We start from the raw sequence: 72,089 nt of genomic DNA, 5'->3' as shown, positions 1-72,089 counted from the left end.
AAAACAACAAATTATAATTTTTACATTTCCAATTATAGATGGATTAAACAAATTAGATGCAATGTGTTAATTAGTCAGACTTCGAGGTGTTGGTAGGCATGTTTTTGAACTTTTTTTGAACAGACATTGCAAAGCTAGATGTTTCCCCCTAATTCCAGTCTCTATGCTAAGCAAGGTTAATCGCCTCCCACCTCCAGCTTTGAACATAAAGAAATAGTGCTGAAAATATGCTTGTTCATTTTAGATGAGAAGATCTCTACCACTCTCATATCTGTCCATTCAAGACTGCAGCCAGTAGATGGTTAGCTTAACTTAGCACAAAGACTAGAAATGGGCAAACAGCTAGCCTGCCAGCACCTCTAAAGCTCGGACATTATATCTCTTTTGTTTAAGTCGTTATAAACTCAAATGTAAAACTGACACTTTAGTAGTTTTACAGGGGGAAATGTGACAAACTATTTATTATCTGGTAGTATACCCTTCCTGAAGCCTCCATTGGTTGCCTAGCAATCTCCCAGTGTCAACAAGACTTCAGGAAGTGACTGAAGAATTAGCAAGAATTAGCCTGGCACGTATTATAAGAATTAGGACTAAAGTACTGCTGTAGTCTTGACCAAAGTGGGTTCATTATTTATTGTGACTGTGAATGATTAAGTCAGTTATGTAGAAAAGCCAGCCAGTTATATGGAAGGAAGATACCATCTGTAGGGTCACTGATTTACCATGAACACAGAACCAAATTACGTTTTCAATTTAGTCCCTTTTGTAAACTCACTTTCTAACTGTAAAAAAGCAATCAGATGAACAATTGTTCCCAAGCCTTGTTTTCATAGGCAAAATGGCAAGTTTGTAATCAGAAATCACAGAAGTCACATTTGAGTAGCAGACTGTCTGGTGGTACTACTAATTTAGCACAGTGAACAACTGTTCAACAGTATCATCTGATTGAATTCAAGTTAATTATTTTTGCTGTCAGCAGTAGTGTTGGTTTTTATTTCTCGCTCTGAGGAACTCTTGAGTTGTGTCTGCTCCAGTTGTGACTGGAAAGCTCCTCTGGCATCTGGCATAGACGCTGCTGAACAAACACACCTGGAGCTGGATGAGTGTGCTGGTATCTGCCTGCAGTGCTGTATTCAACAGCATGTGATGACATGCCAAATGTGATTTTTTTTTTTGGACTAAATTTGCCTGTCTTAACCTGCCATCATAAACATAATTTTGCCACTTCTCATCTCATGCAGAAGCCAATTACAGTTAAACAAACAAGTCAGTTTAACACATGCATTATGCTGAATGAGAAATCAGTCAACTGCTTCTGAGTCTCCTGAGTTAGTTAAAATCTAACTGTGTAACCATTTGCAACAAAGGGTCAGGCTGAGTTAGACAATTTCAGCAAAATATAATAAACACTGATAAATCTTAAAGTTGTTGCCTTATTGCCTTCAGTAGGATATAATGTGATAGCATGATGTATTTGGTTTTAAACTACTTTTAACTTCAGGCATTGCTGGTTTGATTTACAACATTTAAACTCTCAACATTTAAGCTCTTATTCAGACTCAAGTAAGACAAGTTTTACATATAATGTTTTTGATTTTAGAAGTTCTGGTTTCTTTGCTGTACCATCTGGTATGATGAAAAATCTCTCACTCTTCACTTCATTTAGCTTTTACTGTGGATGTTTAATTCAGTTTCATCATAATTTGCTTACATTTGACACAGGACTGCCACTAGATATCTCAACCTCATTGAGCTTAGAGTTAGAGAAGAAAGTCCAGTTTACTCTCTGAATGTAGAAAGTGTTCCCATTAAGATGATTTTACTGATCTAGAGCCTTACAAATCAATGTTACTGGTCTTCACTGATCATCAGATTAAGCTGCTTGAGATCCTGAAATGAAAAGAGAATGAAGTTGGCAACTTTAAAGAGTCAGAACATTTACTGCTCCAGAGAAATAATAAGTGAAATCAGGAAATTACTTTTTAAATGAGTAAAGACTAATAAATAATAGATGTACCTTCCTTTGAATAATGAGCTCAACACAGCTCCCTTGGGTAGCAGTCCCATGCTGCAGCCCCAACGTTTGCCCTAGCAGCCTTATCTCCATGTCCAGATCCAACCAGTGACAGTCCAGCCCCAGATCCAGCTCAAACACTGCTGCTGTTGCTCCATGAGGGCTTGTGGCTCTTGGCTGGGGTACACCTCCATCTAGGTCAACAGCATCAGCTCTGTACCATCTGACAACTGATAACACAACGAGACCATTAGTGTTGTAAACCCGTGGCCCGAGCCCAGCCGGCTCAGGTCTACCTGTGTCAGCTCCAGGCCAGAGGGCTTGTCTCCTAGCAGCCTGTCCTCACAAGAAAAACAACAGTATAGGTTGATAACTCAGCAACCAAAAATTACCATATAGTTACATTTACACCATCTAGCGGTCGTAGTAATTATGACCAAGGGAAGTTCAGATAACGTCAATATAAGGTGACAAATTTTCATATTAGACAGAGGCAGGTTGGCTGGATGGCTAGAGAGTTAGATGGCAAAAAGTGGACTTAGCTGCAGGAGACCACTGTTCGCTTCGTCAGGGTCGTGTTTCCAACTGCGAGTTGGGACAGTTTTTAAAAAAAACGTAACTTTGATTGTTGTGATGTTTACTGTCGCCATGATGACAAAGGTTGCAAAACTTTAAGGAAGTAACTTTAACCCACATCACATTTCAAGTGAGCATTTTAACCCAAATCATGATCTTTCCCTAACCTTAACCAAGTGGTTTTTATGTCTAAACCTAACCAGACCTTAACCACAGCGTTGTCACACCATAAAACATCATTATTTTTTACAATTACTGCTGATATATATATATATATACCGCATATTAGAAAACGCTCCCATGGGTCGTTCTGGAAATGCTCCTATGAGTCGTTCTGGAGCGCAGGTACAATCGACCTATGTGTTTGTTTCATTATGAGGATGTGTTGCTCCAAGAGATTAATGATCCCTGGTGCTGCTCAGAGTAGGCCAATCCTTGAGTGTGAAATACACCTCATCTGCCTGGCTGGAGCTCTGATTTATTCCTGCCTGCATGCTTGCCCTCGGTGTCTGCAGGGGGTTGGTCTTTGTTTTCTAGTGTGTGTGTATGTGTGCACATGTATGCGTATGTGCTTTATTTGATTTCTCTCTGTCTTGACTTGATCCAAACCAAATGTTAATAAGTACAAAATCAAACTCTCAAAATTATGTTAATTTTTTGTTTTACTAGCTTGATCATGTGTGAGTGCACTTGCATGGCTGTTTGCACCCGAAATTAAATTTGAATAAGTAGGCAATAACTTGTTGTGTTAATTTGGTGTTAATTTGAGTGGATTAATTTCTGCCTTTTTTCTGTCAGTACTGAATTATGTGCCAGTCTTTTCATAGTGAATCCCTTTATTTATACACATTTTTACTGATTTACTCCCCTGGGTTTGAAAGACTGTGAAACCTCAACACCATTCAGCTTTTAACCATTAGAATGTGTCACTGGGCCTTTTTCCCCTTCTTGTCTTTTTTGTGTAGTCCACTTTGTCTGACATCAGAAAGGTCTCAATAGCTGCAACACAGGCCTCAAGGAGTAACAGAACCTTTACAGCTTGAGATCACACTCTTGCAGCCTTAACTCTTTATGACTGCATCAGGGGTCAAAGCTACTTATTGCTTGAAACAAGACATATTAAACAATACAGTCTTATTCATATTGAAACTTTTAAGTGACCAGACATAAGACTAGCGCTTAGTGCAAAAAACTGGAAAAAGGCACTGTGACCTTTTAGACCCCACCGTAAGCCATCAATAAAACCATCTGCTACAGACATGACCGAGGATATGTATGAGGGCTGACAAGAATTTGAAAATATATGTTTCCATACTAACCCTCTGATAGAAGAACAGGACAAAGTGGTTTTGGTTCTTCTTTGATTGACATGATTCATGTTAAGTAGTTCAAACATCCTAACAGACTATTAGACTCCATCCTTGTTGACAGTCCATGAGTATTACAACCACGCTGGCCACCTCTCTTCTGCTTTATTTTCACTAGAACCTGTAGCACACATTATTTGACAAAATCCAGAAGTTTCCCCTATCACTATTGAAAATACAAAGCATACAGTCTCTTTATATGCAGATAATATTTTACTCTACTTGTACAATATCACTATCAGTTCCAGAGGCTCTTATTTAAGATCTCTAGTTCTTTGTCAGAGTACAAAATAAATTGGTTACAATCAACTCTGAACAAACATCATAATGATTGTATTGCATGTTAGCATGTTACACAACACTCACACAACTGTGTACACACACTGGTATGACTGAGTGTTCACATGCACACTGTGCCACCTTTCCCTGGCTTTCATCTCTAGTTCATTAACTATGTTGCCTATGCTTGTTTGTATTTGTGTTCTTATTTGAATTATCTCTTTTTTCCCTATGATTTGCATTTCTCTAAGGTTCAGTTCATCCCTTGCTAAATTAAGCAGCAAGTCCTACCATTTACAGTAAAACGTTTTTTCTAATGAAATAAAAGCAAACACAACAAGGCTCACATGACCAAGAATACAAATATACAGTAAAAACACAGTTTACAGTTTAACAAACCTGCAAGCTCTATAACTCTGCAGTACAGTAAATACTCTATTATTAACTTACTCAAACTCTTAGTAAGATTTACTTAGTTACTTTAAAATATTACATATTTGTACACATACATTATACAATAGTTAGCACGTTATTTAAAAATGATCAGAAGCTATGTGTCTTATGTAAGTTCATAAATTACAGGAGGTAATAAGTTCTCATTAAAATATAGCCTGTGGTAATCAGTTTGGATGCAATTATCACAATGTCATCATTTATGTACAATGAAAATGTTAATGACTTTCTCTGTATTGCTGTGCACTGAAGCTGACAGTGGACTAATCTGTGACTAACGATGTGGATTAGTAGTGACTAATCTAAGATTAAACCTTATATCATCACCTGATCTACCTTACAACTACACACTTAAAAAACATATCAAACTCTGCTTTTGTCCTGTGCTTTTGTTTTCTCTTCTGTTAGAGACTAATGCGAAAGACATAAACCAGAGGATTCAAATGAGCTGGTTTGTTTGGCAGAACTACATAGATGTACTGTATACAGAGTAGATCATCATTAAAGGAACCAAGAGGAAGATGTCTCACTAAGTAATATCTTTATTTAATACACTATATGTATACGCATATAGATTGGCACAGAATAACTTGTCTGGCAATAGACCCTTATTTTTTTCAACTGTAATATGTTCAACAGACATTAAAATTAAAAATGAACAGGTCGAATAACTATAACAGAATATACTATGTTTATTGAAGGATGTAATAAGCCCTGAACCTGTGAGGACTGGCACACCACAGGTCTGCACCCATCTTTCTGTCTTTGCACAATAATTTGTTAAAGTTATGATTGGCATCTTACTCCATATTGAAAGAATTTCACCACTTCCACCTGTAGCTATGTTTGGATGGCCACTCCAAACTGATGTCAGCTCCAAAATGAGCGGAAGGGTGAAAGGAAAAAGCCTTCATGTCACCCTCTGTGCTAACAAGTTGAATTTGGACAGCTCTCTGAAATGTGGCCTTCTTTTTCCTTTGAGAAAGGAGATCACTCGAGGTGAAAATGAAAATCCACTGAATGCAGGGTTACTTGAAACTTGAAGATCACGCTACAGTATATGTGAAAATAAGAGGAAGAAAAAAAGAAAAAGTTGTTGCTCAGTAGGTCATACATACACTGTAGAATAGATACCCATTGCTTAAAAAATACTTAGATTCTTTTTTTAATTCCCAGATTATTATCCCCTTATTCAGTATATTCACATCTCGTCCCCTTGTTCCTACATGTATGTATTTACTGTACTAGTATACCATGGGAACTGGAATCATTACCCTGTACATTGTGGCCCGTAATCTAAAGCATTACCATTCACGTTCTTTTTGGCTTTCTTCCCGTTTGTAATGACTCTAATGGAATGAAGTGCTTTAAATTTTCTCAGTATACTTCATTATTAAAACATTCTCCTGCTTTCTGCTCACTGCATCACTTTCACTGTTCCTCTGAAAAGGTCCAAGATACCTGTGTCTGTTTGCATTACATCTACTGTAGGATTTGAATAAAACTTTAATTCCGCTTTCCCTACACTTTGCATTGGGCTGCATTGATAAAAGAGTTAGTTTGAATATACTATGGTTGACAAACACATTAAAATACATGTGGATTACAAAACAAACCATTAAATGCAGAAAATTAACATTGCCATACTCAAAGTCCAAAAGACAATTAAAAACTGCTTTTTGTTTCAGATATACCCAATTTACTTGTAATTTTCTTGTATTTTTATATTAACATCCCAATTCTATGATATATTTATACTATTATTTTATGTGTTTACACCCACTTACACAATTTACTTATTTACTATTTACTTATTTATGTATTAGCTTACCTTTACGATTTACGTTACTGTGTAGAAGAAGGTGTAAATTTTTAAAAAATCCAACAATTAAAGTTATTGTGGATATTTGTAAACCACCTCCTTTTTGACACTAATTTATAGCTCATTACACTTTTGAAGACTGTTTAGTCCCGCCCTGTAGGTACATGCTGATCCTTATAAATGATCTGTATCACTGAGACAATTCCACATACTGTGTTGTCAGAGGAAGAGCAGAGGCTCCTGTCAGGTGAGTTTCATTCACTTGATTTTCCCCATTTTAACTTTTAAATGTAGATATTATGTTGAAAGTACACATTTTTACTTACAGTTACTATGTCTTTGGGAATCTTTAGTCAACTGCCTCTTGTGTCTAGTAAATAGTAGTGTTATTTTTTGTTGAGAGGAGATTTAGAAATTGAAATAATGCATTAATAGAATATTTAGTCATTGTGAACATCTTCACCGCATAGAACACTGGCAATTAATTCTAATATTGGATAATGATGGTGATAAAGATGATTATGTGGTTGATAATAATAAGTTTGACAGTAGCAAAGTAGCAATGGTGATGTTAATAATGAAGGTAATTATATCCATTATACAGTGAATGAAGCCAAGAATGGAAGAAGCAACACTGGTCATCTTACTGCTCTCAGGTCAGCAATGTTAATAACTGCAGCTTTCAGACATACTGATGTCATTTGGGTCCTTAAGTGTGATTGCATTTTTTCCCCTCTGTCTTTACAAATTATACAATGAAAAGGCAAAATGTAGAGATTCATGCTCACAACGAGATCTATGAATATAAAAATGGCATTTTGAGATGTTGAGGCTCAGTTCAAGTGATGATGTGATGTGTAGTCATGATTAGAGAAAATACCTACCCAGAGAAAGATTTTTTCTTTTTTATTCCAGGGCCTATATTTACTGTTAAAAGTGAAAATTTGGGCTTAAGTAAAAGATAAAAGTCACTTCACTATTTACTAAGCTATTTATTGAATTTATTTTGACTTTAAAAAAAAAAGCTCCAAAGGATGGTTAAGAGTAGCTTTTCAGGAACTGGCTGCAGCACAGAGTCAGACACATCTGACAGTGGTTCCCATCCTGGGGGTTAGGACCCAGAGTCTCAAGATGGTTGACAGGGCACAAACCAGAAAAACATATTTCTGCTACACAAAATGAGGTTTATTTTTAAAACTTGTACCCTTTTTCTAGCAAATTACTGGATAAAAGGTTGGGAGCTGTTCTAAAACATGTTTTGAAGTGGCTGTACAATAAATTATTGGTCATGATGAACAACACATAATCTGAATCAACATTCAACATTCTGAATTGGGTAGTTTTAGCTTACTGCTGTTTTCAAATGTGTGTTGTCTCCACATGCACCTTTGATAGGATGTTACAACATTTCTTTTTTGCATTCTGTAGTGTTGCAAGCAAGGATAAATCTGGCAGTGATTTTGTTTGCAATCACTTTCCAATCATCTTGTCTGCACTTGACATTGTGGTACTATTTTCCCCTTTTTATAGGTTAAGAACTTATCTGTTTGATTGACAGACACTTGCTTGTATGTCTGATTGACTATTCCTCCTCTGAGCATAGATGTGATCAATCATGTGATCTCCTGAAAGTTGTTCTGAAGGTTTACTCTCACCTTTCCCTGTGAGTAGGACTAAGTTGCATGATAAATGAGCATTCAGATCTGTGTAATCTGAAATCATTCTAATAGTACGTAAATGTTTCCCTTTTAAAAATCTGCCATATTTCTAATAAAAATAGAATAAAAAAGCTCTTGTTTAATATGTCTTGTCAGGGCTGTCCACTCTCTCTGCCTACTTCAGCAGAGAATACCACTACGTGGACCTGGAAAAGAGCTGGACTGATGCTCAGACTTACTGCAGAGAGAGATTCACTGACCTGGCCACCATCGACAACAACAACGACAACCAAAGACTTCTGACTCTTGCAAACAAAAGAGGCAAAAGTGATGGATCTATATGGATAGGGCTTTATGATGACATTAATAGTTGGAGGTGGTCAATGGAGGACAAGGAATTTTATGTTGACAGAGCGGCTGAGTTTACAACCTGGTTTCAAGGCCAACCAAACAATAAAGACGCAAATCAGTACTGTGTAGCGTTTAATAAAAAAATGCAATCGAACGATCTACCCTGTAATAGCTCCTGTTCTTTTGTCTGTTATGATGGTATGAATAAACATTAATTATCCTGCATTTATAAAGGAGAATGGTTGTCATTATGCATCTGTTTTAACACTCGCTTCTGTCTCAAATTTTTTCAAAGCCAACAGTACCACAAGTTATGTCTTAGTGAGGAAGAAACAAATCTGGTCGGTGGCTCAGGCCTACTGCAGGGAGCACCACGGAGACCTGGCCAGCATAAGAAACAAAGAGGAGAATGACAACATCCAACTCACTTTGAAGGAATCAAAGGTTAGGTCGGCATGGATCGGCCTCTACAGAGAACCCTGGGCCTTCTGGTCTGACAACAGCACCTCCACCTTCACTAACTGGGACACTGACCAACCTAATAAGCGCTTGTCAAATCACTTCTTTGGAGCCTTTTCCGCTAACTCTGGGAAATGGACAAGTGCAAAGAGTGAATTGACGATACCTTTCTTCTGTTTCAAAGGTGAATACATAAAAACACTGCATGTTTCTATTAGCATGTAAAATGCTCATGTTTTTACTTTTTGTGTGTTATGTGTTTCATGTCACAGAGGTGACAAAACAAACAATATGGAAGATTAAGATTTGGTCTGTGGCTGACATGAACAGCAAGGAGATTCAACAGCAGGTTTTACAGCAGGTAAGCAGTGCAGTGACATAGGAGACAGTTAAATAAATTAATTACCTGTTTGATATTTTTCCCATATTGCATATTTTGTCTAGTTGCATGCCCGCATGGTGTCAAACGGACTGGAAATCTTCAAAATAGAGTGGAGAAATGTCCTGAGCTACGGTGAGAACCACAAGAAGAAACCTGATGGGGAAGTTAAACGCACAGATGCACTGTGACTGGATTTAACCAATTAATATGTAAAGCTCATTACATGCTGCTCTGAGCTGTCCTATCCTTCAAATCCACTTCTATTTTGGAGCGTTGTTGCAGATTTGTTTTCTGTAAATAGTATCTTTGGGAGACAATGCTACAATTTTGCTTGTGAGTGACATGATTCATCACCTGTTTACACCTGAATTAAAATATTTGCATAAATCAATTGATATTTGAGTGTGAATGTTCATTCTTGTAGTCTTCTTCAGCGGGTGGTGTTTTGCAAAAAGAAAAAAGAAACTTCATACACTAAGAAGACAGTGAGGAAGGAAATCCCCTGAAAAATCTACCTGTTTTTGTCAAAACAAATGTATATTGGGATGTCAAATATCCAAATATCAACAGGAATATAGTGTGTGAAATCTATGCATCGATGAATTGTAGTTTTACTGTATCAAACATCTTTGGACTAGTGTTACTGATTTTCATATACATTCACTTATGTTTACTTTAATAGTTTAAAAAGAGTGACGTAATAATTTATCTGAAATACTGTGCATTATTACTTAAAATAATTTCTGCAGAATTACAAATAAAACTATTGCTTTAGTTGCACAACACTGGAATCAAGATATTCGTTATCTTTAAAGCTGCACAAATCAGTATTGTTGTACAAAAAAGTGGGTGAAATGACAACATGTAATGTGGAAGGTGTTGCTTGTGGTGATAAACCCACAAAGAATTATCACCCAACTCATTTCCCCTCAGCTCTACGGAGTGTTTTACCATCATTCCACTCATGTTTTTCTCTCTGCCTGCACATTTACTGTTTGTTTCATCAACCTCATTTCCAGCTGTAGCAGGAAATGTTTTTATGAAGGAAGAAAGCTCTGACAAACCTGCTGTATACTATCTAGCCAGCACAATATGGTAGACAGACAAAGTTAGCATCTAGCTGGTGTAGTAGCACAGTAGAGCATTTGTTACCTAAAGAGACAGATATTTTTCTCAGGAGTTGGTGGAGACTGAATTATTATTGTACTTACATTCGTCAGGTGGCCAGAAACACCACGCCATATAAATGATTTTCATTGTTGCTCATTGTCTGCCAGATGTGTGAATAGGCATCTTCATAAAGACATACCCATAAGAAAAAAACATATTGATGCATTTTTAATACATTGTTTTATTTATTAGATCTGGAAATTACTAAGTACAAAAGCATTACTGTAAAAACTGTACACCTAGTGTATAATCCGTGGGAGAACAAAGTGTGAATCGTAATTTTGAAACATATTACCTTAAAGCAATTAGAGAAAAATATCAATAGGTATATAAAATGCCCAAACTTATACTCTTACTTTTTGGTCCGTATAATAAAAGACAGGGTTAGAGCTTATAGAAGTCAAAAGAAACTGTAAAAAAATATCAGATCCAGTGTGCAAATTCGAATAATGCTCCCTTCGTTCTGGTTTTGCATCTAATCCAATTGACACCATGCAAGGGAATTCCTGCGGAATCGCATTATCACCTTCTTTTCCCCAGTCCTCAGCTTAGAGTCACCTCACCCCCACCTTGTCCTCTGCAACTGCTTAGCACCCATTTAAATCAACTAGCACCGCCAAACGCCCCTAAAGATGGATAGTGTTGCTTATCAGCCTTTTGTTGGCAGTTTGTCTTGGTTATGAGCAAACAAGGGGGATAGCTGGGCCGCTAATGACCTTGGGGGTGAGAGCCACATTTGTGTGTGTTTGTCTGTATGTTTGCACGTGTGTGCAGTTAGGCATTCTTGAGGGCACGTGGCTTCACGTTTGTGTGTGCCCGCTGCACAGGCAGATACAGGTGAATACACTGTATGTGCGTACTCGGCTGCATATTATATGCATCTGACCTCCTCTCATGGCTGGTCTCTCCTGCTAGGGATAAATCATGGGGATCTGTGGCAGGCTAACCCTGCTGAGGTGATTCATGGAGCTGCTTTCATGACCTTCCATTCAGGTACACAGCTGGGCCCACTTGCCTGATATGCCCATTCATTCATTTGACTCACCACCAACATCTCTATAGCTGCATAATGTTCTAGCAGAATAAAGATGAAATTATTTCAATTAACGGTGTTCAAGGTAGTATGTTTAAACATGAATAATGTGAAATGAATGGTAATATTCAAAATCTTGATGCCTGCGAAAAACTTTTTACACAATGATGATGAGTCATAGAAAGCATGTTGTTTTCTGGATCTCAAATGAAAACTCCTCCACTCAAGATGACTTCATAAAGGTAAGGACCATGCTGCACTCAGGTCATCCAAACAATCAAACTAGTCATGTTTGGTTCTCAAATGTGACTATTTAAAGTGATTAGCAATGCTAAACATGTTGTGTACATGCTGGGGTGACGCCAGCTGTTGCTCGGTCCAGGAGCTGCATCCCGGTTCACCAGTCCGTCCCCTGCTGGCCCTCCCTGCTTTGCTTACATCTTTAACTATTATATAGTACAAACATTTTGGACAGAGAAGCACATGCACAGAAACACATGCATCACTCCTGTCACTTGATTTATTTACTGTATGTACCTTAACCTGTTTGTGAGATTCTAACAGATAGAGATACATGTGATTGAATGCACTGTTACTGTGCAAATGCAAATGAAAATATTGAGCTACACGTTTTATGTATAACAAGTTTTTATTGGACCAAAAATCCAAAGATGCACCTAACTGAATGTTGACTGTTGAATTTTCATCTACCTGTAGCAACACACTCATGCCAACACAGTCTGCTGGTACATAATTTGATTAATTTATTTTTATTGCTGCATTAAATATACTGTATATGTATATATTCTTATGTTAAAATAACAGTAGCCTCATCCTTTTTTTGTTCTGTAAAACAAAATCTATGTTGAATTTCCTAAGAAAACACAATATAAAACGTTTCAAAGCACTCTGTCCAGCTAAAGGTTAATTGATAAATCTTTACATATAACACCTTTATTTCACATATAAAATAGTACAGTATACAGTATCTCTGTTCACAGCTACCTACTTTGCTGTGATGACACTATTCAAAGCTATAAATACAGTATCTTATGGCCATTAATTACATATCAGTTACAATGTTGTAATTAAGTACCATAAGATGTGTGTAATGTTAGTTAGCAGTATGCAGGTTGTGTCCTTGTGGCTGTGCAGTGAGAACAATAAGCAGCAGCTGTAGTTCACTCACTGGCAATGGTCTAATAATCAATGACTACTGTAATCATTCTACTTCAGTAGGAGTGTTCAGTATTCTTCAGTTTATGAGAGGCTTTCGCTGTCCCTACAGTACTGCAAGTACGGTATAACCTCAACGCCACCTTTGTCTCTCTGTTCCGTCTTTATCCTCCTACTCCACCCCCCCTCTGTGGCAACACAGCTGCCCTCCATCACTTTTCCAGGTCAACTGCAGTCTCCATTCTTCGCTAATCCAAACTCTACTGTGCAGAGGCCACTGTAAATTTTGATAAAAGCACTGCCGCTGTTTACAAATTGCTAATCAATAGAAACATTCTGTCAAAAGGTCCTCAGTGTGAGTATTCATCTCATTGCTTGTGTTGCTGTCTCTCTTTTTTTCTTTTTTTTATTTCTTATCTTTAATGGCCCAAATGCACTGACAGCGTCTGACACATGCGTTTTAAAGTACACCTATTGTTTCAAATGGCCAAACGTGCACCAAAAGGTTTATGAGGCGTATCAAACTACCTTGACCCCCCCTACTATGACCTTGTTTCAATTTTGGAACGTCATATGAGGACCCAGCAACCAAAGCTGTGTTTTCTTCAGCTGAAAAAGAGAGATAGAGCGAGCAAGCTGAGAGCACAAGCCAGCAAGAGAGAGAGAGAGAGAGAGAGAGAGAGAGAGAGAGAGAGAGCTCGGCGGTGGTTGAGCCAGGAGAGCGAGCAGCGGTAGAGTGAATGAGAGAAATAAAACGTTATTATCTGATTGTTTCATGGCAGATACATTCTAAAGGACAAATAAATAACCATCAAACACTCAACAGATGATTTACAGACACTCTTAGTTTTGTTTTCTTCCTCTGTATTTTCTTTCCTTTTCATTCATTTATTGCATCCAACTCATGCAGCAGTAAATACAAAGAACAGGACAAACCTATGTTGGTTCTGTGGTGTTGGCATTTCAAATCTGATGTCCGCAGTGCGCCACAGGAGCATCGAATAACGTGTGTCAATAATGCGTTCAGTGAGGCCTTTAGAGCCCGACCAATATACCGTATCAGCAGGGCGATTTCATCAGCTGATTTAAGCATATTGCCGATAAATCTGTAACAATTAGCACTAGACAAATGTAGTTTGTCCAAAAGCATTGTAAGCATTGGAAACATATGTCTGATTTTCACTGGAAAAATGATACTGATAGTTTGTCTCAAAAGTTTAAACATTTTGCCTTTTCAGAATAACTAATAACCCCTCAGAATATCTGATCTTCACCTTCCATAACAGCTGGCAGCAACTGGTCATTATTAGAGGGATTTTTAGGCCAGCGGCAAAACATCAAAAATAAACTTGCAGATATTGAGAGAAGTAAATGACAGTGAAAGCTGGTCCAGACCCCCTCACTCTCGTTGTTTCCGCAGTGGTGTTTACTCTCAGTCACTGTATCAGTTTGCTGCATCATTAAAGATGTCATGTTTTAAACAGAGTTTTGAATCTGTTGACATAAATAATGGTGGGAAAATGCTTGTAGCTTGCATTATATAGTATATAAGAATACTAGTAAATAGATAATCTGGATAAATTGAGACATAAAAATGAAATGCTCATTGGTGGCAGGTTATTGTAACTATCAAAAATTAACTTGGGCATAATCTATTATATGATTTGTTTAAGTCTATAAAGGACAACCCTTGCTTGCTACCCAGTTATAATGAACAACAACCACAATACCAGTAATAATAACGATAATTCCAGTGAAGTTTTGTGTTATAGTTGCTGTTAGAGTTATGTTTTTGATGATAAAATACTATATATTATTTTTCAGCTGCACAATATCCTGCTCAGTACATCTTGAATCTTACAACTCTTCAATAACTAAATGTAAAGGATTCTTATCAACATTCCTGCTATGTTCTGGCTCTGTTATCTTTACACAATGAAAAAAAATCTGGTTCCTGGGTAGTGGCCTTGTACATACAGTACATACAGTATCATCTTCAATATTATGATCAGTGTTGTTATACCTTCAAACATTTTTGTGCCACTTAAAGCCATTTAGCCATTTATTTGTGTACAAACTCTTCTAAGTTCCATAGCTTTCAGCTTTGCCTCTCAGGAAAGCAGAGAACTTGGAAAGAGCAAAATAGAGCCAAATTTGCAGTGACATAATGGCAAGAATCAATATGACTTTTCCTTCCTAAATGGAAGATAATGGTATCACAATGGAGGCGTGGGGAGCTTGTCTACTCAGCCAGCCCTGATTGATCTGTTACTGCAAGAGTCACTTTGGGACCCGCAAGGTGTCTGGACACATTAGCCTCACCGTGTGTGAGGATATACACACACACACACACACACACATACATACACAGTAGGTTCACTGTGTCTCTTCAAAGAAAATTCATCGTCAGATCCACTTACACAGTCATATATCATCATTATGTGTTACACATATACCATCCAATGTATCCACTCAGATTCATCTACATCTGCTTCAGTTTGTGTGTAATTTCCTGTATTTTCCAAAATGGCCTGACAACATTCTGAAAAAAAAAAAATACAGAAATTACATAGAAGTACAGTCAAGCACCTTTTAATATTAACACTTCATAAAAGCATCTCTATTGAGGAAAAGCTACAGCATATCAAAAAATGTATCAATGTTGGGCAGGTTACTTGAAAAATGCAATTACTTATTACTCATTGAAAAAAAGGAATTACATTATTTTACTAATTACTCACCAGAAAAAGTAATTAGTTACATTATTCATTACATTTCTTTCATTCACAATTCTCAGCTCTGACATACTGTGTGTGCCAACAACAACCCCACCGACTCCACACATGCGTCACATCTTCTGTATTTAACATGTAGAAATGGAAAGTGAGGTACTGTGGTTTAACAAGCAGTTAGCCTTCAGTTTGGACGCATTTACCGACCACCAACAGCTAGCTTAGCCCTTAGTGACTGCTCGCAGGTCTCCACCCTCCAATGTCAAACAAAGCCCTGGTGATTCTTGAATGTAGGCTATCCAGTGGCTAACATTAGCAAACCAGCTAAGACATAACAGACATGTAACTAAGACAACTTTGGAGTTACCAGAATTCATATTCCACATATTAGTGGAGACTATCTGCATCCACACACCTCTACTTCCTGTGCTAAACTAGCATGTCTCGGACAGTCTGTTCGCTAAACTCACAGAGATTAAACTGATATCAACCATCCCATCATGTAAAACAGCAAACAGGCCAACCCACAAAATGTTGTTGTAACAGTACTACTGGGATTAGTAACAGTGATGTTGTTATTGAATTTCAAAAAGTATTCCCTACTTGTTACTTAAAAACAATTAAGCAAGTGTTACTAAGTATTGAGTTTGCTCAACACTTTATGTTACATGCCGAGTCTTTACGTATCTTTAACCTACATTTGAATTTATTTGCCACCTTAATGTTGCCATGTTCATTATTCTGCAAGATTTATTGCCAGATCAGGCACCATTTCATACAATAGCAATTAAAAGTGCTTTTTAGGTTAATAAAACAATAAAACAAAGAGGCAAATATATTTATATACAAAGAAAACTATACATTCATACATATACATATATACAGTATAAGAAAAACAACACTATGGCCCTGGTAAATGAATGCTAGAGAATGCTAGACTGAAAAAATGTTTTTATTTCCTTTTTAAAAGAATTACAATCAAGAAAAAAGCAGTTGCCCTTGACTTCTTCACCAATGCTGGCTCCTCTATTGGTTTTGGGGGGTTTATAGGGATCACTGTTTTTCACATGCCTTTCCTGACAAGTTGCTCTCATTACCTGCAGAAATCCAATCAACTGCACATTTTCAGCTCTACCCATTTGCAGTGGCTTGTGGTTTCTGCGGTAAATTGCACTGTATGACGAATATGCTTTTCTGCCTCAAGGAAGCTACCATTAATAAAGGCCAATTCTGTGTTCCATTCATTTTCAGCCTTGATTGACACTTGTATTCTGTTTGCAGCTCATATACCCAGTCTCAGTAACAAAATGGGACCATATTTCAAGGTTCATAAGAACATTTATATATTTATTTTGATGTGAGGAGTCTGATTCATGTTGTGGATACACATAATTGTGGCTTATCAGAAGGTTGGTGGTTCGATCCCTGACTCCCCCTGTCTGCATGTTGAAGTGTCTTTAGGCAAGATACTGAAACCTCAAATTGTTCTTGATGGTTGCTGGTGCAAGCTACCACCCTGTGTGGCTTGTGGTCTATGTGGTAAATTGCACTGTATGAATCAATGACGCTACCATTTATAAAGGCCAATTCTCACTATCAGTGCATGAGTGTGTCAGTGAATGGGTGAGTGAGCAGCAGAAAAACAATGTAAAGCGTAATGTGTAAATGAAGCTATTTACCGTTTCATTAAAACCAGCAAAAGCAAAAACAGGAAATAAACCTCAATATGGTCAACCATGAAGAAAGCCCACAGGTAGATCCTGGAGTGGCAGTAAAGACGGAGCAGTGAGTTTTAACAACTTCAGCTGTATGACGTCCACCTGCTAACTCACCAGCTTTACTTCATTTCAGTCATCTTAGATTTATACAAATAAAGAATTAAATCATAATTAAGATAGTGAGCACATTATTACTAACAATAATGTAAAAAGAATAATATAATAAAAATAACGCAAAAGTCCGTTTGCCTACAGACCCAGTCTCTGCTTTCAGAGACCATAAAGACCAAAGCAGATGTAAATTGAACGTATTCTATGCCATCAGATGTACCCGTCCACTTTGTAGCAATTCATGCACTTCACATGGAAGTGATAACAAGCAGCATTTTAGCATCTCATGTACATACATTTGCATACAAGTATACAAGCTGACATTGAATAATACATAGAGCCTCGCCAACATAAAAATGCCATTTAACTGTTAAATGCGATATCAAAGGGTATCCATTACAACATTAATACGGTGGCCCTCAAGGACCAAACACAAAGAAGACCAAAAATCCAGAAATGCAAAAGATACAACAACACTTTGAAGTGTAAAAGCGCAACCATTATATAATATTATATATTATTCTAGCCCTCAGGAGATTCCTTCTCGGCAAAACTATAATATAAGACATTCTAGCAAAATCTACAGTCCTTGTTCTGTGCAAAAGTTCGGCTTTAGCAGCTGAATTAGACGAATCAAGTTTGAATAGAAGTAATGATTAAAGCGAACAACCAATATCTCTTTTAAAAACATGGCATGTGAGTATTGTATTGAGATAGACTTGAAAAAAATCTGACACCTATCCTTTGAGAGAAATATACTCCAACTTAAAATGTTGCAAATCCAAACCCACACACAGACAACAAACACAACACAAACATTAAAAGGTACCCTGTGGAGATTTTGACCATTGCTGTGCTGTGAAGACTTATTAGCTTATTTTAGCCATTTTAAGCAACTAGTTTCACACTATTCTACTGATCGACAGTTGTTGGCAGGGAAGCACCAAGAATCCTTGCAAATTCTGATTTTCCACTGTAATGGCTGAGAAGAATGATGACTATTTTCCATCGCTTTAATTAGTTTTAGTTATGATTGTTGCAATATGAGCTGCAAGAGTGTGAAACGGTCAGTGTGGCATGAACACATGTGCATGTAATAAATGACAGATAAATGATTGACAGACATCTGATGCCTCACTGTGTGTGCCCAGTTTAATTTTGAGGGAAACATCACAAATAATTTGAAAATATAAACTGCGGAAGCATATGGTTATAGTCTTTTTTTTTAAATAATCACCCATTGTAACATCATCCATTATAAAAAAGTGAGTATTCTCTGCATTTCACTGAGCTTTATACAGGCTACTGTACAGGTGCACTGACTGTGGATTTAAAATCCAGTCTGGGATTTGTTAGATCCACATTCCACTCAATATTCTATTAAAATTCAAATTGAGGAGCTTCATTTTGTGCTTGTTTAGTCCTGTTATTAAGGTCATGTGGCGACAGCCCAGAGGGAACTTGAACCTCTAGATAAATCAACAATCAGTGTCCAAAAAAATGAAAATGTTTTAAATTCTACTACTGTACATATTCATCAAATATGAAATGTTCTACTACTCTTTTCATCTCTGAATATTTTACAGTAAAACAACAATGTCTTTTCCACAGCTAAGTCTAAACCCACAGCTTTATGATCGCCCATAGCGGTCTGGAGCACCTCAAGTGTATCAGTTTGTTTTGTAGCAATTTTCGTGTGTGTTTTTCCTTTTATGTGTGTTTTAGTATTCATAGAATTTCAATAATTGGAGCAAATTCTTTCTCATCTTTGTGTTCGCTCTCTTGTACCTGTTGTGGTAATTACTGTGTTTCTGGATTTGGAGTGCATTTCCTTAATGTTTGTGCTTTTGCTTTTATATGGATTTTTTTTCTAAGGGGGCATTATAAAAATGCTATGGTAGGAAGGAGGAGAGGACTGCAGTATTTTGCATTCTTCTCAGGCTCGTAATGTCAGTCACATGTGACAAAATCAGTGCTTTTCTTGGATCATTTAGCAGTGATTCAGTTTCGTCTGGGCTGCAAAACACCCTCAGCATGCAACTTTTTGACTCCTCATCAACAGCCAAGACGATGACATGAGAAACCCCTGAAAAAAATCTTCCACTTCCTTTTCCTTCAGTACACAAACTGATATTTATATTTTAAGCATTGATTTGGCCTTGTCATTGACACCGTTTGGGAAATGAACATCTAAGACCACTACACGGCGTGCATACATGTGCGAGTGTGTGCACACTCCTTCACTTTTATCTTCGCGTCTCATTTCAGAAACAACCTGTGAACCACAATCAGTTGTTTTTTAATTCATACGGAAAAGGTGGATTGTGAGGCAGTGACAGAAAACAATAATAAAAATAATGTATGGCTTCATTTGTCTGACCTTGGTCTTTGAAAATGCTCCTCTCTTTTGTCTTCACCTTCATTTATTCACCAACTCTGATAAGTGAGAGAAGGAGTGAAACAAGAGAGAAAGGACATTGCTCAAAGAGAACAGAGTGAGAGTCAGCTTTCCCCCTCATCCACCCTACAGTACACCAGACAGAGGGAGGTAAACAAGTTTCAACACATAAATATTTAAATGTTTCATTAGATGCTGTCTCGTGAGGAGACAAAGGAGAGCTCGGGGATTTAGCTCCAGCAGCAGGCACAAAGTCATACCCAGTCAAAGACAAATCCATTCTGTCAATAAGAACAAGGAGCCTTTGGAGGTGGTGAATTATATATATGAATATGTAAATGAATTATATATGCACACCTAGAATGAACCATCAATATCTCTTAAAATATGCATGTTAAACAAGTGATTGGCTATACATCGTGTAAGTGCACAGAGGAGACATGTAAGGAACTTTGTCGAGAAATTGTAAGTCATGCTTTTGTATCTGTATCTTCTCTTTGTTGTTTTGACAGTTTTTGTGTTTTATATTACCTTGCGAGGCAGCTGGATTCGTGAGATCATGCAAGAATCCGTCTTGTCAGGCTTCAAGTTATGCGCTTGTGTACGAACCACCGGTGGTTTGGACCAATCAGCATCACAAATCCAGCTGCCAGACAGTGATAGACAGATGGTTCATCCAATCACTTGTCAAGTTTTTTTTTTTTTTGAATGTTCCTGCCCTTTTCTAAACAGTTTCCAAGGACAACTTCTCAGATGGTTCTGTGTAACAAACCATATGGGTGTCAGGTTATTTTTTACAAGCGTACTGATTACACATTTGCCACTCAATATTGCGAACAGATACTTTTAGGTTGTACTTTAGTCATTTTAACTAGCTCACCGTACAGCAGCACTCAATCATATCTTCTTTTTTTATCTGTATTTCCTGAAATTGAAAACTGTAGCATCTTCTTTTGCTTCACAAGTGACATTATACAAACAGGAATAACTACTTTATTAAGTAGAGACGAAATCCATAAGTAATGAAAGCATTATTAAAAATGTTTTCTATTATCAATAAATATAGGCATTTACTGTATATACATTCACAATTCCATTGGATATATACCGTTGGCTAAAATAGCAGCAAACTGAAACTGAAACCTGGGGGGTCAGGAACCAAATGTCATTACATTTTTCATGACCTCTCTTTCCTCTCTCTGCTGCAAACTCTTTAATAATGTAGAAAAATCACAAAAGAGCAAAATGCAATTCTTAGTTAAAATCCTCATTTTTAAGGATTTTTGGTATCACTTTCTTATATGACATCCCTGTTTATAAGGTTTATAGGTTGTTTAAAGCTATTAATAAGGAAAACTTGCAGAAAATACTCCTTCAGTACAACACTTGCTTTGTCTTATAGCTCTATAATGATTAGGAAGACCCCTCCAATGAACTGTTTGACCACTTATCTTCTGGAAAAATTGCAGATGCAGAGCAACTTATTAACATTTACAACTGCAGATGGATTGCTGTAAGAATCCATTCTATTAAGCATGTGTAAATGAATACATAGCCATTAGTAAAACAATCAATTACATCTTACATTTTATAAAGGATGCCTTATATGTACAAAATACTGCCAGATTATGTTCTTGTTTTACAAGCACTGATTATAGGATCTGTTTACATATAGTATTTGTCCTGTATAACAACTTTGTAGTTTCTTCATCTCCCACAGTCTTATAAATATTCACTAAATCTATACATCCCTGCCACCTGCTCTCCATGCCTTCCAAAGATTCCCAAATGTTCTACTAGCTGAATCTCCATATTCCCACAAGTCATACCTTAGATATGATGGAGGACTTATGTGGAGTTTCCACATAAGCCTATCCAGGAGCAAATACAGCAAATCCAAACTCTAGACAAAGATTCACAATCTTTCCCTAGTGTGCTCTTCACCCCTCCAACTGTTTACTGTGTAGAATCCATGTTGTGTGTGTGCCAAATGAATCTCACCAGCCAAAGAGAAATAATGAAAAAATGAGAAGTTTTGGTTTTAAAGGCCAATTATAATGAGTAACCAGCCCTTTGTACATAATCCTGGCCCCAGGCCATGGCCTTAGACTGTAATCTACCATCCTTTTTAAAAATGCATCTTCACCACAATCTGTTGAAACCATGAGGACTTTTTATTTAACAAGTGCACAGATACATATGTTATGAACCCGCTCTTTGACCACAACAAAACGGGAGACAAACCATGCTTAGTTTTAACAGAAAATAAGTTTATTAACTCAACTTAACTAAATTAAACCAAATTAAAAAGCTAACTAAATATTCACAATATGGAGTGTGGAAATCAGTAGAGCCAGTAGTGTATGATGTGCATGAGTGGAGGATGTGTGTGGGTGTTGTATGGTACAAAACAAAACATTAGCATAAACTAAAACAGCATAACTGAAGCAAACCAGGGAGTGAGTGGCAGCGAGTCCGAGAGACAGTGAGCTGAGCTGCAGCCAGGACTTAAATAACCTGGGAACACCCACAGGTGTTCCCAGTTGTACAAACGATCACCTGCACAAGTAAACAGGCAGGTGAATCACACAGCAAAACAGTTATCTACACCAATTATGTACTTTTTGTTTGTTTAAGTGGCGCTTTAATTATTGTTTATCGCGCTGTTATTATATTGGTGTTTCCTTACATAACAGTTCTGTTGTGCCAGCCTTATCAAATCTATTTCAAAACATAAATTGTCAAATTATATTTCACCACTATTCATCATCATTAATCTGCATATGAATTAGAAGTAAAGAATACCAAGAAATGTGTTTTTGCTAAGTCTAAATGAATGCATTGGATGAATAATTGTTTGTATTAAAAAAAACAAACAAACAAGTAATAGACAGCATTTATAGTTGAGCCTCTCTCTTATTGAAGATTTCTCCATTTGGTTGCTTCCTCCAGCTCAGTCTGAACTTCTGGATTCCCTGGTCTCTCATATGTTTCTCCATCTACAAGACAGATAACACTTATTGTTGATAACAATGTAATATTTGCTAGTGTTAGTGTTTTTCCATAAGATTTTCTGTGGCTGTTCCTAAATTGTCAGGCCAAGCAAATGTGAACTGTCAATCAAAACATTTTGTTCAATTAAAAAAAAATATAATCTAAGTTTCAACACAGTTGGAATTGGAAGATGGAGCTCCCAACTTCTGAAACTTAAACAAACTAAAGCTACAGTTAAGGACACTGAGGCCATGGCATTGTTTCTGTAAATGTCATGATTTAAACAGCCAGAGGAAAAGTTTACATTCTACAAGTGACTGTTCAATAAAACCCTCCCCTGAATAGTCACAGCTTTGCATCCTAGCTCTGCAAACGTAACCAGGCATGGCAGGTCTGTCAAGCTTTGAATTTCTCCACATGTTAAAGTGTTGTGCATGGTGCTGCAGTATGAGCGATATTCCATATATATGATGTTTGGATAGTGGTGTCTGATTTGAACTTTTTCAAAAATAAAAACACAAGACCAACAGTGTAAGGAATGGATTAAGCAGTGTGTCTATCTGATTTATTTGTGTTTTTAACCATATCATCCAGAGGAAGAATGAGACTGACCTGCTTCAGAACAGCTTCCTGCACTTGGGGATCATTCAGGTCCACAGACCTTTCAGGTTTTAGCACAACCTTCAACAGCTTCATTGTGGGACTCACTGCAGAATAAGGGATAAAATTCATGTGCTTTTAGTGCGGCATAAGCAGCAACTACTTGTAGATCCAAAAATTTGAAGGAATAGCTAGACATTTTGAGAAATATGCATATTCAAATTGTTGCACAGAGTTACAGGAGAACATTGATACCGGTGTCATGTACGAGTGGTATCAATCTTCTCATCAAACTCTCAGCAATAAAGAAAATAAGCATATTCCCCTGAAATGTCAAACTCCTCCTAAAACAGCCAACGAAAGACATAAAATGAAAATAAAACATTTTGAATTAAAAACTGGATAATTTGTTGAAATGAAATGTGGATGCTTACCTGAACAAATGAATGGACTTTTGTAGTCACAAGGAATATCAGCCCACCCTTGCTTAAAATTGGATGCACAAAATTCTCTTCCACCTTCATTGTTGGGCTCGTCAGTCCACCAGGCTCTGAACAAAGAGCTACTGTGGTCAGACCACTTCCAAGAATCTCTGGACAAACCAATCCAATGCGGTTGATCATCAATCACGCTCATGATCGCTTCCTTTTCTTGCTGGTTTCTCATGCCGGTCAAGTCTGTGTATTTCTTCCTGCAGTGACTCTGAGCTGACGACCATGTCATAGGAGTCGTAACTGCGATGTATGTTTTGGAGGTCTCTGAAATTATACAGCATAGCTATTTCATGGACCACTTTCAGCGATGTAGAAAATATAGTAAATGTGACATGTTCATAAAGCATTCGACAGAATTGGCTGACAGTGATCTTTGATTTTACATACTTTCTAAACTATGAAAAATATTGTCAAAAAAAGTGTATGCTTACCATCATAGCACACTGGTCTTCGTGATTTCTCACATCTCTGGTCATATAGTGTGCCCTTGAATATTTCTATACAATGCTCAGCACTTTGGTGGCTGTTCACTGCTAAAGCAAACCAGTCTCCAAGTGTAGTGTCGCCACCATTGTAGAGATATGTATTGTCCATGGACCACCTCCAGCCGTTAATATCATCATAAAGTCCTATCCATATATGTCTAGTAGAGTTGTCAAATAGTTTTCTCACTTTTTCCCAATCCTCTTCAGTCTCTATGGTTGCCAGGTCAGCAAAATTCTCTCTACAATAACTCTGAGCTTCGGTCCAGGTTTTCAACAGCTGCACATGGTAGTATTCCCTGATAGCACATGATGAAAGTGTCAATAACGCTGAAAGGAAATTAATTCAGTGTCAGAAGTTTGAAAAACATATTCACACATGGTAATTTAGTGAGTGAACAATAATCCATTAAGTAGGACTGTGTATGATTATGTGATGTACTAACCTAGAGACAGTAAGATCACCAATCCTGTCTTCTCCATCACTGTTATACTGTCAAACTGTACAACTCTGCAATAATAATAATTAGGCAAATAAAATCAATAAAAATCACTGATGCATAATTTAGATTAATGAATGGAAATCTCCCTCCATATAAGCCAAGTAGTGATCGCTATGAGATGAGGTTTTATCTGATAAGCTCTTACCGTTGTGTTTTCTCTGACGTTGTCTGTGCTGAATATATAAAGTGACTCTTGTCATGTCAGCTCAAAGCCTTTATGCAAACTTTTCCAACCCTTTCCCTCACCTCTTCACAGGAAACAGGGATGATTACTTTCCTGTGAATTTAAAGTTCTAGCTCTCCATATCTTCATAATGAAGTTTCATTTTAAACACAGAACTGCAGATAACTAATCATGCAATGGTATGTATTCAAACTGTACATTTTTATAATTGTGAGATAAAAGTATGCTATCTTTGTGGTAGAAGAAACAATGCCATTATGCAAAATCATTTGACCTTTTTCTTTTTCAGCATCGTCTCACCAGTTTGAATGTGTCCAAGTGGTGGTTATATATGAGCCGATGACCACCTCTATAGTGCTTACCTAAGATAATAACTTCATTACAGATTTGTACGTTGCTTTATTCACACTCATTCTAAAAAATCTTTTTGTCACACAGCTTAACTGTACGTTGCCATTTTAGTATAAAAGGTAAGCATTACTATGGAAGTCCAGTGTTGACGTTAAAGTTGTAATCATTAAGATTTCTGTCCTGGTAACAGGAAGTGTGGGTTAATAACACAGCAAAATACTCCTTGAGCAGCTACTTCATCAGAAATACAGCCAAGGAGCAACCGGTGTACCACTTCAGAGCGCAACCAAAAACTAATGTTTTAATAAGAAGTCAGTCAAAAGTAATTGCAACAGCAATTTCATGCTGCACACAGTGTGAGTAGTTTTTCCACACAATATCAGGGTAGAGTTAAGTTTGTTACCTTGCTGAGGAGCTGCAGTTCTTCATCTAACAGCTCTCTGTGACCACTCCTTTGCTAAATCTAAAAATCTTATCTTGTTTTGTGGACACGTTTTTTGATGAATGATGGTAAATGGACTGCATTTATATAGTGCCTTTCTAGTCTTCCAACCACTCAAAGTGCTTTAACACACATCCACCCATTCACACACACACACATTCATATGCTGATGGCAGAGCCTGCCATGCAAGGTGCCAACCTGCTCATCAGGAGGAATCTAATCATTCACACACAGGGTGAGTGTGTGGCAAAGCCATTGGCGTGATCAGAAGCAATTTGGGGTTCTGTATCTTACCCAAGGACACTTCAACATGCAGACTGGAAGAGCCGGGGATTGAACCGCCGATCTTCCCATTAGTTGACGACCCGCTCTACCTCCTGAGCTACAGCTCACTGCCAGCACTAACCTCTGTGACAAATACGTTGCATTTCCTGTGGCTGCTTCAAAATAAAAGCCAATCTGTGTTTTGCCAGTTGAAACACTTTTAATGTGAATCAGCAGCAGTAGAAATGTTTGGGTCTGTATCAGCAGTAACTTAATACATCTCTGATACAGTATAAAGAGAGTGAACAGAAAACAGTGAGGCTGATGTCAATTGAATAAAATTAAAAACAGTAACACTCGATTACATGAATGCATAATTTTCTTTGACTCCCCAATGTGTAGGCAGGTAGCTGAATCCAGTACGGGAATGGTGGACTCCACCACTAACAATAAAAGGCACGCACAGACACACACTGAAAGTCCTTGGTTCCCAAATTTGGCAAAAATTATCTTTAAATACCCTGTCCTGATAGGGAGGTCCCGAGTATTCACAGACTAGTTGGGAGATGCCTGGTATCCTGAAGTCTCTTCCCTGTTGGTCATACCCAGAACCCCTTGTTGCCCAAGGGTACCTCAATTTCCTTCTTGCAATGTGAATGTACAATGTGTGGACCACTGAGGCCATCGGCAATGCATGAACAGCTACTGGCCTAAGTAACACACAAGACTGATGCTGCCCTGTTCAGTCAAACTACACATGAGAGAGATAACAATGCTTTTATTAATTTTTTATTTTTTATTAATTTTAAAAAATGTGCTGGGTAGATTTGTCCATCACAACAGTTTAGTTTGACTTTGGTCATTGCATCAAGCTCTCATCTTTACTGAGGGTACTGGGTGTATCGAAGGTAATATTGAAGCAGCTGAACGGCTTATATTGTTTTGTTTTTCAGTGCTTATTTATTCGTGTCAGTATGAATCTCATTATTAATCATCTAAAATTAAGCTAACTTCCAACTTTGAGAGAAGCTGAGAAAATAATGTTGATCGTTTAAATAAGGTTTGCATGTCAGGGAAGTGAACATGTAAATGATGCCCGGTGATTTTCCCTCTTTCAAAGACTACATGACCTTGAAGTGTTTATGCAGCACTTTCTCAAGAGTAATCCAAATCCAAGAAATGATGCTTATATATGGCTAATTAGTTTATGGCTAATATGTTTTTGAGGAAATGTATTTGCTGCCTAGATTCTGCTCAAAGGCAATATTTTTTTGAGCGTAGGAAGAGCTGTATGTTGGGTGTACAAAGCACAGGATATTGACATATATTGGAGATCAGGGTTTGGGTCCTCTGTCCTGCATGTGGTTAGGTTTAGGTAACAGAAGCACTTTGGTAAAGACAGATTGTGGTTTTGGTTAAATATTAATGAAGTAAACAAATTTGGTCTTGTGCTTCCAGACCAGAAAAACACAAATCCACTGATATGGGCCTTACAGTACCTACTGCAGATGTTCGAACATAAGCGCTGTATTATGTGGCCGTTAGTGTTTCTGAACATTTGGTTTATCAGTGGTTTTGTCCAACATCTTGTACTGTAAAAATGTACACATTCCTGATCCAAATCCTTGAGAATCCGGAATGCCATTTTACACTACACAATCTATACTGTACAACCTCACAGTAATGGCTTTAAGATACATGTATTTGTTTGCTTGCCTGCATTCAAATTCAAGTGTTAATGCATTTTCTGTGTGGGTGCCTGCGAGCATGTGCGAGTTCTAGAATTACAAGGAAATTGGATTCCTACTTGTCCTTGGTAAGATATGAATTCTTAAGAAAAGAATAAAAAGAATTGATCCCCAAAATAATTCTCAAGCAGGGCCAGAGTGCAGCCAGCATGCTTTACATATAGATCATATCCGTTTGTGTGGCAGCTGAAAGTTATGCGAATGAGAATCATTTCTTTGCTTTGAAACGTATTTGGCTCACTGTCTTCCCTGCATCAGCTCCCTGCCAATCGTTTCTGGTGGCTAAAGCTTCTTAAACTAAATTACTACAGAATCAAACCGTCTGCAGTCTTTGATTCTGTATATGATAAATGATTGATTATGGTCATTAGCAAGATAGAACACTGAACTCTCTCCTCTGCGTTCCAAACTTGTGGTCTGCCAGGCTGGAAGTTCTTAGCGATCTGACTCAGGTAATTATGCTGCACTTTCATTTTCCCACTGAGGTCTTGCAAGAGTCTAATAGCCACGTGCAGAAATGACCTGGCATTACTGCTAATCTGTCCTCCAAAGCTGCAGCTCTCCTGCTCTCTCTCCTCTAATAACATTCATTTGTTATCCCCTCTCTCACACTATCAGTTGTGGAGAGATTCTCTCTGCGGGTATTAGCCTAAAAAGTGAGGACTTGAGGACGCAAGTCATCATCAGGGTTTCACAATTGGGAGTAATCCGTACTGAAAGAGAAGGACAGCGGTGCAGGAAGAAATCTGACTCACAGGACAAATCTCTCGTTAACTACCAGTGTGTCTCCAAATGTTGGGATTATCTCTGAGAGTGCAAAAGTACAGTACATTACAATTTTGGATCACAGTGGGATAAAGGTATTACTATGATCAAAGCAGTGGTGGCTGGTGACTCAAAAAAGTGGGGAGGACAGGAGGACATCCAACATGGAATCATACAACAAACTGCATCATACACATCATCGTCCCCCACCTGATGAAATCAGAGGGGTGGGGGGCAATTTTATATGCCAATAAAACAATTTGCTTTCAAAAACAATCATTTTATCAACAAAGTGAAATTCAGATTTATAGTATTGTTCTATTGTGACAACAGATTTATGTTCTCATCAGAAACAGACAACATATCACATGATTTACACGTGTTTCCTATCTATTTTCTTAGTATACAGTAATATATAAAGTACCACAAAGTTTATAATCTGATACAGGTTCAGATCAGTGCTGAATATTAGAAAGACTGAACACTAAAAACATTCATAGATCTAAAAGTGTAGGTTCACAAAAAGTATTAATGCATGTATCAAATACATGACTTACACACTCTTATCTATATGCACGACATACAAAATATAGTCTACAAAGTTGACAAAGCTGACATGTTAACCCTTGCTATTCTAGTTACTTTAAGCTTATTACTCAATACAAGGCTTAGCTTAAAAACAGACTGAAGAAACTGTCACAAGCAAGCAGCCAGACCTCCTGCACACTCATTCACTAATCACACAACAGCAACAGGTGACTGAACAACCACTCAATTAAAAACTGGATCAATTCCAAAGGAATGAATGAGTGACTCCAGACAGCTCACTGTAAACTTCAACAAGCAAACTACCTACAGCACATTATATGATCTCTGCTGCATTCTGATTAAGGAGATAAATTCACACAACAGCCACAGAGACATTTAACCATCAGAGATGAAACTAGCGACCAAAGAGACAGAGAGAGAGAAGCTGTATCTGACTCATGTTATCTGACGTCTTCTGCTTTCTACCATGGAAATGAAGTATCCATGTCATAACGTCCATTTGTGGCTGTTGGTCATCTTGTTTATTAGTTAACAGAACTTTATGGCTGCTGGTTAACCAGTCTGATACATAGACTGTATATAAATATGGACAACATGTCTCCACTTCCTACCGCTATGCAAAAGTGAAGCCAAAATATCTCCTTTCCAGGAGATGCCATCTTGCTTGTGTGATGTCATTTTGAGCCAGAGCATCACTGTATCATAAGAGCTGGATACTGGACTAAAAATGGCGCCCATTCAGTCCTATAGGAATTGCTCGCCTGGTGCATACGCCAAAAAAACTTTCTAGCTTCCAGGTTTGCTTCCGCGTTGTGCAGCCCACTGAATGTGCACAGTAGTGTTTCCCCTCGCTGGCCCCGCCCGCGAGCTCCTGCTCGGCCTATACACTTTACATTGTGATGACGTCACAGATTTTTAAATCGCTTTTCTCGGCTTGAGGAAAGTTTTACAAACATAAAATCTCCATAGATCAAAAGTTCATAATAGAAAGAGTCATAATTGACCTTGTTTGCAGTTCGAGGCATCCTGTCAACAGTTTTACAGGCATCTCTTTTACAATGGTGGTCTATGGGGAAAATCCTTTTTCGCTGCAATACCGTGAGTGGCCACTGGAAAAAATTGGCTGCAAGGTGCGAAAGGAACACATTTCTTTACTTTAAGACTTCAAAATATGAAATCAGTGGTATTGAATGTTATATCAAAGCAGGTCCAGTTATAAGATTTGCAGTATCCTATTGGATATCTTTTTGTGTTGCACAGATGTGAGAAAAAAAGGTGTGTTAATTTGAGTTAATTGTGGTACTATGCGCAGAGGCCACATGCAGGGTCACAGTATATTACCATTTTGCAAAAGGGGCAAGCTGAATTAGATTCCCACTAATGGTGACTGAATGGTGATCTCTTCTGATGCACTTGTATCATTGGTGGGAGTTGGGCTTTTCCAAGGCTGTACCTTGTCATCAATTCTGTTTGTGATTTTTATAGACATAATCTCTAGGTGCAGCCAGCAGTGGAGACAGGAGTGGAAAACATCTGCATCTCTGCTTTTTCCTGATGATGTAGTTAAGTTATTAATAGACCTTGACCTTCAGCATGCACTTTGAGACAGTGAGAAGCAGCACTTCTAAGTTTGAGGCCCTGGTACACTGCTGGAAAACTGTGATCACCTCCCTTGGGTTGGAGTTGCTGCCCCAAGTGAAGGTGTTCAAGCATCTCGGGGTCTTGTTTATGAGAGAGGGCAAGATAAAGACGAACTGGGTTGCAGTCGGCAAAGATTCAGGCACTATGTTGGGCAAGTTCTTATTGTAGTAGTCAATATAAGCAGCCAAAATTAGCTCCTGTTAATGTGTCAGGGCAGGAGTCCAGACTAGAACCACTGCTCCTTTGCACTGAAGGGACCTAGTTGAGATGATTACAACACTTCCCTGTGGAAACTGAGACCATAAAGGAGACCCACTGCAGAGACAAAACATACTGAAGAATGAAATATCTTGCATTGGGCGGGTAACATCTTGGGATCCCACCAGAAGAAGGTGGAGAACATAGTTGGGAAGAAGTCTTGGTTACTGTCAGCCTGTTACAGTTACCGTCGTCTGCAAACTGTTGGGGTGCAGTTTGCTGCATGCGTGGCTGCTAAAAATTATACAGCTTAATTTTGTAGTAAGCAGACACTGATTACCACTAGTATCAATCAGGATGATGAGTGCACATTTGTTGTGTTGATATGAAAACAAGTTAGTTATATTCATAACTTGAATAGTTCTGTAGTTCAAATACAGAAAAGTAAAAAAAAAACAAAAATGTGAGTGTGTGAATTACAGATAATGCAAGTGAACACAAGAGAAACATAATGGCCAATTTCATTATGTACCAAAACAGAAATAGATAGAGGAGATATACAGAGACGCCTGTCTCCAAAGTAGTGATCTGCTGAGTGTTTTACGGTTATCATTCAAACATATCAAACATTATTTGCACAAGAGTAAATACAAAGAACAACTTGACTTACTGTACATTTCATACAACAGTCATTTTCTAATGTTATCAAATACGTTGTATTTACCAAATCTTCACCGTTTCCTCATAAGTGGTGGAAACACAATCAGGAATGCACAAAAAATGACTTTCAGTCAGCAGACGCATGTTTGTTCAACCCATGTTGGATCCATTTGTATTGGACTGTTGGACACTGGTCAAACCCGTCACCCAGGTCCACTACAGCATTTCCGCATATGTCACTGCCCACTTGGGAGTTTAATCTGACATCAATAAAACTGGAAGTTGTTTGGACTCTGACGGAACATGGCGGGTACAGTCCATAATGTGGAGCTGCTCATTAATTAGGATTTATGTTCTTTGTGGGACCACCTTATGAAACATTACTGCAACAAGTAATGTTCTACAATTTAGCTTCAAACAATGCAAAGATACAATTGAGAAGGGCAGCATTTTTGCTGAGATAGTGTGGAGCTTATTAGTTTATTTGTGGTATGTATTTATGTCAGGCTCGTGTGCCTCACAACACAACCACTTGGATTCCCAATTGGCAACCCATTTCAAGGACCCCATTCATTCAATGTGTTGGTCTGAGTTCAGTTACTGTAGCTTCTTTGTACGTGGCACTATTTTGTTAAAAAAGGTCATTTGTCACAATGACCCCAGAGCCAGATAATAATCTAAAAATGGAAGAATGATTTTCTTGAACTAACTTGGGAAATCTGGGTGGGGAAAATGACTGAGGAACGTTCTCCCTAAATCTGAACTAAAAGGCTGAATTTGCTTTAACTGTGAAAAGCTTACATGGCTACATAAGGGTTAATAAAAATCCTAAGGCTACAATCATGTTACTTCACCAACATGAATGAAATGGGGTATAATTCAGTTCAAATTTACAACCCCCCCATCACCAGCCACTCACACACACGCAGGCATATGCAGCAATCTCTCTCTTATGACATCAATGCAATTACCCCCGCACCAAATCATCTCTTACATCTGCCATCCTACAGATGTCAGGGCGCCTGCAGCGTCATACATTCTATTCATGACAATCCTGATCATTTGTTTATGTGCAGATTTGTCTGCGACTGTAGTTCCATTATTACACATTGTCAGAAGCACCCCGAGAACTATACATCATTTGTTATATTACTATGAATTATGTATTAGCCTTGTGTATGCGATTGTGCATGCATGTGTGGTCTCCCAATTTGGATGTGTGGAGTACAGCAGAGGAAAGCTAATGGACATCTCTGCCACTGCCTCTTGACAGTGGTTCATTTTGTGGTAATCATCGATTGTGATGTTGTTCTTTTGCCTGAGGACATGCAGGCAGATGTACAGCACAGACATGGACATCACTGATAAACCCTCTAGAGGGCTGCAGTCACATTTGACTGGCATTAATGGCAGATTGTCATGTTCTCAGCCTATTCAATTCTATTTCAGTTCACGATGAAGCAAATTATTCACTCTGTAAACATACAGTGTAAATTTAAGATAACACAATATTAGTTTAAAAAATGTAATATTCTTATGTCTAATTATCAGCTTTTAAATATATGTATGTGTGTGTATATTTAAAATATATGTTTCAGTTACATTTCTTAGTTTAGAAAAAAAAACGAAAATGAGAAAAGACCACGGATCCAATAAAGTGGTAATCCTTTAATTTATTTCATTAAGGCATTCATTATCTATATATTATTAGGCTCATTGTTTGGTGCTACACAGCTACTGTTTAGTGTTTCTACTCTGCACTCTCACAGATTGTCAGTCCCAGAGCTTTCAACAATTAATTATCTTTTCTGTGGATAATCTTTGGTTTTTGATATGTGGTGTGTTCACTACTCATACTGATTACTCTGTTCTTCTTCTATGTTTATATGTTTGTTTGAGCAGTTATTTTGAACAGCTGTTTTAATATGAGAGATATTATATCTAGACATTACATTACTATGTTTAAATAGTACTATTTCAAAGCTCCACTTAGCTTTTCCTGGGCTTTCACCATACATGACTATTTGTTATCATGTAACATTCCACAGTGAGACCCCATTTACACAAGGTATTAACATCTGTGTCTGGATATCCTGGATCAGGAAAAACACATGTTAATACCAGGTGTAAATGCATGGAGAACGCAATAGGATCACAATGTGATAACATTGACTAGACCATATCTGGAGGTGGTCTGGCTCACACTGTGATCGGATCTCAGCCAGGTGTAAATGCAGTCCACATTTCTTAAGGCAAAAATCCACCCAGTAAAGTCTGGCAAAAGCTACAAGTAGCAGCAGTAGCTAGTGAGTCTTGCCTTACAAAAAGTGATTTAAAGATGAATGAAACCTTTCCATGGCATTGCTTATGCCTATCCAATTTGCATACTGAGATCTGGGGCTGGTTTCACAAAGACAGACTTTGACTATGGCTTAGATATAACAAATAGTTAGATCCAAATACTCCCGTTGCACAGATCAGTTTAGTTCTTGACTATCTTAAGCAGGACTACAGTACAATGAATTCTGGTGAATTAAGACTTTTTTCAAAGTATATAAGTATTCTTCTTTTGGAAGAATAGTTACAAGGACATTTTACTGGGAAAATATATCGAAGAGTGTAACAATTAAAAAAAACCTGATAGGGAAAAATTGCAACAAATGTAAACAGTGTTAGTGTTAGTGTTAGAGGGCACACCAGAGAACTAAAGATATAAATAGAACTTCTGGATTTGCATGATGTAAAACAACACATAGAAGAAGAAGAAGAGGAAGATGTATGATTTAAAAAATAAATATGGCGACACTCGAGGAGGCTACCACTGTTATTTCAAGCATACCTGTCACTGTGCAGTGGCCATGACACATTGTACAGATACGGGTAATTGCAGACTTGGTCTATTAACTTGTCCTCAAAATTTTCCAGCATTGTTGTCGCTGCTTTTGTGCCCACTGACCCCTGACCCTGTCACATCCCCATACTGCCCCTACACTGGCCCTACCATTCATGTGCGTACGTGGAGTCAACAGAGGCGCAACTACCGGGCCCCCCTCCCCACACCGCCAAGTGCTGGCGCTGAGAGCAGCTCACCACGTCAAGAGGGAGAGACAGAGGCCAAAGACAGCCAAGAGGAGAACACAGATAAATATAGATTAGGAATGTCTCTAGAAGTAGCGATTGTTTTGATGGTAACATCAGTCAAAAAAAAAAAAGTTTTACTTTGTGATGGTGGTTTTGGTATGTTAATGTTGAGCCGGTAGCTAGTTGATGATTTAACGATATAGCCTATGAGGAAGCTACCGGCAAGTTACATGTCAACAAAAGCTATAACATGGGCCTCAGAATAAAGTGGTGCTTTATTTTTCTTTGAACGGTCTGAATGAGACAGCAGAGGAGGAGAGGCAGGGAGCAAGAGAAAGGGAGCCAGCTGATCAGAGAGGAGAGAGGACAAGAGATGGGGAGACAGAGTCAGCTGCAGCCGGTCTGACTGGAGAGGTCTGCCCTTTAATGTAGGAGAGAACTAGTGCAGCTCTGTCCATGGTGTTGAACAAACAATGCCAAAATCTCCAACTTGAAGAAAGAAAATTGCTGCTTGAAATCCAGGTCTTAAAACCTCAGCAATATAAATTGAAGTTGGAAATGCAGTTAATAATTATGTTGTGTGCTTCTAATACTTAGTAGTTTCTGTAATTTAGGCAAGTCTTAACATGAATTACTCAGAATGCAGTGCTATATTTCTTTTGTCAGATTATTTGAAGAGTTTTCTCTGTTAGTACTCAACTGCTAATTGATTTTGAGGTTTTAACTGAGTAATTATTTATTAAGTCATCAGAATAATTTATTGGATGAATGTATGTTAATTGTCTTGTAAACTGAGACTATATTATATTTGTTACTTATTTAATTTCTTTATGTAACTGAATGGACAGGGGAGGCAGGCAGCAAAGTGGCTCAGTTTCATGGGATTTTTAGTTGTGATTTAAGGCAAAGAAAAGTCTGTCAACATACATCTGTTGTACGTATCAACCAGTTCCATTCTGCTCTTCTGAATCTTGTATGTCCTCTATAGTTTCATTCCAATATTCATCTCTGATATCTTCTCCTTCTGGGTCATTAAGCCGGAGATCCCTTATGATTAGTGAAGTAAACAATCTTGATTATACAGTAGTTGTAGCATTAATTGATAATCAAGCATTTAATATTTGAAACAGATTGCAATTAAAATAGCCTGTTTTTGTCAGATACCTTGCCAAGTTGCACAGATGATGTAGCAGACTCTGTCAGGTGGCATCCGCAGTTCTCTATGAAGACAGTGAAAATGCCTCTTTGGTACTCCAAAGGCCCTCTCTACTGTGTTATGAGTCGAACCGTGAGCTGCATTGTAGTTCCTCTGGGCACATGTAGTAGGGTTCAGGGAGGGAGTAACGAGCCATGGTTACAGAGGGTAACCAGAGTGCCCCAACAGGACTCCATCAATGATGATGGTGAGGTAAAGTTCAGAGTTCCATAATATTCATGAGTCATGAGTTGAGGAACTGGAGATCGGGATCACAGACAGCCTGAATGTTTAGGCTGTGATATCCTTTCCTGTTTAAAAACAGATGTTCATCAATTGACAGCACCTGAATTCTGACGTGTCCCATCAATAGCTCCTACAATGTTGGGAAACCTTGCAATACTGAAGAACCCACTTTAGATTTTATTTAGCTCACCAGGTTAGTTTGGAAACTGAGGGAGCTTATTTGAAAGAGCCCTCTATACCCTGAGTACAACTCGTGACACTGAAGATTTGTGAGACCCACAGTGTCACCAACAATATTTAGGAAGCTTCCTGTTGCATAAAATCTCAACGCAGTGCAAACCTGTAGCAGGATGCTGTGGCTTCTTAATATGGCAGGGCTCAGTAGTTCTGCTAATTCTTCAGTCAGGCTCAGGATAATTTCCTTGGGCAAACAAAAATGACTGACGATGTCCTCATTGCTGTATATTTCCAGTAGGTTACTGCAGTCTCTAAAAGCTCTTTCCCTTCTCATTGCTCGCTCCATAACAATGTTAGCAAACCTCAAATTATGTGCCATGTTTTCCTCTTTTTTGCTGTTGGGTATAACTGGTCAGTAGGTGTCACTGATTGTTACTATGGTAACATGGGTTTCAGGCTTGAATTAGCCAGGGGGTAAGGTGTCTAATATTTGGCTTTGAAATTTTTTTTCGGTGAGATGGTCTAATTGCATTAGACTAATCTATGAGCAAAATTAAGACTGGCCTAACACAACAGACCAATCTAAAATATCTGTGAAACCAGCCCCTGATCACAATCCCAAACTGTTTGGATATAATGAGATGTGATGTTACTCAGTTGCTGTTTATGGTTGGTGCCATCTTTTTCATTTGGAGCCAGGGCAAATTAAGAAATGTGGGGAGATATCTTTCACACTCTGGAAACACGGCCCACTACCTTGGACCGAAGCGACCAAAGCTAGCTTACTGAAAGAGTGTGCACCAAGCAGTGCACACTTGGGCTAATGTTAGCTACTTTAGCAGATATCGTAATCAAGTAACATTAAACTTACAGAAATATTGTAACAATAGTCTGACTCAGTGTGAGTCCTGGAGCCATGGACAGCACAGACCAGTAATTTCCAAACACTTATTAGAGGGCCCGAATTTAACAACTGAGACTATAATCTCTTTGAAAAAGATGATTGACTCAGTATTTCTAGTTAGAAGTTGATGCTTTTTGAATTTCAGTCGATTCGAGCCAGGGGTTTTTTGGAGCCAGCATCTAATGGCTGGCAGTGGCATTACACTTTACACCACTGGTTTCAGCGTTAAGCCGTGGTAGTTGTCACTTGATTACAATGCAGGCAGAATTGAGATAACATGAAGGCTTATTAATACCAGGTGTAAATGCAAAGGCCTGTGGTAAACTACTAAAGATACTGTAAATTGTGAAGAAAAAGGAACAATTTCAAATACAGCCTTATGGCCATGCAATTTACAGTATTGGGATAACAATCAGGATAATGAGACTATGATAAAGCTCAGAGAGAAAATATATATAACTTTCACAGTAACCTATTACATTTGCACCTTACCAGTTTCAGATGAACAGTTGGATTTTGAGGCTTGCTTTTGAGTCAGCCTCAGCCTCTGACACTGACCAACTGACTGATTTCTTGGTTAAACCACATTGGTCAGAATGTCAAGGTACAATGTGGTTGTTGCTCCTCTTTACTCCTCTTAACTGAAAATAAGGTTAAAGAATTACATTTAAATACGCAGTTAACTCTTAGTATAATCTTTATTATTATAAAAAACATTGCTGGAAATAGGAAACTCTCAAGAAAAAGACCACATACAAAATATATACAGTCACACTATCATTATCAAAAAATCTATTCCAAACCCTGTCAGGAACCTGAGATTTAATGGAAGACTTTTAAATGTTGTTTTGTCATTTTCACTATGTTTTCTTGCTGCTGCCACAGTGTGCAAAAGCTTACAGTATCTCTCTGCTGTCCCTCCGGATAACTCAGGATCACCCTGTGCGTTGTGAAGTATATGATGACAGGAGGACTTGTATGGCCTGACGATTCTATTTTTTCTTTGTCTTGTACAGCAATCCTTGCCAAAAGCTTGAAAACCTCACTTCTTACATCTCCAGTGCGGGCCTGTGGCAGACCACAGTGACGCAGATTCTATCTCCTGCTCTGTATTGTCACTTATCTCCTGCTACTGAAACTGGTATGACACTTTTTTTTCCAAGGGTGATGAAATGATATGACAGTGCCCTCACTGCTTTCAGAATATGAGCTTTCTTCAATTGTCCTCTACTTTGTTCATCTTTTCTTCTTTTCTCTGCACCTATTTGGTGTATGGATTTCTGGTTGGTCTGTCAAGAAGAGGGCAGCAAAGACATTCAAATGACATGGCCTCAGTGTCCATTACCAGGCATTTGCATCGTTACTAGAATCCCTTTTTGTAATCCTTACTTGATGAAAGCTTTAGCTAAATCAACAAAAAAGATAAAAGCAGTCGGGCTTGTCAAACTGTGTCTATTTGGTTAGCTTGAAACATCATCCAGCTAGCCTGAGCTGGATGATGTTTCAAGCTAACCACAATAACTTTTTTTTTTTCAAAGGAGTACATTCCTAAAGCTTTTCTTAAAGTTTTAGAAAGAAAATTCAACATCAGATATTACTTATGCAAGCTGACGACTCTGTCTTTGACCTCACAACATTGTTGCCTGTTGCATCATCGTCTTGTGCAATCTCCTTTCCATCTCTGCATTCCAAACAAACTACAGATATGACAAGCATGACTTCCTGTACATGACAGGATTAAAAAAAAAACCTCCAGACACTGGTTATGTGTCACTCCCTTGGGCACTATGCACAATATAATAAACACTCAGTACTTTATAGTAAGCTGTACAGTAAATTGTGATCTTAAGACACTTGAGGAATGTCATCATTTTGTATCATCACTCACAGTTGTTGCAGTACTGTAATTTTCACAAAACATTTCATTGCATGAATTTTGATCAAAAGTAATGTACATAGTACATTACAGTAGTGCTATAAATTTTATTTTTTTCGTCCATGGTACAAATTTTGAGGGTATTATATACTGTACATTTTACACCAAGAATTCCTCATCAGTAAACTTATGAAATTTCAAATTCTACATGTAATTTGTTATCTTTAAGGTTATAAAGATTATTTCCAGTTTGGATATGAGACTTGAACTGGCTATTGCCCAACTTGGTCCCTGCATTCCCTATTTGACAATCTTTTGTTGATAAAAATCACTTATTTTGCATTGCCTGTACAGTACTTAATCTTAGGATACCTTGGTTGTCTCATTTTAGGATTTTTTTCATAATAATAATAATTATAATAATAATATAAACATTATTTATAAAGCAAGTTACAAGGAGTTACAAGGTGCTATAAAATACAAAATAAGACAAAAATTAAACAAGACAGACTTAAAACACAGTGGATAGAAACCACTGAATAAAATAGAGAGAGATTAATTAACTAAAACCAGGGCAAGTTATGTGCAAAAAGTGTGATTTTAGAGGTAATTACAAGAGCACACAGACTCAGCTTAGCAGATCTTCTCTGGCAGATCGTTCCAGGGTCTTGGGTCCTTGACAGAAAAGGTTCGATCAGCCCTGGTTGTTAGCCTCGACTTTGAGAAAGCTAATAAGCCACGGCTCGAGAATCTCAGGTTACATGAAGGTTCATAAGGATTTATCAGTTCAGTAATGTAGCTAGGTGCCTGGCAGGGCAATGCTTTAAGAAACATACAATCAATTCTTAAACAAACAGGCAGTCAGTGTGAGGAAGCTAAAACATATGTAATATGATCCCATCATATAGTTGTTGTTAAAAGCCTTGTGTTTAAATAAAAAATATTGATGGTGTAATTGTAACTGTTTGTAATTTGACTCCTAAATAAAATGGTTTAAAAGAAAATATAGAGCACTAGATAGCAACTATGGAGTGATTTAGGACACAGCCAAATAAAATGCATATAGCTTACTGTACCTGTAGGATGAATATCTATTTTGTTATTGTATATTGCCAGTAAAGACAACTTAAATCAGCTATGTACAAGCAATTGAAATTAATATATTGTGTATCCTTTCCTAGTTACACATAAATACAGGCCCCATTCATACCTCAGCGTCAGAGCTGAGGGTCAGCCATGTTGCAGCCAAGCAGTGGAGCAGTTTTAGAGGTTCAGCGCCTCGAGCAAGACATGCCGTGAATGTGATGTGGTTTTGACTCTCTCTCTCTTTCTGTCTCTTCTGTGTCTGTCACTGTGATGTGTCTGTCTCCCTCTGGCTGTCAGCTCCAGGTGAGACAGGTGACTTCTGTATATATATATATATATATATATATATATATATCCATCCATATAGGATGGTATATCCAGACAGAATGATGACATCACCATGGAAACACTGCTATATCCAGTCTCTACACAAGTTCTTCCTCCTCTCTCTCTCTCTCTCTCTCTGTCTCTGTGTCTCTATCATTGGTTTGCCCTCTTCTACAGAAGATTGAAAACCCTTGAATGTCCAGACCCCTACGGAGAGCCCTCTGCATGTAAGATCTGCATACAGACTTCCCTTTCCGACCACGGCACTCTCTCACACACACACACACACACACACACACACACACACACTCGTGCTACTTAATAAATTGTGTTCAGCCACTGGTCTGCTGTGCCCCGTGGGTCAGTGTGTGGAGCAAAGAGACATTAATCATTCTGAGGGAATGTGTGTAAGCAAACACTGGCTGAGCATCAGCACCCTGCATCTGTGTCTGTATGTGTGTGAGTGTGTGTGTGTGTGTGTGTGTATATACAGTATGTCTTTTTTGTTATGTTTGTGTTTCTGCATGTATATATGTCTATCTATACCTGTGTGTGTATACATGGGTGCATCTATGTAACTTTCTCCAATTTAAACCATTATGTATTATTGTGTATTAATGTGTGTGTGTGTTTTACCGTGTGTCTTCATGTGTCTGAGGTAAACGTCAATCGACCTGTCTGCCTGCCCTCAGGCCTCTTTCTCCATCTCCATCCCCCTTTACAGCGAGCCTGCATCTCTTCACCACAGCTTTATTGCTTTCTACTCTCCTTATTTGATCCCTTGTTCTCTCTCTTCACTTCCCTCATTTGCGTGACACTTTGCGCACCTTCCTGTTCCCAATTTTTGCTTGTGCAATTTATTTCACTTGCTCACACCACTCCCCACTGGCTCTTTTTTTATTTCTTTTTTTCACCTTCCTTCAATCTCACTCCCTCACATGCATTATCTATTAGCTGTGGCTTGTCAGGGCTCCAGTCCTGTGTAATGGGAGACAGGCGGGGCAGATTGCGCAGCGTCACATTAATTTGCTGTGGCTAACTGTTCGTACATCAGAGCAGAAATCAATGTGCCACCCCCAACCTTTATCTCCCCAGTGTCAATGCCGCTGACACAAGTACACCAGTTGCCCTTTCCAGCACCCACGGTTTCTTTTGTCTGCCAGCCCATACTCACATCCACAAAATGGGTCTTTAAGAGTTTTTCCTCCTACGGAAAATTCAGCTTTTTATCCAGCAAGCTAGTTATATGCTTATAAATATTCAAATTTCCTTTTTTGTTCACAATAGCAGCAGGGCTCTAGGGATGGCAGTGTGAGTGTGTTGGTCCACCACTTTTATCCAGACTGAAATATCTTTATAACTGTTGGATGCATTGTCATCAAATTTTGTACAGACATTCATTGTTCCAAGAGGATGAATCCGAATGACTTTGGTGATCATCTCACTTTTCCTCAGGTGCCACTAGCAAGTCAAAGTTTTCACTTATCCTGTCCAATATCTACTGGATGAATGGGCACAAAATTCTGTACAGACATTCATGGTCACTACATGATGAATCCCCACGACATGATACTGACTTTTAGTGCCACCATGTTGTTGACATTTGTGGTTTTGAGTGAAATGTCAAGGCAGCAACAATGGGTTTGGATGTTTAGATTAATTGAAATAACTTTGGTTATCCCTTAACTTTTCATGTAGCACCACCATCAGGTCACTCATGACATTCCCATCAGCCCCAGCTGTACTTTATGTTTAATACTAATAGCAAATGTTAGCATGCTAAGACACTAAACTAAGATGGTGAACATGGTGGACAGTATGCTGCTAGACATCAGCATGTTAGCATTGTAATTGTGAGCACGTTAGAACAAAGTAGAGTTTCTGCACACTGGAGTTTAGCTCCAAAAAAATGTATCTGACTGAAAAAGGCAGCTCATTGTGAGCATGTTGCAATGCTACCATTAGCATTTAGCTCAAAGCACCACTGTGCCTAAGTACAGCCCCACAGCTAGCAGGGCTATAGTCTCTCAGTGCTGTTTCACAGTGAGCAGGTAAATACTTCTGCTTTACTGCAGCCTTTCTCTGATCAGTGATTCTTCTGCTTCGCCTCATGTTTTTTTCATTATGTACAATTGTCAGTTGCATCCTCTCACACCTTCAGAAATCAGGATAATTTAGTTTCCTCGCCTTCGAATGATCAAGGGAACCAAACAGCGTTGATGTCCAATGCTCTTGTCATCCTGTCCCCCGACGAAATCAAAGTGGTTGGAATACTTTCACTGAGAAAGACTAATTATGTTGGAAACAAATCAGGAGATAGAAGATACATTCTGATACTGAGAGGAGTGTTATAACAGAAGTAACAACATATTTTTAACTAGCATGAAAGTCATTACACTTCTTAATGGAGAGAGAAATATAACTACTGTCACTCAATACCACCAAACACTGCCAGTCTGGATGTTTTCGTTGCCTGTATGCTTTGTGCGTGTGTGTGAGCTTTCAAGTGTGTAAACTATGCATGTCTTGTCCTCCAGAAGGACTCAGAAGAAATGTTTTGATGAAGTAAGCATCAAACACCTAGGCTCTCCACATGCCCTGCTTATCAATAAAGGCCTTTAATCAGAGAGAATTGCATGAGAGGCAGGAAGTATTTCAACTCCTATTGTGTATTTCATTACTGATGCATCAAACCAGATGAGGCACATGACGGTACAGCATGAAAGCATTGGAGTTTTTGTTTATCTCCTCATGTGGAAGGAGCCGGGATGAAGGCAGATGCCAAGTTGGGAGTTGAGCTTTCTTACTAACTCCATTCCGTTTGAAGTGAATTAAAGAATGTCTCTTCCTCATTTTTTTTGTAATGAAATATTTAATTCCACCAAGACTGAGAAGAGATTAATTAAAATGGTGACTTGCAAGCGAAATTTTCTTTTCTTCTTCTGCTTTCATTTTATTGTCTGTGATTAGGAATGTTCTCTTGTACTTGGGAACACAGGGAATATTTTCAGCTAACTAGAAACTTCTATTGGAGAGGCTGAGTTGATTTTAGAAACGGTGTCTTATTGATGTGTTTTCTTCATGTCATTGTTGATGGACATTAAAATGCATCATTCACTGGTTTATATTTCAGCAGGTCGTAGGTCAACATGCTACATGAGAGCTGTAAACTTTGTCCAAAATCCCAATCAGGACCATGGACAGCACCCACATCGGCTTATACACAGTGAGGGCTATAGTACATTAATTTATTCTACATTCTAATGCATATCTTTCTCTGGTATTTTACTGGATCACTTTTGTTGCCCGTCCCCACAGCAGAACCCTCTCCTCCTTCACTGGTGAAGCTGCCAGTTCTCTGAAAGTTCAAATTGGCCTTTGTCCCAGAGAAAAAATGTCTCTAAATACATTCTCCTCCTCATTACTCATACGCATATTCCTTCCTTGTCTGTTCAGTGTCCAGTTTGAAGATAGATTGATGTTAATATGATTGTACATTCATGTAACTCATGCAAAAGTAGTTTTCACATACTTTTCACTGTGAAAAATACTTAATCATTACCTTCAGTGCCTTCAGTAATGATTAATCTGCAGCTTAATTTCTTGATAAATCTAATTGAGTTTGAGTTGGGGACCCTTGTTGCATGTCATTCCTTGGTCTCTCTCTAATCGCATTTCCTGTCATCTCTCTGCTGTTGACTAATAAAGACATAATGCACCTCAAAACATGTCAGAAAGTAGTGAAATTGCAGATTTCATTTTAACAGAGGGTATTTAATTCACTATATTGGAAGACAACCAGCAAATATTCATATGTGAGAAACTAGAGCCAGTGAATTTTGACATTCTTAAGTTAATAAGAAATAACTTAAATAAGTGATTGATTATCAATTGCCAATTAATTTTCCATATCAGTTTTTTAATATATTAATCAACTAATCATTTCAGCTTTATTTTGTTGTATTTCTAGATAGATAGATACAACCGTTTTTCCAATATTGTCACTCATTATCTGTTTATATACCAGATGGTGTCCAGGTGGTGTCCAGCAAACGACGTGGGCTTCACAGACAATTGGCGGACTTTCTGGGGAAGACCTGGTGTGATTAGGAGAGACGGCATACATCCCACATTGGATGGAGCTGCTCTCATATTTAGAAATATGGCTGAGTTTGTAAGTAGACCAAAACCATGACAACCCAGAGTTGAGACCAGGAGGCAGAGCTGCAGTCCTACATGCTTCTCTGCGCTTCCATTAAAGCAGTTACCCACCCAAAACCACACAGAAACTGTCTACCCCCGACCACTTACATCGATTAAATCCAAAGTAAAAAAAAGAAGAGTTATTCATAAAAATCTAATAATAATAAATACCACCACTGCAACAGTACAACAAAATAGGAGAATTAAATGTTGACTCTTAGCCTTAATGAATTGACTCCCCCCAGTCATATTAATACTCACATTCCTCAAGACACTGGCCAAGGAGGTGGAGTTGCAGCCATTTTCAACTCAAGCCTAATTATAAACCCTAGTCCTAAACTTAATTATAACTCATTCGAAAGCTTTGTTCTTAGTCTTTCACACCCAACCTGGAAAACTTTACAGCCAATTCTATTTGTTATAGTTTACTGTCCTCTTGGCCCACACTCTGAATTTTTATCTGAATTCTCAGATTTTTTTCTATCAAACTTAGTCCTAAATACAGATTAAGTAATTATAGTAGGTGACTTTAATAGTCATGTGGACATCAATAATGATAGCCTTAGCACTGTGTTTACCTTATTATTAGACTCACTTGGCTTCTCTCAGAGTGTAAATAGACCCACTCACTGTCTACCACCACACCCTTGACCTTGTTCTGACATATGGCATGGAAATTGAACATTTAACAGTTTTTCCACAAAATCCTATTTTATCAGACCATTACTTAATAACTTTTGAATTCCTATTACTGGACTACATGCCACTGGACAAAAATGTCTTCACTAGATGTCTATCTGATAGTGCTGTAGCTAAATTTAAGGAAGCAATTCCATCAGCACTGAATTCAATGCCATGTCTCGATATTACAGAGGACTGTAGTTTTAGTCCCTCCCAAATGGATCATCTTGTTGATAGTGCTGCAGGCTCATTGCGAACTCCACCTCATCGCCCCTTTAAAAAATAAGATGATAAAACAAAAGGGGTTAAGCTGCATGGTATAACTCCCAAACTAATGGGCAAATTAAAGCAAACACTGCAAAAATTTGAAAGGATTTGGTGTTCCACCAAACTGGAAGAATCTCGCTTAGTCCGGCAAGATAGTCTTAAAACATAAAGGAAGGTCCTCTAAAATGCCCCAGTCACCTATTACTCATAAATGGAGGAAAATAAAAATAGTCCTAGGTTCATAACTCTATTGATCCACATATTCCTATAGCTCTCAATAGTAATGATTTCATGAGCTCTTTAATGATAAAATTCTAACTTTTAGAGACAAAGTTCATAACCTCCTGCCCTCAACCAGCATCAATTTATCCTCAAACACAGGAACCTTAGAAACAGCTGTAAAATCTGATATATATTTAGACTATTTTCTCCAATTGACATTCCTGAACTAACTTCAATGATTCCTTCATCTAAACCATCAACCTGTCTCTTAGACCCCATCCCAACTAGGCTGCTTAAGGAAGTCTTACTCTTAGTTAGCACTTCTTTACAAGATATTATCAATATGTCTTTAGTAACAGGCTATGTACCACAGTCCTTTAAAGTAGATGCAATTAAACCTCTTCTTAAAAAGCCTACTCTTGATTCAGGAGTTTTAGCCAACTAAAGACCCATATCTAACCTTCCCTTTCTCTCTAAGATCCTTGAGAAAGCAGTTTCCAATCAGTTGTGTGACTTCCTACATAACAATAGTTTATTTGAGAATTTTAAGTCAGGATTTAGAGTTCATCATAGCACAGAAACAGTATTGGTGAAAGTTACAAATGATCTCCTAATTGCATCACCACTGACCATCACATTCTATTACAGAGACTGGAACATCTAATTGGCATTAAAGGAACTGCATTAAGCTGGTTTAAGTCCTATTTATCAGATCGATTTCAGTTTGCACGTGTTAATGATGAATCCTCCATGCACGCAAAAGTTAGACACAGAGTTCCACAAGGTTCAGTGCTTTGACCAATACTGCTCACCTTATATATGCTTCCTTTAGGTAATATTATTTGGAAACACCCCATGCATTTTTAATTGTTATGCAAATGCTACCCAGTTATATTTATCAACGAAGCCAGATGAAACCAATCAGTAACTAAACTCCAAGCATGCCTTGAGGACATAAAGACCTGGACGACCTGCAATTTTCTGCTACTAAACTCAGACAACACTGAAGTCATTGTGCTTGGCCCTAAACACCTTAGAATCACATTATCTAATGATATAGCTACTCTGGATGGCATTACCCTGGCCTCCAGCACCACTGTAAGGAAGGAATTATTTTCAGAATTTTCAGAATTATTATCAGGATATCTCCTTTAACTGCCACACAAATTTCAAAGACTTCCTTTTTTCACCTATGTAGTATTGCAAAAATCAGGCACATCCTGTCTCAAAAAGATGCAGAAAAACTAGTCTACAAATTTGTTACTTCTAGGTTGGATTATTGCAATTCCTTATTATCAGGCTTCCCAAACAAGTCTCTAAAGACTCTCCAGCTGGTCCAGAATGCAGCTGCACGTGTACTGAAACAAAAATTAGGAAAAGAGATCATATTTCTCCCATTTTAGCTTTGTTGCACTTGCTTCCTGTAAAATCCAGAACAAAATTTAAAATCCTTCTCCTCACCTACAAAGCCCTTAATGGTCAGGCACCATCATATCTTAAGGAACTCATAGTACCCTATTACCCCACTAGAACACTGCGCTCCCAGAATGCAGGTTTACTTGTAGTTCCTAAAGTCTCAAAAAGTAGAATAGGAGGTAGAGCCTTCAGCTATCAGGCTCCTCTCCTGTGGAACCATCTTCCAGTTTGGATCTGGGAGGCAGACACCCTCTCTACGGCTTAAACTAGGGTAGTAGGCTTAAAACTTTCCTTTGGTTATGCTTCTATAGGCCTAGACTGCCGGGGGACTTCCTATGATGCACTGAGCTCCTCTCTCCTCCTCCCCCTCTCCAGCTGTACCCACTCATGTACCATTAATGCATGTCACTAATCTGGCATCTTCCTCTGAGTTTTTGTGCTTTCTCGTCTCACAGGTTCCTATAGATTTCCGTGAGCTTCCGTGGGTCGTGGTTGCAGACCCTGTGCTGCTGTGGTCCTGCTTGACACCCACACCTACTATTATTATTACTAGTCATATTTCTATTATTATTGTTGTTATTGTTGTTATTGTGCTTCTCTATGCCTCTCTCTCCTCTCTTCCACTCCTTCTTTCTCTCTCAACCCAACTGGTCAAAACAGATGGCCGCCCACCTACAGCCTGGTTCTGCTTGAGGTTTCTTCCTGTTAAAGGGAAGTTTTTCCTTGCCACTGTCACCAAGTGCTTGCTCATGGGGGGAAATTGGGTCTCTGTAAAATAAAGAGTACAGTCTAGACCTGCTTTATGTGAAAAGTGCCCTGAGATAACTTCTGTTGTGATTTGGAGCTATATAAATAAAACTGAATTGAATTGAATTGAATTGAAATTCAGTTATGGGTGCCCACAGAAGTTACAGTTCTTGACAAATACGTTAATAAACACTTACTGCTTACAACTAGTGTGTTACAAATCCTTTTATTAACTGTTTCAATACTGATTATAAATGCTAAATATGGGGACTTGAAGTGAAGTGTCACCACATAAAAAAATGGCACTGTTTATTACATGCAGTATGCAGCAAAATTTCACATCTGGACACCCAAAGAAGACTTTCTTATTTGCCTGTTTTTAGCCCTTTTTGTCCCAAAGTTAGTAAAGCTTACTTCTTCACTGCATTCTTTGTTATTAGTGTTCTAGGAGTTCCTGATGCAGTAACCAGGCTGGGATCCCTCACTGGCTTCCCGCCGGTGAATGATGTGGTTGAGTGTTTGCATGTGTTCACTGTAATGTGTGACCAGGCTGAATGGACCAAGGAATAAATCAAGGTGGAGTGTTTTCACTGTGCACAACCACAACAATAGATTATTACAATAAATTATTTGAATTGTAATTTGAATTGTAATTGTAATTTGCAGCATGGGATGTCTCCCACTCAAATGTCCCCTGACTGGGTAATTTCTACAGAAATAACAAGGCAAAAACAATTTTGATTAGTATTTAGTCATTTCTATTTGTGCTGCAAGTGTAATCATACCCTTCACCTGCAGAATTTACATATTCTCAGTAATTAGTGTGAAGAATTCCAACACAGCCTATGAATTTAGTGTCTGTACAAAAGCACAATGCTGCTCAATGATTGGCTTTCCCAGTATATCGACTACCATCCCCAGTCTACCCCTCCAACACACACACATACACACACAAAGACACACAAACAAGTCACTGGTACACTCATGCATCAGAATGAGAAACGGCAAGGTGTCCTAATCTTAACGGGAGGGAGTGGGGGCATGTGTAATTTCTTATCCGCCGCTAATTACAGCGGTAACAAGACCCAGGAGAAGTGACGGCTGCTGGTTTAGACGTCTGCCGGCTTGACAGCAGGGTTAATTAACAGCCTTCCACCAAGATTAAGATGGGACAAAAACTAAATAGATCAAGATACACACACACATACTCAAGCGCAGGCACGCATGAGGTGCGCACATAGACACGCTAAACAGCCCTTCCACTAAGAGCTTAGATTAAGATAGCCACACCATCCTATCTATTTCACCAGAAAATTAGCCTCCCGCTCGGTTGGACAGGCTCAGCAGACACAGAGCCATCGTCTCAGACCTAATGTATTCATTCATACACCTGTGTGACTTATTGATACTGGCACATGCACAGCAGAATCATTTTGGTGATCCTCTGAATATGGCTCATGATAGAAAGCAGAGAAAGTAAATTGCATTAGGGAGCTGACAGCTATTGCATACATGGCTGCAAACCCTTTAATGCCCATGTTGTATTCCCTGCTGAGCACATACAATGACCCTATCCATCTTTCCTCTCTCTGTAATGTCATAAAGTGTGGATTTGGGTCTGAAAGATTTGTCTAAGCCCTGCCTAATATGTCCCCATCTCCACCTTTCCTGGTGGTGGTGCGTTCATGCAGACACACACATCTCACTGCCAGGTTAATGTGGCACCACATTCATTGGGCTGTAGCGTGTGTTGCCTCCCTTACCAGCTGTCGTAATGTAACTCCTTTAGAAGACTCCATTTGGACGGAGAGGCTGTATGAATAAAAGAAAGCACTTTCTTTTTCGCTCCCTATCTACTCTAAATCCTCCCCTTGCTGCTATCTTTGGCCTGCAGGGTTAGGAGATTGGAACCTGGAGACACACTGTTGGTGTGTTTTGCCCCACAGAGACACGGGAAGGTTCAAGAGAGAGAGAGAGTGTGTGTGTGTATGTGTTTGTCAGAAATGCATCAACATGTCAGTTCTTTCACATACTGTTAACAGTGACAATGTGTCAAACGTGTCAAAACTCAGCTGCAAGTATATTCCATAAACATGACATCATGCATATGCTTATAGGTAAATTAAGACAAAAACATTTAGCTGGTATTATACAATAAACAAACAGTAGTTGACATTTATTGTAAAATTGCTCAATACTACAGAGGCTGTCAAGGGAATAGCCTAAGTGATAATACACAAAAAGGTGTCCTTACATATGAAAATAATGAGGTGAATACTCTTCCCTGGAGTCCATTATCATCAGAACACCTCATAGAGCATTTTCACACTTACACCACAGTGGTTTTGCCAGTAGTTTAATATACAGTACCTTTGTGTACTGATTTGTAAGGGTTAGGTTAATTGTTGAACTGAACTATTTTTGAGGTGTCGTAATAATACTGCCAGCCAGTTGGAGACAATTATTTTTGGAGCGATGGTAGAACAGCTCTTAAAGGAATAGTTCACCATTTTGGTAAAACAAGCTTATTCACTTTCTCTCTGAGAGTGAGATAAGAAGATCAAAACCACTCTCACATCTCTGTGTTAAGTACAAAGCTAGAGCAGACAATAAACACTGAAAACAGGTTTACCCTACAAAAATATGCCTACCAACACCTCTAAACCTGACCTTAATACATTGTATCTTGCTTGTTATACATACATGTAATACATAGACATAAATTTTAAAAAAGCAAATGGTTTATCTGCCCGTCACTGGCAACCTAGCTGCACAACCTGAGCCTGATGGGAATATCAATTGTTTGGAAGGAATTTGGACATACAACCAAACTATTAGACAGACTGAAATTATGACCTGATGATGGCGCTAAAAGAAAGGTCAGGGTTTCAAAGTTGTTCAAATTCATCCTCTGAGGACCATGTATGCTGTACCAAATTATGTTTCCTATAATGTGTAACAGAATAATCCTGATCAATGTTATCTTAATATCCAGAGTGAAATGTCATTTAGTTGTTTTCCCTTCATTATCCAGTCTGGTATTAGCTTATGTTAATGTTTGAGAGGGGGGATATTTTTTCAGTATTGACTGTATCAATCCTGTCTGTTGTTTGGGAACAGTTAACATCCATCTCGAAATAGTTTAGAGTTGTTATATTTTTAAGCCGAGTTAATTGGTCCACACTTATCGTCATTTTTGTTGGCGCTAATTCTGACTCTGGAACAGGTCATCCCCATTTATACTCCCATCTACTGATTGCCTCAGCTGTTTTTACATCCTGGGAAACAGCTGTCAATGAGCACAACACCAGCCCTATTTGATTCACTGAAAAAATCTCAGTCATTGGTGGCAATTCAGAGGTCTGAAATTAAGCTAGATGAATGCCATTCATGCCACACCCTCACCAGATGAGGCCTTTATCTAGATTACACGTCTCCCAGTGCACGTAAACTGCAGTCGCATGCCTTTTCTCCTGCATACATTCTGATTCATCTGCTGTTTCAGTGGTGATGTCCACGATGTATAATGCAAAGCTGGGGATGGGAGGGGGTGGGGGGCTGCTTCATGTGGAAAGAGGAAGGAGTCCCTGCTCCCATTAGAAAGAATAAGTTGCAGTGGCATGTCTGCTAACAGTTTCCTACATTAGCACTCCCAGCTCCCAGAGAGTCATGCTTCAATGACAGCACTGTGCTCAAAGAGGAACTGGGTGAGAGGGACCGGCAAAATGTGGGAGGGAGTTAGGGAGGGAAGGAGGGAATAGAGTGAGATGTCTGACCTTAAAGCAAAGCGAAAAAAGCTACTGGAGAAAGCTGCTGGAGAGAGGAAGGGCAGACGAATAAGGGAAGACAAGTTTGGAAGTTGGTGCTGCGCTGGGGGGAGGATGGAGTGGCCGCAGTGGCTGTCGATAAAGACACTGAAAAAGAGACAAGAACGAGCGGGTGATAAAAAGGGAGAAAAGGAAGGGAGGGGCGGCGGAGAAAGAGGAGAGAACGATGACAGGAGTGTTGGAGATGAGTTGGAACAGCGGGGAGGGGGAGAGAACGATGTCTGAGATTGAAATGCAGAGAAGAGGATGGAGCGGGGGGGCTGAAAGTTTCATGAGGGTGTCACTATGGAAGCATCGAATTTTCTCACACCATCTGTGAAAGAAGCATTCCTCTGGGGCAGCTGATGCGGAGCTCGTGTGTGTATCACTGTGTATTTGTGTGCTACAGTGAGTGTTCGGGGACTTGTGGCGGTCTGACTGGCCAGAGGATGTGTTTTCTATTATTCACATATCAACAGTGCATTCAGCAGGGAAGAGGACACAAAAATGTGTGCAAAACAGTGAGAAGAAGAAAGACATGCCCATGTATCCAAAGCAATAACCTGGTCTCAGTGTGTAATTCATGGCCTTCAGCTCCGCCATACAGTACATTTCAATCGAACTCCCCTAAAACCCCTTCTTTATTTCACGCTCCTATTCAGCACCCTCTACAGCAGCCTTGTGAGTTCTCTTATGACCATTTTCACTCACCTGCCGTTACAAAGATTGCTGTTTTCCTTCCCACCGCAGGACCTCACGTACTAAAACGCTAAACGAGGAAGGTCTGCGGTCTATTTGTCGTTAATTGGCACGGTGCTACCATAGATTACCGAACATGACAGTGTCTTTTTCAGAGAAATCTATCTGCCGTGACCTCTCTGGCACTATTACAGCAAGGTCAGAGAACACAGAGGGAAACCAATCAATACAATATTGAGTGCGAGAGCGGACCAAGTCTGATGCAGAGGGACAGAAAGAGGGATAAGAAGAAAGAGGACGCGGGCACAAAGGGAGAGAGTGGAATTGTAAAGGAAAAGTACAGAGAAAAACTGGGAGAGTGAAAAAAGGGTTAAGAGGAATGACCAGGGAGGTGAAGGGATGGAAAGGAGGGAGGCATATACAGCAGGAGATTGCGAGCCGTGGGTGAAGGATTGAAAAAGTAGAAATGGAGGATAGGAAGGCCCTGAAGGTGGCTGCAATCTTGCGAGAGGTAGCAATATCAGTCTACAATACTGCCACAGGCACAAACACACAAGCCGACACCCGTGGATGACTGTTGGGTTTGAGAGATGGTCAGTCTAGGAAGAATATTCTGTAGCCACAGGCAAAACACATATTGCCCCAGGGAGGTGTCTGATAACACTGTATACAGTAAATTGTATACTGTATACTGCATGCTGGGTATGGGAGTGTGTAGACGTGTGTGTACATGTATGTATGTGTATGTGGCTGTATACGTTTATATTGTAGTATGTGGAGAGTAAGCGGGTGGGGGTATTGTTTAAGTATATGTCTGTGTGAGTACACATTGTACATATTACATACCTATATATGGTAGTGTACACATCTGTGGTATGGTGTATACATGGTGTATACATCTGAATCTGTGTGCATATACATCTGTATGTATCTGAATTAATTTCTACATACCAAATAGGAATGCAAGCAACTTTTTGTACACCTGAACTGTGGTGTACTGTGGCACCCAAAGACATGACACCACTGGACAGAGTATACTGTAAAAGGACTGAGAGTGTACTCAAGTCAAGTCAATTTTATTTGCATAGACAATATCACAAATCACAAATTTGCCTCTTTACAGTCTCTACAGCAATACAACATCCCCTGTCCTTAGACCCTTGGTTCAAATACGGAAAAACTCCCTAAAAAAAAACGTTTAACGGGAAAAAGATGGAGGAAATCTCAGGAAGAGCAACAGAGGAGGATAGATGTGCAATAGATGTGTGTACAGAGCAGAACACAAATGATATAGATATAGAATACAGCATTGTACAAGATAACAAAATTATAATGGATTTATAATATATATGAATAATCTGATGAAGAGGACGCTAAACAGCTTCCAGGTGCCACCAGAACAGAATAGAACCTGAGCCATGTGACCTCCATCAACATAGATACCTGGCAGGAGGACAGATAACACATGCACACATCAAACCATTCACATACACGGGAGAAGAGACAAGAAAATACATTATTCACACAGGAGAGAGAGAGAACGATAAAGACATCATTCAGAGAGAAAGAGAGAGAGAGACATGATTCAGGCTGAAGTCCTGCAGGATGGGGAACCAGATCCAAAACCTCAGGAAATGGCACCGACAGCCAGGGAAGCAGAGCCGTTCCAGGATGGGTGCTAGTCCAGAAAGAGATGCCTGAGAGACAAAAGAAGACAGGAGGAGAAAATAGAGGGGCACACAAATTGGACGCTCATGTGCTTGTGGAACAAACAAACAGAAGGTTAAAGAGACTGTTAATGGTTATCTAACGGTTCAGAACAGAACAGTAATCAATAATCTCGTTGGCAGATCAACGCTTAGTAAATTCATTGTGCACTGCCATGCTAGTAGCTCTGTGAGGCTTTACTTTCACAAAGTAGTGCTTTGAACTAAATGATTATGTTAGCATGCTAACATGCAATGTTTACCAGGTTAACCATCTTAGTTAAGCATGTTAGCATGCTAAAATTTGCTCATCTGCACTAAATTAGCGAACACAAAAAGTACAGCTAAGGCTAATGGGAATATTGTTAGTTTTGTAAATATTTAGTCATAAACCAAGGTATTGGACGAATTGAAATTTTGACCAGATAATGCCAAATTTTATGTCAATTCATCTAACATTTTGCTTAAAACTACAAATGTAAACCACATGGTGGCGCTGGAGGAAAAGTCAGGTGGTCACCAAAGTCATTAAGATTCAACCTCTGGGCACCATGAATATGTGTACAAAAGTGTGATTGTTTTAATGCTTCTTTGGTATTAAGTCCTGTCTGAAATACTAGCTGATATTAAATATCATTATTCTTCACATGGAATTCATCACATTGATTTGTCTTGGTGAAGAGTCCGGCTAAACTGTTTTTTCATGTGATAGTCATTGTTCAGCACCACACAATGGATGGCAACATGCCATCCTCTTAATTCTTACTAGCTTATTAATGACCTGTTCATAAAATAAAAGATAATACTGAGAGAAGAGCTGTATTTCATACCTGATATTTCACTTGTATGACAAAACAATTAGTGCCTGTTCAGACCCAAGCTTTTGAACCAATAAATAAAGACAATTAAACCAAGGGAAAGGGGAAGTAGGCAAGCAATTTACTTGAAATTTCCAGAGGCTGATGGCGAGGCAGCCTATGCAAAGAATGTCTGTTTGTTTACAAATTGCCAGAGTTGAGTTTCCTCTAGGATTTATTCAACTCAACTAAGGATTTATATGAAGTTCCAATGCAGGGAGGTGTGCCCTTTACGTGGCGAGGCGGAAAGTAAGGGACTTTCATATGAGAGACATGAGTTTGCATCCTGTCAGAGGCCTGCAAGTAATGTTACTCGTATCGGCCGAAGTAATTATGACGTGGCGCAGTTCAGATGACGTCTATATAAGGTGACAAATCTTCATTCGGAGGTGGCGGGTTGGGTGGATGGATTAACCCGAACTTGCCAAAAGTAGATTTTGCAACAGGAGACCACTGTATGTTTCCTGTTTCCAACCACAAGCTGGGACAGTTTTTCAAAAAACGTAACTATGATCGTCCCCTAACCTTAACCCTGTGGTGTTTATTGTTGCCATAATGACATATTGTTGCCTAACTAGTAAGGATGAGCGAGTACACCATTATCCGTGTCTGTATCTGTATCTGTTCAACCAACTAAATTATCTGTATTCTTACTCGGAATGGACGGGGCTTAAACCGGAAATGGATATGTTTGATCAGAAGTTGGGTTGATCAGAAATTTATTGTTTATTAAAAAACTATTTACAGAATTGAGCTTCAGATCAAGATTCAAGAGGCAATTTACAGAAAAGGTTTTTATAAACTTGAATGAATAAACTTCAGTGAATCAATGAACACATGCAGTGTTAAGAAGTCAAATGCATAAACTAGAGTTTTCATACTCAACATAGCTTTCTTTTTTTGGATTTTTTTTTACTTTTTAAGAATTAAATAAGTGTGACGTTTGTGTGCATGATTGCAGGGTTTTTTCAATACCTAATGTTTTTATTGTTTTTTGGGGGAGGTGTATTTTTTATTTCTTCACAAAGTGAAACACAATGTTAATTATGTGGTGTGGGCGTGTGTGTGTGTGAGTGAGTGAGAGGGAGAGAGAGAGAGAGAGAGTGGGAGAGATTGTTCTACTGATCAAATATTCCTATGCTATTTTTCAAATCCTCATTTACTTTAATGAAGACCAGTTGTTCCACGGCAAGGATCTAGGCTTGTACGCTGTGGACTGACTGCTATAGGGCCAGCACTGAAGCTTGCCTGACCAGTATTTCACTGGGTTTATCACTAAGGCTGATGTCCCCATCTGGCAGGTACGCCCACACATCACCTGATGGTGCATGTGTCCTCATTGGAGTAGCCGATTTCTTTTTCTGCAGGAAGGAGAAGACTGAGCTGCCACTGGTGACATGTGTCTCTTCTGTGTTTCTTGCAGGTGCAGCCACAGGACCACACAGATCCATCCTACAGACAGATGTCCTCTTCATTGTCTCCACATCAACACTGTTTGGGAAACAGCTAACTTTATTGTCTAGCCTAGCTTTAGCTTTTCCCTGGACTCAGCAGCAACCCGATTACAACTCTGGCATCCTGATCATCATTACCATCCATGACAGCAACAGATTCATCCCCATCAACTTCAAGAGTTCCCAAATACAGTGACCTGATGATGGAGTACAAGTCATGCAGGAGGGGGATGACCTCAGAGATGGAGACACTATGTTTTGAGAGTACCTGTTTGACCTCCACCAGCTGCTGGAGCATATAGAATGTATAGTTGCACCTTGTTGTTATATCTGTTATGAGCGTGTGCAGAGGGAGATCCAGCTGCATCTGCAGCTCATGTAGTCTGTTGCTGGCTTTGCTTGAGCAATGAATAAAGCCAGAGATGCCTGTGGCCTTGGAGAGAAGGGATCTCACAAACCTGGTCAACTCAAGTGCTTCGCCACCAAGTGAAGTGTACAGGACACGCAACAAATGTGCCCATAACTCAGGGCCTTCACTATGTTGGCTGCATTATCTGAAACAACAAACACTATTGTAATAGACTGCTCAACAGACTCTTCCCACGCTCTTATCTTTTCCTTAAGGCAGCACAGAATGTTTTCTGATGTGTGCTCAATGTCTAGCACACCAACATTTAGCAGCCCTGCTTTCCTCTGTACTGAAGACTCCCCTACACATTCACACCAGTGCCCAGTAATACAGAGATATGTGTGAGCATTGTGGTAGCTGGTCCAGAGATCAGTAGTGAGGTTGATGACACCTCCCTCAGTTGCCTTAAGTGACTGGACCAACTCCCCTCTCATTGCCTCATAAAGCTCAGGCACTACAGTTAGACTGAAAAAGTACTTCGATGGGATCTTATATTTGGGCTCTGGAAAGGCAAATGACTTGAAATCTCTCCCCTCCACCACAGGGAAAAGCTCAAGATTAGCGCAGATCATTTTACCTATTATCACTGTAATTTTTTTTGACCAAGGGTGGTTTACTGGGAATTGCTGCTTGGCTGCAAATGCCTGATTTGGTGGGCTTTCTCATGTGATGAACATATAACATGATTATGTAGAGATGATGTATTATAATGTTTTGAATCCCTACCTCAGCTGATTTTGGACTTCCAAAGCTTAGAAATGGCTTTGGAGGGATCCCTTTCACAAATGGTGAAAGAGTCCCATACTGTAGAGGTCCTCTTGGTCTTTGATGGAGGAGGACCACCATCACCAGATGCAATATTGGTCCCAGTGGGGGAAAAATGGGTAGTTTCATTGCCACTGACTTGATCCTCACTGCCCTATAAGGTTGAGCAAACCCTGACTGCTGGTTCAGTGTCAATGAAATTACACTCTGTATCACTCATTGTATAATCACTGATGGTATAAGTTTCAAATAAATAGCATAAAAATGTGAGAGAGTGGGAGGGAGAGAGAGAGAGAGTGTGTGTGTATTTGTGTGTCTGTGCAGTCAAACACATTGGCTATGTAACAGTTCAATATATATCCAAATATTTAAATCCCATAAATAAAGTCTATATATATTTAAGGCCTTAATTTGTAATATTTATACTATTATTTATTGTTATGAGCTACAGTGAGAAAAAGTGTCAGGCACTCAGTGCATGAACAGCCATATTTAATAAAAATAAATAATGAAAATGTGTTCAGCAAATAATGTGTGTGTGTGTGTGTGTGTGTGTGTGTGTGAGTGAATGGATGGTCAAGTAGTTATGTGCTATAGTAGATACACAATGCAAGATTCAGCCTGTTTTTTTATTTGCAGCCTAGATCATTTTTATGAGTGTGTGAGTGTTACGTGTATGTATGTACATGAAACAGTGTGTATTGTGCATGATCGTTGTGATTGTACCTGTGTGTCCATGTATGTGGGTGCACATTTCACATTTGTCCTCTTTCACCTTGTCCTCTAACAGATACAAGGCTGCATGTTCAACATGTGCACGTGCAGCATAATAACATTCACCATCACTCCTCTCCTCTCTCTATTTCAATACTGTTTCTCTCTCTTTTTGTTACCATCACACTCATGCGTGCAAACACACACACATGGCACCACACTTTCTCTCTCTGGAAAGTACACTCCACGCCTGCCCAGCAGCCCTGGAGTGTGATTCATGTGTGTTTTGCTTCCTTGCTGTTCTGCGGTTGGAATATACAGTAGCTAAGGCTGAAACCACCTGTTCTCCCTCTAGGAAGAGATGGAGAGGCAGAGATCGAAAGAGAGTACAACACAAAGTTAGGATGCTGCAGAGAGAAGATGAAAAAGAGAGGTTAGCAAGAAATAAAGAGAGCTGGAAAGTTTTGAAAGAGTACAGGATATGGAAAGATGAAGTGGAAGAAATTTAAAAAATGTTCGGAAACACAAACAGACATATAGAGGTAGATGAGAGAGGTTTCACATTTCACGCTGGTGAATAGAGATATAAAAGCAACACATATTAACGCGAGTTTGTGTGTGCAAGTAGCAGATAACGAGGTGGCGTCTGAGTGCTCTGTGTTTACTCTAATTAACTACATCAATACTGTCAGACAGCTTTTCAGGCTTTGATCGACTCCCCAAGCCTGCCAAAAAGTCTGCAAAACACACCCGTCAATCACAGCCATCGTCTTTTTATGCTAATCTTATTCCAAAAACAAAGGAGTAAGAAAGTCATTCATTTACTTTGCAGAATGAAATGAGTGTCGCTGGTCAAACTGGATAGCGGGGAGCGTTTTCCTCCGATTGGGATTCAACTCTCATTCCATCTCTATCTACTTCTTCTCCACCCATGCCTCTTTCACACTCATGACATCCATTACTTTTTTTCCTGCACACACACACCTATGTATACATGCACCGCTGGCCTGACGTTGAATATGTAAATCGACATCTGCTCCAGTACCCAATCTCCAGCCCTCACCATGTGTCTGATATGCTAATGCAGCTAACACAGTTTCTTCACTCCACATCTTCCCTCCTTTTCCCTTCCCTCCGCTTCCTCTCCTCAGCGCCGGTTTACCCGAGTCTGCCAAGGATGAGCAGATGAGGCAGAGGAGGGGAGGGAAAGAGAGAGTTGCTGAGTGTGGGAGGAAGGACAAAGCTCCAACTCCTCTGGCGCTTTCGGTGCTTCTCCCTCGTTAACCGCGTAGGTCCCAACCCACCCCTACCGTTGCCGTTTTCACCGACAACTTATCAGCCGTAATGAGCTCAGAGGTTGAAACCTTGCAGTCACATTTGACACACCGATGCTGCAGTGTACTGATGCACACAGTTAAAATGCAAAAAAAGTCATGCATTCAAGCCTGCATGTGCAGCATGCAACCTTTCCGCTTGCAAACACAGCCATCACATTTGCATTGAGCAGTGAGATGGATGGCGTCCCATTCCAGGGGCATTGTTCTCAATCCAAGTCCTGGAGTGTGCTTTGATTTATAAAGGATGAAATGGGACAAGACCTGTTTCCCAGAGATCCCCAGTTGGCTGTGTTCACAGCTTTTTCCGCTTTGACTGAGTTCTGAGTGAATACATGAATGCTAAAAGACACTAGCTGTGGCTCTCCGCTTTGCTGGCTGCATGTGAGGCCACACTTGCTGTAAGGGGGCCTTTTCGAAAATGATAGGGGACAGTATAGCACGTGGGTGTTTCTCCAAATGTTGTAAGGGGTCTGAATGTCTGACACAAATTGATGTCCCACATAGCCATACTGCTTTTTTTCCCTGAGATGCAGATGAGAACCATATGTCTTTCTGCTTCTATAAAAATGGGAACAAGTAGTAAAAAATTATCGAACACCCAAGTCGAGTCTTCTTATTACACCACGCAAGCAAACACATTTATCACGCAACATCTCATTTATCAAGGGAGTGTATGACCCAAATGGATCGCAAAATGAATCTGCACTAATTTCCTTGAAAAATAAAACATTTATCAATTTGATCTCCATTTGCACCAAGAAGATCAATCTCACATCTGGACTGAAACGTGTATTCTCAGTGGTCAGGACAAGCAGTTGTCTGTAGGGTCTACATCCATGCAAACTTAATACATCCTCAAACGTTATATAATACCATATGATGAAACATGCCACTTTACTTTGGCAATTTTATAGAATCAGCAAAAGAAAGAGACTTGCCAGACAGTTTGTCCTTCAGCTAAGTGATGTTGCTGCAATCCTTTTTGTATTTCTAATTCAAAGCACAAAGTATATATTAGCATCATCATTATTGTGAGGAATTAAATTTGCAGCAGCAAATTAGCACCGGTCAAAGCTAAACTCCACAAACATGTTGCTATTCCCTTTGAACTAGTCTGTCGCTCCAAGGGATGGACAAAATGATGGAAACACTACACGAAAGGCTAACTTTGAAGCAGCTAAATCCTAGAGGCAGCAACAGAGGTGAGTCACTTTCAGCTGAATGCCAATTAGCAGCATGTCAACCTCAAAAGAGGCCCAACATTCAGCCAATTTTGAGGTCCAGTGGTTGGTCAAAATTGAAAGTTTGCAACTTTAATGTGAACTTTTCAATTTGACTCTCATCTATTTAATCTGTAAAGTAACTTTCTTGAGTCTCAGTTGCCTGGTAGCCTCAGGGAAGCAACAAGACTTTAGGAAGTAACTGCAACCAGCAAAGAAATAGTCCAGCATATAACCTCCTGTAAAACCACAAATTGTTATTTTTACACTTTGGTTTTCTATAGATTAAACAAATGAGATATAATATGTTAATAAGTGAGCTTCAGAGGTGCTTGTAGGTGGATTTTGTTACATTTGGACAGATCCAGACTAACTGTTTTCTCCTGTTTCCAGTCTTTATGCTAAGCTAACCAGCTGCTGGCTGAAGCTTCTTATTGAACGGACAGATATAAGAGTCGTATCGATCCTCTCATCTAACACTCAGCAAGACAGTAAGCAAGTAAGTGTATTTCCCAAAGCATTCCTTTAAAAGTTAGCTTTTCTGAACAAGAAATCAATGGGGGTTATTCTTAACTGAACAATGGAGAAGCTGCTGGTCTACTTTCAAGCCTGTACTGTATGTGTGTTTGTTTGATGAGATCCTGGATCCTGGCAAGATTGGGTGGTTGGTCTAATCAAACGTAAAATCATGGATTGTAAAAATTACAGAGATATAATTACTCCATATACTATTCCTTAATTCAATGCAAGTCTGTGTGAAAGAGTAATTCTATCCTTGAGGAAACCCAGGCAGGATATAAAAATAGTTACTTCACCACTGATCACATCTTTTTACTGAAACATTGATTTCTGTTGTTTTGTCTTTTCTGTTCTTTATTGATCACAATAAGCCATTTGATACAGTTTGGAGAGATGCATTCTGGCACAAACTGCTGAAAGTAGGTATTAATGGCAAATTCCTGGATGTATTAATGAATATGTACAAAAATATCAAATCGTGTGTTTTTGTTAATGGTATCAAATCCAAGATTAGCTGGAATTAGACAGGATGAAACTTTATCACCTGTTAGAAGAATATCTTCTACAGATTGATTGTCAGCCTGTTATTATTATTGACACCATGATAGACAGTTACATTTAGAGTATGGTACTTTTACATTTTGGTTTTCTATGGATCAAACAAATGCAATAACAAAGAAAATAATGGATCAAGTTTTTGTATTTTTGGACAATTCAAAGATGAAGGTCAATAAGGTTACAGTATTTGGTTGTATTTGTAAGTTTGCATGTAATGGAGAAGATCTACAGATTGATTAAAATATCTCAGTATCATAATAAATTATGATGGTCTGCAAAAGATAGCTATTGAAGAGCTGCAGAAGACAGCCTATAGAACTTTGTATTTATTTACTAATAAATATAGAAAATTAGATTTACCATGTAGTAGATTAGATCTTTTTGATAAGTTAGTGACCAAATTATTTGTTATGCATACGGGATATAGGCATTAAACTGCCACTAAAATTCAGTATACATGAGTGGGCAAATACCCAATGTGTGTAGTACATAAAGGGGAATTGTTGGCTTCTGGGAGCGGTTGCTAGAAAATAAAGAAACTAATATTTATATTAACAATAACACCAGAATCCCAAAAATTTCTGGAAGATATAAAGGCTCAAGGGGGTCTGTAATTTTCGTAATGACAACCGTCTGAAAGAAAAGTGTGATGTCTTGTTTTAATGTGACATTGCAGGTATAGTGAATGTTAGAAAAAAGTACAAAGTAGCATCTACTGTATATAATATTTTTTACATTCAAAAATGTGCTGGGCTGTTTATGTACACTGTTGGGTTGCTCATGCTGGTTCAAAGGGGTTCATTTGCAGCTGAACAGCTGGTTGGGTTACTTTCACCCAGCTGGTTCATTCATTTTCCCACTTGTCCATTGTCAAACTTTCTTGATCCATCTCATACAGTTGGGGGGGGGGGGAGGGGGGGGTATTCTGTAACAATTATTGCAAATATTGAAAATTTGCAATTCAATGTGTGGTGGTCTTTTCTGTCCCACTGCACATTTTTTATCTTAACAGTTTTTGGTAACATTAGCTGGCTAGCTAACAACATTACATATGCAAGAATGTCATGTGGTAGTCAGGTGGGAAGGATGTGAAAAAAATATTTGAATATCTGAAGGTTGTAGCCTGATGTGTTCTAGGTGAAAATCTGAATTGGGCCTATAGAAAAGGAAAATGATAGTAATATATCCTGTGTATTGATAAAAGGGCATCTTAAAGACTTCTCTTACTCATTGAACTGTCTAACTCTGGACTGTCTACCTCACTGATCCAACTAACAGACCTGACTTATTGGCTCACCTAAGTAACAACCTGTCTGACTGTCTAAAGTGATATACATGTCTAATTAACTGCATAACTGACTGGGTTGTCTAACATATGTCTTTGATTGATCTGTCAAATGGACATCTCTTAGCATTCTCTCCTAACAGATGCTTCCTGCAAGCCCACATCATTTCTTCAAACAATGTTGTTGTTGTTACATTTGTTTTCCATGTTTTCAAAATTGATCAGATATCACAAGACTTCCAGAAGGAAGGTGTATCCCAAGGCAGCGGGAAAACCTTTTGAAAATTGGGCTGCTGTTGGTGACAGAATCCTTGCATATGCCCAGATATTTTGTATTATGTATTTCAGACTTCTATAACACAATATCAATTGATAAATACAACTTTGCTGTTTGCCTTTGTATTGAGAAACTTGTTGCTTGTTGCATTTGAGCCTTCCATTAAGTAACTCTAAAATATGCCACCAAGTGCCATTTCTGGATTAAAAATGTCCATTCTATACTCCATTATCCTTGATGCTATAGATTATGTCTGCTCTGCTTCCCTCTGCCTCTCTGCTTTTCTGTCCTTTCTCTGTCTACCTCCATCTCTGTTGCATATCCAAACGTGTGTCCTTCAGACGGCCTAAGTAAAGTCGGCCAACAAATTCAAAATAGTCCTTATGAATTTAAAAACCTGGCACGTATGTATTCATTGTCAGTCATTTTACCGTGATAAAAAAAAAAGTGTCTCTGACTTGTCTCACATCCTTTTGAAAGCAAGCCCTCCAGTGAACAGCAATCAGCATGGAACAAATATGTTACTTTTTAAATTTTAAACAGTCCTTAATAAGATGTTACAACACTTCCTGTGATTATAATAGGCTACGCAATCAACACTCTTATAGTTACCAATCAACACCAGGGCAGAAAAGTCAAAAATACTGCTTCAGAAATATCAACTGTTATATATAGCATACCTTTTTAAATGTTAATGCAACACTATGTATTATGCTCAAATTGTTTAGATGCTAAAGGTTAGAAAGTTTTGAAGGTCGTGCCAACTCTGCTTCCACCATCCATCTACAAGAGAAGAAGAAAAGTCTTCAGACCCACCACTGAGGAGTCCCGGAGGTCATTTATTGACATGCAACCTTTAAGTTTTGCTTTAGTTTTTGAAGGTTTTTACTGCTTGATATGATTGATAACTATGAAGTTTAATTTCTCATTTCGGTTTACATTCACAGTTTGTTATTTTTTCTTTTCAAACATTCTGGCCCTGAATTACCTGCATAGATAACCCTCTAGTGATTACTGGAGTTTGGTAGCCAACTATTTGAGATGGAGCAGATTTTTATGATGGCAGTGCCTAATACTCTCAAACACAGGGGCATGACTGAAGTTACTGATGGCTAAATTGGTCTGGTGTTTTATCCACAGTCCTTCTTTTTAGCACCAGGGTTGTTCATCATATCCTGTGTATTCATGAATAGGAGCCTCTAAACAATGAAATTTATTCACTTAACACTATACTTGTAAGATCTGATGTGTGCAAATAGCAGCACGGGTGTGTGGGTTTGTGTTTTTAATTGTTAATGACATTATCAACATTAAAGTAATAGTAACAATAGTATTATTTGCCCAAACTACTATTTCAAAATAACTTTTGTATTAAGTTGCAAAGACTGGGTTTGAATACAAATTTAATTTGTTTGCCTTAAACATATTTGCATTTTCATATTTTGCAATGTTTATACATATTTGCAATCAATGGTTTTTGGTGATCTTACTTTTATTTCTTTTTTGCATTTTGATACTATCACAAAGTAAGCTCCATAACTTCAGTTTCAGTTATATTGCAACACTAAGTGACTGATGTGTAATTAACAGGTGGGGGCCAACATGGTTGAGTATTTACAAAATACAGAGACCAATTAACCGTTCTCGCACATTTTGTGCCTTGGGGATGAGATGACTACATGCCAGGCCTTCACCAATAATTTCTGGCCACGCCATCGAAACAGACTCCTTGCTGGGGGCTGTTGATGTTTGTTTCAAGGCATTCTCTGTGTTTGACATCAATTACACCAAGCTGTTCAGTTGGGTTATTTTTCAACCCAGCATTCTTTTGAGTGTATGTTTCTGTCTTTTGCTGTCACATTGTAATAACCCTAAATGTATATGTAAATTGGGTGCCTTCTTGAAGAATCTTTAGCCTTTGTTTAAGTTATTTATGGTGCACTTTTATTCCTGCTGTGTGCTGTTGTTTTTTCATTATTGTATCATGTCATGGATATTATAGTTGAGGTCCTCGTCTTTCTCCTTTTGTACTTTAAGTGCATGTTTTCCTGTCACATATTTAACTGCAGTTTAAGTTGTCTTTTCTTTAAATTGAGGAGGATACTAAATATGCTCCACACCATATTTGTGGTCTTCATTCCATCATTTTTCATACACAAGAGTTGCAACAGAGAACATTTACCAGGACGACACTATGAACAACAATGTGTGCCACTGTACTATATATCCTGTGCTGGATATGTAGATGGAGAAAAGACGTGTTCTGTGATCACTGGAAAACTTTAGATTATACAACGCTTGTTTATATTTAGAGTGAACAGATCACAAAAAGAGGCCAGCAGTAATGTATGAGTCTGAAGAAGCGATCCAATGCTACTAAGTCACTCCATACCTTTCATGGAGTGTAATAATTTGCTTTGGTAATCAGGACACAAGCTCTGCATCCCAAGAGATGGGAAAACTAGCAGCATCGGCCACAAATGGAGCCTTGCAGTAGTTCAGGCAAGGCCAGAAGCTGCTTAATATACACATTCCATATACCATCCGATCATGTATGACCATGACCTATCCATATAAACTAGGTGATCCCTGTATAGTGCTGTACAAAGTTTTGATGTCATTTGAATTCTCAACACTGCATCCCACTATACTGCTAACTTAACTCCCTCCACTCCCCCAGTCTCTTCCTGCATTAGCATTTAGATGTAGGTGAAATCAGAATGTTTTTCTCTTTATGCGTTCTTGTTCATTCAAATGTTGTGTACCCAAGGTTCGGCTGGTTGAGGGGGGTGGGGGTTCACAGCTCAGAGACAGTTCATGTCGGGTTCACACAGATTTGTTTCTGAATCATCAGAGCAGAGCCAGAACCACCAAATTCAAATGTTTGTTATTGTTGAAATAAAGCCTTGACTCGAGTGTCCTGACTGAAATGTAATGATGTCATCTGCAGGGCATATGCCAACGCTATCACATACTGAAAATCCCATTACATTACATATAAATGTGCAGAACTAAACAAAGTTCATTTTTATGGTTTAAAATCTGATTTTAATCTGTGTTCCTAGGCTTTATACATACACAGTTATATCAGCTCTGAGAGTTTTAGCCAGGAGCACAAAGGTTGTAAAAATGTGTCAAACACAAGTCTGAAGCAAAGACTGACAACACAGATTTAACAAAACTGTATGTATACATGACTTTAAAGGAAAGACATCCAGTCAAATCAGTGTAAAAAGACAGAAACATAGAGATCTGAGCAGTATAACAAAAGTTATATGGAGTAATAAAACCATTTCAATTCATTGTCTTACTGCTCAGAAAAAGCCAAATGATGCCTTCAGCGCACAATGGGCCTCATGCAAGAACCACTCAAATGAGCAGATTCATTCTTAAGTGACACGTATGACTGATTTTGTCACATTCACCAACTTTCTCCCACTTATCTTAGAATTTTCTCTAAGATATGAATATATTCACAAATTGTCCAGGCCTGTCCAACAAGGAATGTACAGATAGATAAGAATCATACTACTTTAATCTGAAAGAATTTGGAGTTTAAATAACTAAACTAAACTTATTGGAACACCTTCTGTTCACCATATAATCATCATCATGGATTGCCAATATACTGAGATTGTTGTTTGTGGTTTTTAAATTAGCATATATTGGCACGACAACTTATTTCAGTAGTTCAGTAAGTAAATTCTCTCACTCTGCCTCTGGGTCTTTGTGCAGGTCGCTGTCCACGATCAGGACAATACTCTCTTGTCTATTTCCATGACTGTCACCTCCTCTTGACCTCCTCCCATCTAAGTCATGGACCATTTTTAGCATCTAATTCTGAACTGTTCCCTCTTTATTTCTGTCACACTGCAGCTCAACCTAATAATATTTTCTCATTGTTTTGGGTCGTCTAATATGACTACTGACACTGCTAAATTTGTTAAGAGTTCATAACTGCAGAAGCTGGAGCAGGGAAAGAATATGAATATGTTCCATGATACCCAGTGTCTGCTTTCTATAAAAGCTTAGTTGTGGATGTGTGTTTGTTCATCAGCCTTCTGCTGGGTGTGTTTGGATGTTCGGATTGCTCCATATGCCCGTCTGGTGACTGAGGAACATAGGGTCATTTCACAGAACCAACTCCATCCTGTGGAGTAAACACTGCTTCCTCGTGACGTCCCTGAGTTTCAACACGATCATACGCATCATACACTGGGTTTCATCAACAGCAGGATGAAGTCAGATCCCTACAGCGGCGTCCCCAAACACCCAGTGTAAACATCACTGTGCCTTTATAGTGTAAACATCATTGAACCCTTATAAGAAATACATTTCTTAGCTCGTTCATCCTGCAGAGCACTGGAGGCTTTCCTTCTTGAAGAAAGCTCCTTTGTGAAGTAGTCACGGTTAAGGATGCAGTATGAGAGCTGGAAGCTTCTCCTACCCCTTCTTAGACACATGATACATATCCTTAAGATGTTCATATTATTATATCCTCCACATGACTGAGATGAACAAAAAAAGTGTATTTATGCCATGAGCATGAGCAATTGTATCCATCATGCTGCATTTTGTGACTGATTTTTATGATGTTCAGGGTGCAGTTTTTGATAAATGAGGGCCATTTTGACTTTAATTGAAGGTCAGCTGCAGCTGAGCCTTTAGTTGTAAAACCACTTTGAGCGTTTTGTGTCATATTTCAAAAAATGCTTGTACCTTTCCTGGCCTTGACCCTGGTTTAAATACAGATATGTGAATCCTGGTTGTAGCTGTAATAAAGCACATAGTCTTGAACATAACCAGAGACAGGAATTCTAGCTTTCTGAGCTCAGAGAGAAAAAAACCCCAGCTATGATTAGGAGCATTTACTACTTTGCCCTTCTCCTCTGGTAGTGTGTGTAGGCCATTGGTGTTAATCATCTGCACTCTTTCTCAGCATTACAGTGTTTATGTATCATGCACACTGTGTGATGTGTGTGAATTTCATACACTTCATAATAACACCTTCTTGGGTGCTTGGCTGCACTGTAGGTGGACAGCTCGTTGTCAGCCCTTCATCCTTGACATATCATGCACACACATGCACGCACACACACACACACACACACACACACACACACACACACACACACACACACACACCGCACAGCCACACATAGATCGCCCCATCATTAGAGTCTGGAGCACAGACAGACATAGGGGGAGGTGGAGTAGAGATGGATAGACAGAAAGGAAGAGAAAAAGAGAAGATGGATTCAGGAGGGAGGATATTCAGGCGCATCATTAGCACCAAGGATGGAGAGATCTAGGAATAGAGGAATATAATGAAGATAAGACAATTCATTTGGGATTTTAAATTCACAAAAATATGCAAAAACGTGGAATGTGAGCAGAAGCTTTTAACTGCTCGCACCCTGTCAAGCCTGCACAAAGTGATACGTTTCCAAAGCTGGCCTAATTATCGATTGCTTCAAATTGTCATAGGATGGGCGAAGCGCATTTATCCCAAACTAATTACCACAAGTTCAATTGTAATTAAAAATAAATGTCATAATATTGTGTGAATGTGTTAAATATTGATTTCTTTGACCATTAGGGAGCCATATGTGTAAAAATGGATACAGAGATGAAGCAGCTTCCCAGTGTGAAGTTCATTAAGGGAAGCAGTGACAATTAGCCAGACATGCTCACCAGACCAATCAGAAAGTCCTACTCGGATATTTTATTCAATTTCTCTGTGCAGAAATGAGCCAATTTCCACAGGAATGTGCATCTAGAAAAAAAACCCCACTTTGTAAGCAGTTTGTAATGAGCAGGACTCTCGGACTGACATGTATGCGCTAGTATCCATCTAGCTTAGCTTATCCTGCTGAGCCTGAAATAGCAACAGTGCCTGGAGTTTGATTATCATTAATTCAGTTTAATTTCCTCCACCATAACTGAAACATTCATATCCGCACATGAATTATTGGGTTTGAATATCTCAGATTGCATCACAGGGAAAGGCTCGGAGATGGACTTGAAATTTTAAGCAGGGCTCAATATTTGAACAGTGCATTCCAGGAAACCACATAGAAGTTGTATTGACTTCCATCACTTGCGTTTCACTTTAGCTCTCAGAGAATATTGAGTTTATTGAAACAACATCAGCCAGTCTCCAAGGGACAAAAGTGGTGTGTAACAAAAAAAAAACAAAACGGGAAAGGCTGCAATTACTGGCTTAGAGGGATGATTCAGAGATGACAAAGAAAAGAGTGTTTGACGTCAAATTCACCCCCAAGATTCAAGATGGACAAAATTGTTCAATTACATGTCTACAAATATACTTAGAGTAGCTGTAATCAATATTTTTATATTAACAATGGATCAGATGACTGCTTATGGGAAAGGGGTTGTTCATAGTGAGAAATCCACACAGAATTATCACACAACTGCAGCTCCTGTCAGCTCTATGTAGAGCTTTAGCCTCTTTTAGCTAATTGTTTTGGACTTACTGCCCACAACTTTACTTTTCGATTCACTCTCATCTCTCTCACTGGCATCATTTTCAGCCACAGAAGGCAGCTGTTTGCAGCAAAAAAGGCACTAAAGACCCACTGTATGCTACCTGCCTAGCACCAAACAGCAGACAGATAAGGTTAGCGGCTAGCTGGTGAACAAAGAGCTAGACATTTCCCTCAGGGGGTAGTGGAGGCTGAAAACAGAGCTAAAAAGAGAGTGAATATTTTCTTATTTTCACCCAGAGGCCAGAAACATTACTCCAAATGCATGCTAATGTTGTTCCATATTAGCTGTATAAATATGCAAATGTTTGCTAACAGCTTCACCACATTACTTTAAAAGGTGGTGTCACTGTTGTGGACAAAAAAAAAACTAAACAGTTGTTGTTGGTTTAAATTTGAATGCAAAAGTTTTCAAGCACATCTGTTGGATTTAGGTTGAGAGCACGGCCGTAACGACAACCGCTGAAATAGGACATCAATGTGACAATAATGCATACATTGTAGAAAACCTGTGAGAGTAGATTTGGCAGGTGAGGAGACAGGACAAGAGACTGAGAATGGAAATGAGAGACAGTGAAAGTGGAGGTGGAATAAGAAATGCAAAAAAGGTTGAAAAGAAGAGAGATGAGAAAGCTGAGACGATTATGTGACAGAATCAGCGGGCGTTAAAGAAAAGTCTATTAAAGAGTTGGAGTGTTATAATACATAAATATATGTGTGTGTATGCGTGAGAAAGAGAGAGCTCTTGTGTGTGTGACCTCGTCTGCGCATGTGGATATGTGTGTGTGTGAGTGTGTGTGTGTGTGTGTGTAAGAAAGCTGTCAACTACTCCAGGCGAGAGAGTTCCAGCAGTGTGTCAACCTAATGGGCAGAAACTGGGGCATAGTGAATAATTCAACAGCTTTTTAGGGGGAGAGGAGACGCTTCCAATATCTTCCCCTAGGAAAAATGTAAGGACCCTGCTCTCATAATACAGACACACAGACACACACACATATCACAGCATGTGTGCTGAACAACTATGCCATCAGTTCAGTCTTTGCCAACAGGTCTTAAACTCCTAAACTAATGTTCTTGTTTCTAAAAACAAACACGGCAGCAGCTAGCTCGAGTCCTCTGAGACTTCATGTTAGTTAAAGGAAATACGCAAAGTTAGTGAGCAATTGGTCCTTTGGTCACCTTGCTTACAGTAACATCTGAATCATTCATGTGTGCCTGGGGGATCATTTGAGCCATGCCAGATATTTACTTTGAGAGTAAAGCAACTGCAATTAGTAGCTGCAACGTCTCATCTCCCCACACCTGGCAGAACTAAAAATAATCCATGTTTGGGACTATATTTCACCTAAATCAGATATGTGATACTATATATCACATTTGGTGATATATAATCATCTCCTACATAACATGGCACAATTTAACAATATCAATGCATATTATTAGGAATGCTGAAACATTAGGGCTGGAATGTCAAGCCAAAATCAAGTCCTCCCAAATGGAGGAAGCTAGCATATTATCTGTATTGCACCACCTAATATTACACAACCCTGCTCTGCCAAATTAATGAAAGTAAATTCCCACTTTTTTTTTTTTCTAAAACCAGACTCAGAATCACCCAGAGTGGGCCTGTTATCAAACACAGAACCTTTACATAGCAGATTACTACAGGCAGTTTGAGCTCTCTTTAGCATCTCAAAAAAACATACTTAACATTGTTTTATCATCTTGATACTTTATGACTATTCCTTCTTTTTTTTTTTACACACCACTACATTCCTAAGTCTCAAATAAGTCTGTGTTGACTTCTGGTACTGGAGTTCATATCATATCTCAAAGTAGGGTCCGGGGACCCCCAGGGGTCCTTGAGGGGGTCCCAGGGGGTCCCCAGCAAAAAAAGAAATAATTTATTTTCACTCTTTACTTATTCCATCCATGAGTAACACAATGACAGAATTTATGACTATTTTGGTGGGG

The 72,089-nt window shown here is 38.8% G+C and overlaps 2 protein-coding genes and 1 long non-coding RNA gene across 3 annotated transcripts; 2 read left to right on the top strand and 1 right to left on the bottom strand.

Annotated features, from left to right (window-relative positions):
* Positions 1–7,545: 7,545 nt before the first annotated feature.
* On the top strand, positions 7,546–9,667 carry LOC122970295 (secretory phospholipase A2 receptor-like). The gene is made up of 5 exons (XM_044336423.1): positions 7,546–7,621; positions 8,326–8,496; positions 8,816–9,163; positions 9,252–9,340; positions 9,424–9,667. The coding sequence occupies exons 1-5, from the start codon at positions 7,546–7,548 to the stop codon at positions 9,547–9,549; spliced, it is 810 nt and encodes a 269-aa protein (XP_044192358.1). The 3' UTR covers positions 9,550–9,667.
* Positions 9,668–21,872: 12,205 nt separating this feature from the next.
* On the bottom strand, positions 21,873–25,817 carry LOC122969938 (secretory phospholipase A2 receptor-like). The gene is made up of 5 exons (XM_044335986.1): positions 24,716–25,817; positions 24,219–24,599; positions 23,728–24,051; positions 23,306–23,400; positions 21,873–22,698 (listed from the first exon to the last, which is right to left on the bottom strand). The coding sequence occupies exons 1-5, from the start codon at positions 24,750–24,752 to the stop codon at positions 22,597–22,599; spliced, it is 939 nt and encodes a 312-aa protein (XP_044191921.1). The 5' UTR covers positions 24,753–25,817; the 3' UTR covers positions 21,873–22,596.
* A 28,382-nt stretch (positions 25,818–54,199) lies between these two features.
* LOC122970514 lies at positions 54,200–66,520 on the top strand. The gene is made up of 4 exons (XR_006399228.1): positions 54,200–56,372; positions 56,495–60,952; positions 61,364–61,469; positions 64,338–66,520. It is a non-coding gene; the product is annotated as an uncharacterized LOC122970514 (long non-coding RNA).
* The last annotated feature ends 5,569 nt before the right edge of the window (positions 66,521–72,089 follow it).

Source organism: Thunnus albacares, chromosome 19, assembly GCF_914725855.1.
Source record: "Thunnus albacares chromosome 19, fThuAlb1.1, whole genome shotgun sequence".
Taxonomy (NCBI): Eukaryota; Metazoa; Chordata; class Actinopteri; order Scombriformes; family Scombridae; genus Thunnus; species Thunnus albacares.
The sequence above is the reverse complement of the archived record's forward strand: the minus strand, read 5'-3'. Positions and strand labels throughout refer to the sequence as shown.

Bases quoted from the DNA above. Each gene is read 5' to 3' on its own strand.
- LOC122970295 (XM_044336423.1), top strand. From the start codon at position 7,546: ATGGTTAAGAGTAGCTTTTCAGGAACTGGCTGCAGCACAGAGTCAGAC. The intron at 8,497-8,815 runs GTGATGGATCTA...ATTTTTTCAAAG, and splicing joins TGCAAACAAAAGAGGCAAAA to CCAACAGTACCACAAGTTAT. The intron at 9,341-9,423 runs GTAAGCAGTGCA...TATTTTGTCTAG, and splicing joins AACAGCAGGTTTTACAGCAG to TTGCATGCCCGCATGGTGTC.
- LOC122969938 (XM_044335986.1), bottom strand. From the start codon at position 24,752: ATGGAGAAGACAGGATTGGTGATCTTACTGTCTCTAG. The intron at 23,401-23,727 runs GTAAGCATCCAC...CTTATTCTGCAG, and splicing joins AAGTCCATTCATTTGTTCAG to TGAGTCCCACAATGAAGCTG. The intron at 22,699-23,305 runs GTCAGTCTCATT...TCTGTCTTGTAG, and splicing joins AGGAAGCTGTTCTGAAGCAG to ATGGAGAAACATATGAGAGA.